At 47.1% G+C, this 69,762-nt stretch overlaps 3 protein-coding genes and 1 pseudogene across 7 annotated transcripts; all 4 read left to right on the plus strand.

Annotated features, from left to right (window-relative positions):
• The first annotated feature begins 2,185 nt into the window (after positions 1-2,185).
• Positions 2,186-30,452, plus strand: CD207 (CD207 molecule). Of its 4 annotated transcripts, XM_073896863.1 has the most exons (10): positions 2,186-2,315; positions 2,560-2,620; positions 2,806-2,946; positions 6,585-6,687; positions 17,623-17,746; positions 25,180-25,296; positions 26,660-27,034; positions 27,620-27,771; positions 28,762-28,880; positions 29,313-30,452. In XM_073896863.1, exons 4-10 carry the CDS (start codon positions 6,604-6,606, stop codon positions 29,461-29,463), a joined length of 1,122 nt encoding a protein of 373 aa, XP_073752964.1. In that variant the 5' UTR covers positions 2,186-2,315; positions 2,560-2,620; positions 2,806-2,946; positions 6,585-6,603; the 3' UTR covers positions 29,464-30,452. The 4 variants fall into 4 exon arrangements, with proteins under 4 accessions (XP_073752964.1, XP_073752968.1, XP_073752967.1 ...); XM_073896867.1 differs by lacking the exon at positions 6,585-6,687; XM_073896866.1 differs by having other exon boundaries at positions 2,234-2,620.
• LOC112820689 (ribosome production factor 2 homolog pseudogene) lies at positions 11,661-12,581 on the plus strand (annotated as a pseudogene).
• Positions 30,453-37,017: 6,565 nt separating the features above from the next.
• On the plus strand, positions 37,018-49,261 carry CLEC4F (C-type lectin domain family 4 member F). Of its 2 annotated transcripts, none has more exons than XM_025867655.2 (7): positions 37,018-37,150; positions 38,036-38,152; positions 38,446-38,553; positions 40,739-41,857; positions 46,581-46,732; positions 47,640-47,758; positions 48,826-49,261. In XM_025867655.2, the coding sequence occupies exons 1-7, from the start codon at positions 37,048-37,050 to the stop codon at positions 48,974-48,976; spliced, it is 1,869 nt and encodes a 622-aa protein (XP_025723440.1). In that variant the 5' UTR covers positions 37,018-37,047; the 3' UTR covers positions 48,977-49,261. The 2 variants fall into 2 exon arrangements, with proteins under 2 accessions (XP_025723440.1, XP_025723441.1); XM_025867656.2 differs by having other exon boundaries at positions 38,446-38,538.
• Positions 49,262-56,977: 7,716 nt separating this feature from the next.
• FIGLA (folliculogenesis specific bHLH transcription factor) lies at positions 56,978-62,844 on the plus strand. The gene is made up of 3 exons (XM_025868647.1): positions 56,978-57,184; positions 60,804-60,956; positions 62,524-62,844. The coding sequence occupies exons 1-3, from the start codon at positions 56,978-56,980 to the stop codon at positions 62,842-62,844; spliced, it is 681 nt and encodes a 226-aa protein (XP_025724432.1).
• Positions 62,845-69,762: the final 6,918 nt, after the last annotated feature.

Raw genomic sequence — 69,762 nt, forward strand, 5'->3', positions numbered from 1 at the left:
ATGATTAATGATGTTGACTATCTTTAGGTGTCTTTTGGCCATCTGTATATTTTTTTTAAAAAGATTTTATTTATTTAAGAGAGAGAGAATGAGAGATAGCGAGCACGAGAGGGAAGGGGGTCAGAGGGAGAAGCAGACTCCCTGCTGAGCAGGGAGCCTGATGTGGGACTCGATGTGGGACTCGATCCCGGGACTCCAGGATCATGACCTGAGCTGAAGGCAGTCGCTTAACCAACTGAGCCACCCAGGTGCCCGCCATCTGTATATCTTTTGAGAAATGTCTATTCAGATCCTTTGCGCATTTTTAATTGGGTTACTTGTCTTTATATTATTGAGTTGTAAGGGTTGTTTGTATATTCTAGATACAAGTCCCTTGTCGGATATATGATTTGCAAATATATCTCCCATTTGTGGGTTGTCTTGTCACTTTCCTGATAGTGTTCTTTGAAGTACAAAAGTATTTACTTTTGATGAAGTCCAATTTCTCTGTGTCTTTGGTTGCTTATACTTTTAATATTATATCTAAGAAACCATTGCCAAGTCAAAGGTCGTGAAGACCAGGAACTCAGTCAGAGACAAGAGTTTGGGAACAAAGAAGGCATCACTGAGAGGGGCTCCTGGTTTTAGAAATATAAAAAGAGCATTGCAGGTCTAGTTAGCCAGTGAGGACTGTCCCCAGGAGCAGAGCTGAGCACAGAGGAGTAGTCAACCATCTTGGCTAGGACATGCCAGACTGTAGGGGAAGAGGCCACAGGCTTCCTGAAGCTACCCGGTAGATTCCATTAGTTTCAGAGTCAGAGGCTTTGGAGAGAGGCACAAGGAGTTGTGGGTCCCCTGATGGGAGTAAGAAGTGTTATGTTCTTTTTTTTTTAAAAGATTTTATTTATTTACTTGACAGAGAGAGACACAGTGAGAGAGGGAACACAAGCTGGGGGAGTGAGGGAGGAAGAAGCAGGGGGAGTGAGGGAGGGAGAGGCAGGCTTCCTGCGGAGCAGGGAGCCTGATGTAGGGCTCAATCCCAGGACCCTGGGATCATGTCCCCAGCCGAAGGCAGATGCTTAACTGACTGAGCCACCCAGGTGCCCCAAGAAGTGTTATGTTCTTATAGGAATAGTCACTGCCTCCATCACTGTCCTGGAGTCTAGAGGTGGATAAGTGGACATCTGCCCGGTCACAGACTTATTCACAATACGAGTTTCTACTCTCCATGGGGACTAGCAGGATGCAGTTTTCTGCCATGTACAGTTTGGGCAGGTTGTGCATTATACAAGGTCACCTGGCCCAGGAGGCAAATGGGGACTGAAAACCAGCCTGGGCTAATTTTCACAAGGGTGCTCTGTGGGTTAGAAGTGGACTTGCCTTTGGGCCGCAAGGGAGAAGACAGTGCTCAGGGCTCCCTGGTCTCAGGCTCACTAAGGAAACTGTCCAGTGGAGGGTCCCCAGCACCTCTCTCTCACCAGCCACCTCTTCCTGAATAGGACATGTTTTCCTTCCCAGCAGTCCCTCAGGGTTCTGCAGTCCCTCTGGGGAGAGCCTACTCCATGCCCCTTTGGGCTGAGCCTGAGTGGGGCTGTGGAGTGAACAGAAGAGTAGAATTTTCACAGGCTGCAAGTTGAGGTGAGGGCTGAGCTTCCAGCTGTGTTTTGGGGAGAGAGTCGAGTAGGATTAATTATATATACCAACTTCAGGCAGGAGCTAGAAAGAGGTGGTGTTCCCTCCTCTTCCTTTCGGATCTACAGCCTCAGTGACAGACACAAGCCCAGATAGAGTCAAGGCAGAGTCAGACCCAGAAGTGTGTGGAGACCCAGACAAAGCACTCTCAGACGGACTAAACAGCCGCCGTGGGCTCGACCCCTGGCCACACCACACTGATGGTGGGCGGGCATGTGAGCACTCCGTCCGGGGTGGCGGGGACGGCCGCGGTCGCGCCAGGCATGCTCGCTACTGCCACGTCCTACCTTTCCGCTAATTTTACCCACTTCCTCGCAGCCCCCAGTCAGGTGCCAGCCCACCCTCCAGCCACCACGCCGTTAGCTCCCGGCCACAAGCAGGGAGGCGTCCTCGTGTTGCCCCCTGCTGGTCGCGAGCTTAAGCGACGAGGGGTTTCGCCCCGCGCCGACCACCCTGCGCATGCGCCCTGGCCGAGGGCGCCGGGCTCTTGCTTCTCCCAGTCCCGTCGAGCCCGATCCAGAACAGGGGTGAAGTCGGGGGGGATGTCTCAAACAGAGGCCAGGCCCGAGACGCTGGTCGCGGGTCTCATTTCTCTGGTTTACCTGTCTGCGCCAAGTGCTGGAGACCGCTCTCCCTAAACCCAGGTCCCTCGGCAGGGGGAGGCAAGGGGGTGGGGCCGAGAGCCCCCTTACCCGCTGGAGCCTAGAGAGGTGTGGCCGCGGGGCCAAAGGGGCGTCCTGTATTGGTTTCTGAAGTCCTTCCTGAGTTCTGAGGGTACGAGGATGATGAAAACACCCACCTTGCGGTAGTGAACAATGGCAGCCCCTACTCCAGGCTGCCCTGTAGCCTGACTCCACCTTCTCCTCCCCTCTGTGTCTTCATTTTCAGCGTCTGGTAGAGGAAACAGACGTAGGAGCAAATAGCACAGGGTGATAATACAAGAATAACTGTGAGTATAAAGTACAAGCCTGGTACCAGGAGGGTCGGGGCTCACCAAGAGGTTACACCTTAACAAGCATGGTAGACTCTGTAAGAGCCCACCAGGGGGAACTTTACTGTGCAAAAGGGCCCTGGGAGGAGAGATGGGGCAGGGGGGCAGTTCTGATGCGAGCATTTGTGTCTGCTTTGTTCCAGGCCTCACCTGTCTCTTTCCTGAGCTTCCTGTCATACATCTTGGGCAGGTTGCAGGAGACTAGATCCTTCGAGACCATGGGACGACAGTTCTTGTGTTTGCCAACTTAAGCAAGAGGACAATCATTATCTTTAACTGAACAGGTAAAATATGACAACGAAAATAGCAAATATGTTGGGGAAGGTGGGTCCTCCCAAAGATCAGGAGGACAGACCTTTCCTAGCCCCCTCTTCGGGCCTGTGAGAAGGACTTCCCTGACTGAGTACTATTCTCCAACAGTCACAGAAGAGAGTCAGAGGCTGTTGCTCTCATCTCTAAATCTGGTCACCTTGGACTGTTGCTTTCTGTGGCTCAGTTTTGTCGTATATGTAAAGCTGAAGGAATGGCCATTAATTCATTGACCTGTCAGCATGTGGGATCCTGGTGCTCCTCAGGTCACTGGCCCTGGATGTGGTGGACCCGTGTTTAGGACAATGGCTGGGGGACATTCAGAAGGGCAGATATGTGGCTTGTGTGAATGAGAATCATCTAAAATGAGCCTGGAGGATGCCACTGGGAATTTGTGGTGTTTTAGATACTGGGTCCATTTCAGCAAAGTAACATTCCTCAAGACCAAATGAACGAGCAGAGGAGATGTGATAGATATACAGATAATGAAATTGTGTGGTAGAAAGTGATCAGGACCTTAAAATGTTGTGGCCAATGTGGGCTGAGAGTTCAGAGGAGAGAGGATCTTCTTGCTGTGGTGTTCAGAGAAGGCTTAATGAAGGAAGTGGCATTTTTGGTGGGTTGTGAAAATGGGGAGGATTTCAACATGGGCAGTGTTGTGCCCACCTAGACATTAGGGTCACAAGCTGGGAGAGGACCCTGGAATCTGATGATAAGACACTGTGTGTGTGTGTGTGTATTTGAGATATTTATTAACTTAAAAATATGTTTAAAAATAAAGAGTTACAAAAAAGCATAACAGCTTAAATTTCCTACCCCAGTCCCTAATCACTCGGGTACCCTTGTCAGAGACCTTCAGTAGTCTTAGTTTCCCATGTAACCTTTCAGGGATGTCCTGTACATATGCAAGTAAATGAACACACACCCACACATGCCACCTTCTTTATACAAATGACAGCATATTGCACTGTGCTGTACCCTGCTTTTCACTTATATTTTGAAGACAGTTCTATATCAGTATGTGAAGAGCTTTCTTTGGGCTCACTGGGGGAACACTGGAATCATTCCCACTGAAGCCAAGAAGAGGACCCTGTGATTTTTGAGGTGTACCTGGAACTATTCCCCCAAAACCTGGCATGAAAAAGCTGCAAAGAGGTGGAAGTGTCCATTTAATTTGGGGCAGAATATTATTTTAATTTTGATTTTCCCTGTCCCTACTCTATTGCTTTGGGGAAACCATCCTGCCCTCCCTCACTCTGTGAAAATGGCCCATCAAGCTTGGGTAGGTATCAATGGGGTACTATTTGGACAGAGAACAGGTCTTGTTGGGGTAATTGGGAAAGTCACTGGGAACTGACTGGCCTCCTGCATGTATTCTCTACTTTTCCTCTTCTACACTCCCAGGGCTAGGGGGTCACAACCCAAGAGACCACCTCCACTCTGTGCTGCTTTTCCATGGGGTCCGAAGTTGAAGCCTTGACTAGTGGGGTAGGAGCCCACAGGTGCGATCACCTGTGGTTCTGGTGCTCATCTTAGGCTCCTCCTCTCCCTTCCATTTGTGCTCACATGGCTGACAAGGACCAGGGTTTGAACTTCAGTTCTTTCCCTAAGCTCACTATCAGACAGAATGGTTGGAATTTTGTGGGGAATATGACCTCACAAGCCAAAATAACTAGACAGCTGAGGAGAACAAGTTTCTCAAAAGAAAGTAACAAAGGAGATAATATGTATCTTTTGAAGTATTAGAACAGATGGACCAATAACTTAAAATAAGCTCAGTAAATACACTTAAGGAGACAGGAAAGATATTAATAATATAACATAAGAACAAGGAATCATAAAAAGAAGTGAGAGGAAATATTAAATGTGAACAATATGATAGTGGAAATAACACAACAGATGGGATAAAGAATAGAATGGGCACAATTAATAAACAGTGAATTGCAAGATCAGATGTCTCACAGAAGGAAGCAGTGAAGAATAAATAATTAGGAAATTTAGAATAAAAGTTAAGAGGTATGACAGTAGAAGTGTAAGTGCCAGGATCCAGATAACAGAAGTCCTAGAAAGAGAGAAAATTAAATATGCAGAAGAGGTATTCTGAACAAAAGATTCATAACAGTCATGTTTTGGTTTCGACAAGGAAAGAAAACTTCATTATTATTATTATAGGAACCTAATAGAAACAGAAGAGAAAAGGAAGCTGCACTTAGATGAAGGGAATAAATAGTAGGCAATAAATGAGAATAAGGCAAAGTTACCTTAAATCAGGTACTTACAATACCCCACCCCATCAGCCGGGGAAGCCCCACGGAAACAGCTGGAGTCCTGACTGAGAGGCTAAGGAATGTTATTTGTGAGACTCATGCTGTATGAATAACATTGGGAGCCTGGTTGTTTAAAATGTATTATCTGGCCTCCAGGTCAAAACTGGCCCTTCTGTTCTGGATGCCAAGAGCTACAGTCTTGCATCACATCCCCTCCTGCTCCAGGCTGGGCAGCCCCCTCCCATGGAATCTGGGAGGGGAGGCAAACACACATAGCCCAGGCTCCTTAAAAATATAAAAACGTGGGGCGCCTGGGTGGCTCAGTCCTTAAGTGTCTGCCTTCGGCTCAGGGCTCAGGTCATGATCCCAGGGTCCTGGGATCGAGCCCCACATTGGGCTCCCTGCTCAGCAGGAATCCTGCTTCTCCCTCTCCCACTCCCCCTGCTTCCCTCGCTCGCTGTGTCTTTCTCTGTCAAATACATAAATAAAATCTTTGAAAAAAATATAAAAACATGATAACATGGAAATGCAGCTCGCTCCAAACTGTATGTAGGCAGACAAATGTTTAACTTCAAACCCTGTTATTTGCCCTATAAATATGGTCCTAATGGTGATGGTCAGTTGGAAGTCTCACCTGAGGGGAGGATGCTCCGCCCAGGCCTCTATCAATTTCATTGCCTTGAAAATGTGTCTCCTGGGCTGGTCAGATGCTGCAGAGAAGTTTCTCCCAGTCCCCTGCTAGGAAGGAAAGGCCAGGTTGCTAGCAGGTTGAGGGCCAGTGGGAGAAGAGGGCTGGGCCTGAGAGTGCAGGTCTTAGCATTTGGTAAGCAAACCCAACTTCCCCTGGTCCCTCTGATTATCTCTGAAGGAAGTTGGAATTTCCATAAAAGAATTTCACCAAAGATTGAGGGAGAACAATAATAACAACAAAAAGACACACACACACACACACACACACACACACACACACACACACACACACAAAGAAGGAAAGCAAGTAAGCAAGCATTCTGTAAAAATAGCCAGGTTCTAAGGATCAGGCTTCTTTTTTTTTTTTTAAGATTTTATTTATTTATTTGACAGAGAGAGAGACACAGCGAGAGAGGGAACACAAGCAGGGGGAGTGGGAGAGGGAGAAGCAGGCTTCCCGTGGAGCAGGGAGCCTGATGCGATGCGGGGCTTGATCCCAGGACCCTGGGATCATGACCTGAGCCCTAGGATCATGACCTGAGCCCAAGGCAGGCGTTTAACGACTGAGCCACCCAGGTGCCCCCTAAGGATCAGGCTTCTGACCCTATCAGAACAGACTCACCTTTAAGACCCCTGGGTTCTTTCCTGGTTCACAGGCTCTTTGCCAGGATTACCATGCTCCAGCCCAGAGTTGAGCAGAGAAGGCTGATCCATAATCTCAACTCTGATTGGTTGACTGTGGCTATCTGGTACACTTTGGTAAGGAACTCTCTCTCTTTTTTATCCTTTTATTATATATTTTAAAGCAAATACAAAAGTAGAGAGACTAGTATAATGATTGCCATATACCGATTACCCAGCTTCAACAACTGACTCATCTTATTTGATCTACAACCCTATTGTTCTCCCTCAAATTGTCTTAAAGCAAATCCCAGATATTATATCATTTTTACTATAAAAACTCCAGTATGTATCTCTAAGCAGTAAGAACTCTCGAAAAAAGAACTCTTTAGAAAAACCACAATAATTATACCTACAAATTAGTGCTAATTCTTACATTGCCAAATATCTAGTCATTTTCTATATTATCTCATGTGTCTTTTTACAAGTAGCTTATTTCAGTCAGCATCCGAACAAACTCTATATACATTGTGTCTGTCTGACACATTCTTTCGGGCTTCTAAAATCTGTAACTGTTCAACTTGGTGTGTGTTCGCGCGCTTGCGCACATGTAAAGACTAGACCATATATCCTTAGAATTTTTCACTCTGGATTTTGCTGGCCTCTCTGGTGTCTTTAACCATGTTGCTCTGTTCCCTGGCAATTAGAATTAGAGGACTTATCAGATTCAGGTGTGATTTTTCTTTTCTTTTCTTTTCTTTTTTTTTTTTTCCTGTTTTGGACAATAGAACCTTGTGAGTGGTCCTTGCATCACATCAGGAGGCGCTTGCTGTCCAGGTGTCTTTCTTTATTGGGGGAGGTCTTCTTGCCCTTGGCAAGAACAGCTTTGGTGGAGCAGGCAAACATGGAGTTCCCCTGCCGCCTCTCTCCTGTTTGCAGGAGGTCTCCTCATAACAGGAGCCCTGACATTTCTAAATGTTCTAGACTCTTGGGACTGATCCTATCAGGGCTTGCTATATTTAACAGTCACAGCTGATGGGAGAGAGGCCACCTCCACTCTGGCTGGTTTCTGAAGACCAAGACTGATTGTCTGTGTCTGCTCTTCGGGGATAAGGCCATTCCATAAAGCCATCACCTTTCTCCCTCCGTTCAAAGAATCTGTCTACTTTATACATTTACTGAAGCCTCATGGATCCTGGCCCAGAGGGTGAGGGATAGGGATGGGATTACCAGTATTGCTTGCTACATTTATTAAGGGGTCTGTAATCCCTGGAAGGCCAGGATTCCATTATAGCTATCATGCAGTCCTACAAAATTTTAAGGAGGACCAGATTCACACACATTGTAAAAACCGTACTCTAATAAGCGGTAGCCTAGAGTAATTCTGTGTCCAGCCCAAGGTAATGGTGCCATCTATGGGCCACTGATGAAGAAAGCACGGGTGTAACTGTGATAAAGAGGAGCCGCAGAGGCAGGGCAGTGGGGAATGGGATTCCATGCTCTCCCTATTGATTTTTTTTTTAATATGTTCAGTTAGCCAACATATAGTACATCATTAGTATTTGATGTAGTGTTGAACATATTGACTAGTGAGGAGTGAGCTCTACAGTGACTTGATCCTTGTTCAATGACCAGATGCGTGGCCAGTACTCTGCCGGACCCTCAAGGGGACCCTCTGCAGCTCTCTGGAGTTGAGCATCCGTGCAGCTGTCTTCTCTCGGGTGCTCTGTGCTGCGTTCTATAGCTGCCTCCGTCTTCTTGGACTCTCAGCTCTGTCTCCTCAACTCAGGGAGTGTGCCGGGCTCTGCCTGTTCTTTCCCTGCGTGCTGTGGAAGCTCTCAAGATACAAGCTGGGGCAACTGTAGGGCTCCCCTCACTTGTTTCCTTCATCTCGGGGGTCCCGTCTTTCATTGCCTAACGTCCAGTGTCTTTTTCAAAAGATTTTATTTATTTATTTGTGTGTGTGTGTGTGTGTGAGAGAGAGAGAGAGAACAAGCAGGGGGAGGGAGAACCCCGCTGAGCAGGGAGCCCGACGCGGGGCTCGATCCCAGGACCCTGGGATCATGACCTGAGCCGAAGGCAGACGCTTAACCAACGGAGCCACCCAGGCGTCCTGATGATGTCCAGGGTCTTAAAGATCATTGTTTCCTGAATGTTGTCTTTTCTTCCCCTGTTATTCCACACTGGCCAGAACTAGAAGTCTTCATCCAACCACTTTAGTTTTGGACTAGGCCAAGCCAAATTGCTGGATGGCTTTGAAGACACCACTAGCGGAGTCTCAGGGCATCTCAGTAGACTGGGGCCCAGCCTCTGCTCTCAGGGTTCATATAGTAAAGACATCATTCCTCCCCACACGAGGTGGATGTTGTTGGTGTCACAGGTGTGCAACATGTCTGGTTCTGTGGTCCCAGGATACACGCTGAGTGCCAGTACTGGCAGGAAATAGCCTTTCTGCTTTGTGGGGCCTCTTCTTAGTCTTGGTCACGGGTCCCTGTGACACAGCCTTCTGCATACAGTTGCTTCCTGGTTTCTTTCTTTATTCCTTTTTTTTTTTTTTTTTTTAAGTAAGCTCTGTGCTCAGTGTGGGGCTCGAACCCATGACTCCGAGATCAGGAATTGCACACTTCACCGAGTGAGCCACTGAGGCCCCCCACTTCTTGGTTTCTATGTCCTCCATCAAGATATGTTCGCCCCAGGGGTTCAGATATTGCTGTCAGAAAACAACAAACACTTGGCTCCATAGCCCTTAGCTGGAAAATTCCTCACTACAGTTTCAGCTTAGGAGGACTCAGGACCGGAGCAGCATCAGGACTGTGGATTCCAGCAGACACCTGGAGGCCAGGCTCAACCACGGCTGGTGCACACCTGCTGGGTCTTCAGCTCAGTCACCACTCAGCACCCTACCTATGAGGGGCTGTCAAGCTGCACTAACAGAGTTTCAAAAAGAAAATCATAACTTGAGTCTAATCATTAAGAAACAATCAGGCAAATCCAGAATTTGCGGCATTCTACAAGCAACTGGCCTGTACTCTCCCAAATGTCAATGTCATGAATGATAAAAAGAGTGTGTGTGTGTGTGTGTGTGTGTGTGTGTGTGTGTGTGTGTGTGTGTGGATGAGGCGGTGAGCCTGGTCCAGGTTATAGGAAAGTCCAGGACCATGACGATCAAATGCAATGTGCAACCTTCAATTGGATCCTAGAGTCAGGACCTTCCCCCTCAGGTATAAGGGACTTCTTTTTTTTAGACATTTATATATAATTTAGATGTTGCAGCCACATTAAATTCCTTGAGTGTGGTAATGGTATTATGATTAGGGAGGAGAAGAATGTCCTTGTTTTTAGGATAAATGCAGAAGTATCAATAATGCCACAGTACTGCAATTTACTTTCAAATAACTCAGCAAGAAAAAATGTGTGTATGTGTATACATATATACATTTGCAAGTGTAAAGGACCTGAGGAAGAAACAAGCTTGGAATGTTTCCAAATGTGAAGGAAGCCAGCGAGAAGGAGTGGTGAGAGATAGGAACTTGGAGATCGACGCCAGATCCTGGAGTGTTTTGTTGAAAATGATAGATTTTTAACTTTCTCTCCAGGGTAACGAGAATCCTTTGAAGCAAGGGACTGCTTAATCCCATGATGCATCTCATTTCTTCCCATACCTGGGAAATGTCCCCAGGTGCTTGGAGCTACTATATCCATGGAAAGGGTTTTTGTTCTTTGTAGACACATAGCCTTTCCCCCCCGTCCATTTCTCTGGTGGCTAAACACTAGGCCTTTGTGTTCCTTGTGGTTCTCACTCCAGGGAAAGTACCCAGGAACCAGGGGATTCCCTTGTTAAGTCACCGGCTCCCAAGAAGGTGACTATAGGCCACACCCAGGAAAGGGAGCCATGCCCACATCAGGGAGTTGTGGTCATGGGGGACAGCCAGGCCTCCTGTGGCTAGGGAAGAGGAACAGTTCCTTCTGGAGTTTACAGAGAGAACTTAAAGCAAGCAATAGCACGTAGTTGGTGGAAATGGACAAATAAATGCTCAGAATGGAGGATCCCCAAGAGGGATGGGCGCTTATTCCTTCTATTTTATGCTGGGTCTTTGCATCCTTTCCCTTCTCTGGGTCTCCCTGCTAGCATTTAACAGTACCCCTGTCCTTCTGTCACCACCCTACAGCTGCATCCCCTCCTCCCCTTCCTGGAGTGCAAGGTTGGAGAAAAACCACGTAACTGGATAGATTGGGTCACAGGTGGAAAACATTACTTGTCCCTTAGTGACGTGCTAGAATTAGCCCCTACAGGCTCTTAAGAGCCTATCATGTGCATCTTTTCTCAACACTGCTTTCAGGGACATCATGTTGGTTACTTAATGGCCATGGTGGAAATATTTACACAATGACAATTGGCAAATATTACAAATCGGGTTTCCCCTCTACATCTAGAGAGCAGTTGTTAAATGTCTTTGAGCATACTACTGCATATTCCATTTGTTTAAGATTCTCTTCTTTTTTCCCCCCGTATTAAAGTTTCCTGGGACTTTTCTCCTGGACTAAAGGACCTAATCTTGAGAGTAGGTTTAACCTTGAGCATGGTGCTCATGAAAAAGATCTTAGAAACTATAGCAGAAAATATTCCCTCCCACGAAACTCCAGGGAAACAGACCTATTTAAAGTGAGTTCTGGGGGTGCCTGGGTGGCTCAGTCAATTAAACGTCTGCCTTCGGCTCAGGTCATGATCCCAGCATCCTGGGAACTTGTCCCACATCGGGCTCCCTGCTCAGCAAGGAGCCTGCTTCTCCCTCTCCCTCTGTCTGCCTGTCTGCCTACTTGTGATCTCTCTCTCTCTCTCTCTCTGTCAAATAAATAAATAAAATCTTAAAAACAAAATAGAGTTCGGGCGCCTGGGTGGCTCAGTCGGTTAAGCGTCTGCCTTCGGCTCGGGTCATGATCCTGGAGTCCCGGGATCGAGTCCCACATCGGGCTCCCTGCTCAGTGGGGAGTCTGCTTCTCCCTTTGCCCTTCACTCTGCTCGTGCTCTCTCTCTCAAATAAATAAATAAATAATTAAAAAAAAAACAAAAAAAACAAAATAGAGTTCTGGGGATTCACGTTGTGGTAGCCATGGACACTTTGGATTGAGTTGTAAAGCCCAAAACGAAAAGAGCCAAGAGATTTCTTGAGAAGAGAGAACCGAAACTCAGTGAAAGTATTAAAAATGCTATGCTGATTAAAGAGGGAAATGCAAGTTCAATGATGACACAAGTACTTAAAGATGTGTATGCACTGAAAAAACGGTATGGAGTTCTGTATAAAAAGAAAAACATTACAAGACCATTTGTCTTGTAATTCCATCACTGGAATTCTTTTCAAAGAAGTCAGATTGTTCCTTATTTATGTTTGGCTCCCATAATAAGAAGCGGCCAAATAATCTCGTAATAGGTCGTATGTATGACTACCATGTGCTGGATATGATTGAATTGGGTATCGAGAAGTTTGTCTCTCTAAAAGATATTAAGAATAGTAAATGTCCCAAGGGAACAAAACCCATGTTAATATTTGCTGGTGATGATTTTGATGTAATAGAAGACTACAGAAGGCTAAAAAGTCTTCTTACTGATTTCTTCAGAGGCCCCACAGTACCAAATATCTGCCTGGCTCATATTAGAGTATGTTCTGCACTTCACTGCATTGAATGGGAAGATTTACTTTCGAAGCTATAAGTTGCTGTTGAAGAAATCTGGTTGTAGAACACCAAGGATTGAATTGGAAGAAATGGGGCCCTCATTGGATCTGGTTCTGAGGAGGACACATCTGGCATCAGATGATCTTTATAAATTATCTATGAAAATGCCAAAAGTGCTCAAGCCAAAGAAGAAAAATGTCTCCCATGATACGTTTGGTACAACTTATGGAAGGATTCATATGCAGAAGCAAGACCTAAGCAAACTACAAACCAGGAAAATGAAGGGGTTGAAGAAGCGACCTGCAGAAAGGATAACAGAAGACCAAGAGAAAAAATAAAAGAGAATTTAAAAAAACTGATGGAACATAAAAAAAAATTAGAGTTCTGATGAAGAGGTGTATTGAGAAAGTCTACAAAGAGCACCAATTTTACTCTCCTTGCCAGTGTGAAGACTTATTGAGAGGGTATAATCCTGTTCTGTTTCCATATAACAAAGGAATCTTTTAGGATGTCTGGACTTCAGAGATTGTTAAGTGCTGTGAAATGTAATCCTTAATTCTTGAAAGCCCTTAATTCTGATTGGTTGTCACTCAACAATTCAATGCCCTGATAACAATATTTACATTGATATATTCTTTTCCTGAAGGTATAACTTGTGAGGTTTTGAGTTAGTCCAGAAAAGGAGCTTTGGCATTTCTCTTGCCAACCTCCATGCACAGTAGATTCCTTTTTCAAAAGGTCTGAGAGCCTTTGAAATGTACAGGGCCACTGTATGACTATGTGGTCTCAGGGCTGCCTGTCCGTTTCCTTGTTCCTTGTGAGCTTCCTCTTTCATTCTCCTCTGCTGCTAGTCTAAATCTGCACTCTTCTTTTCAGTTTCCCGGTGCAACTCCACAGATCTTTCCCTCCTGCTTCATCAAACAATCAGGAAAGAGTGAGAGGGAAATCGTCACAGGGAAGCTTTTATGGGCAGATTTCTGAGAAAAAATGGTGGGGTGGGAGTTGACCAGCTAACCAAGCCACTTCCACCTGACTGGAATGAAAAGGACGAGATGAATGCATATAGCAAAGACCTCACCAGCAGTGCTGATGCTAGGAATGGCAAAAATTTCGAAAAGTGTCCTCTAGACATAAAATTTGGACTCTAAAATTGAAATGAGATAGTATGATCCAACATGGTTCTTTCTGGAGAGTGATCGGGGGGCAGAAGGGGGCCCACAAACAACACCAAACCCATTACCAGGTCCTGTTAATTCTGCTCCTAAATATATCTGGAATCCTCTCTATGTGTCTATATATTCATAGTTTTAATGGGTTGTTTTGTGTACCCAGGAAAGTTATTCATGTGGATTGTTTTGTCCATATGATTATTGAACTCTCTTATCAATTTAAATAACTCTTCCAGATGGTTCTTTCAGATTTCATAGCTAAAACATCATATCATCTACAAATAATAATAACCTTATCTTCTTCCCTTGAGAAGAAAAAAAGCTGAGGCAGGCATGAAGGAAACTAAAAAGTGTAGATTGACAGATATAATGGAAACAGACATCATGGGGATCTAGATGTGAAGACTATTTTAAGGATGTCAAATCATTCTAAATTATTTTACAGCTTTACTAAAATTACTAAATTTACTAAAATTAAACTTTATGTAAAATTGCAATAGGACTTTGTTTTTGTAACTTGCCAAAAGGTAATTTGAAAGAACAAGTTAAGAATTGCTAAGAAAATTTTATTTAGGGGTGCCTGAGTGGCTCAGTCATTAAGCGTCTGCCTTCAGCTCAGGTCATGATCCCAGGGTCCTGGGATTGAGCCCCACATTAGGCTCTCTGCTGGATGAGAAACCTGCTTCTCCCTCTCCCACTCCCCCTGCTTGTGTTCCCTCTCTCGCTGTGTCTCTCTCTGTCAAATAAATAAATAAAATCTTAAAAAAAGAGAAAATTTTATTTAAAAAATGGTTAACAAGGGGGGTCTGCCATATTTTAAGATGTTTGGTAAAGCAATTATTAGTTTGGTAATATTAAAATAATTGTAAGGTTAATAAAACAGAACAGAGAGGCCTTTAACAGACCTGAGAAGAAAACAATTAATGTCAAAAAAATATGTGAAATTGATGAGGAAGGTACATATTACTCAACAGAATGGTGTTGATATTCTGTGGGTAGCATTGCTTCTTTGGAAGAGGGTGATGATTCTTTGTGTGATTCAACTGGGGAAGTGGCAAGGTCTCGTAGACCAAACAAACTGGAACTTAGAAATCTGAGGGAACTGTAGTCTGCCTCTGAATCTTCCTTTTCTTGGCTTCAGGACAGTGTTTCTCAGAGTGAGAAGTATCGTCCATTAAGTATAAAAGAAAAATGGTAATGGAACCCCTGTTATAAATAATATTAAACAGATTTTCTTAACACAGGACTTCTCAGAACCTTTAAAATGCGCACAGTTACCATGAATCTTCAAGAAAGACACACAGCATGGACTGTTTACCAAACTTATTTAACCTTTGAACCTGTTTTGAGCATATTTCTGGACTAGTGTCCCATTTAACACACTGTGGGAAAACTGGATCAATCTTAATAGGAAAGGAGATAGCTCTGTGGGTATATCAATTGGGGTTCTTGATCGAAACAACAAGCCCATGTCTGCATAATTTAAGCATGAAAGAAATTTATTGGGAAGGTAACCACTTGTTTTCAGACTCAATGTGAAGTCTTGGAAAATGGGGCAGGACCAAGGAAAGGAGGACATCAGAGAAGACTCCCAACATGTCCCTTGAAGACTCTCAGATATCTCTGAGGCAGTGCATTATTGTCTCAGTCATGCAGATGGTGACATCTGATTGCCTGAGCCTGGGTAATGTGCCAGGGAGCTGGGAAGAAGAAATGTCCAACCTCTTTTGTCTTTTGACTCAGAGTTGCTGTCCTATCTACCACTGATTTTGAGATTTCTCTTTATTAAGAAGGGTACTGCTATCCTGGACAAAGAGACAAGTATTTCTATAGCCCAATACCCATATACACCCTTTTCCTCATCCTGGCACTTCCTCAAGCTGCTTTTACCTGACCTAGTGTACTATATGCTATCCAGACCCATCTTCTTTCCAAGAGTAGACAACCCACTGTCCTTTGAGTTATTGCAACCAGCTCCAAGTCCAGCATCACTGAGTGATGTATTGTCCTCTTTAGTTCTGTCATGATCTCATCTGGGTATCCAATGTAAGTGAGAGGAAAAAGAAAGAAAAATGAAATTAAATTTTAAAAAAGATACATGACAGGTAAATACAGGTATAGTGGCTTTAGCCCTTGTTTCTGCTAAGTTCATGAGGCCGCATGACCACCCTCCATAGCTGTTTATTCTGTCTTCCTTTGCTCTTCAGTCAGCATGTCAACTGCCTATGTTCTTTACTTGGTGGGATGAGTCAGACCCTTGTTTCTGAGCTATCTTACTCTGTCGGCCATCCCATTTGTTAAGAATGCCAAACTTTACAGGTTGAACTAGAAGATACCTCTGGGTATCTATTGCTTGAGTTCCAGTCATAATCCTCCCTGCTCCCTGTATTAGTCATCTATTGCTGCCTAACAAATTACCCCCAAACTCAGTGGCTTTAACAACAGACATTCATTACCTCAGGGTTTGTGGGCTAGGAATCCAGATGTGGCTTAGCTGGGCACCTCTGACTCAAAGTCTCTCATGACGTTGCATTCAGGCTGTTGGCTGTGACTGTTGTCTCATCTGAAGGTGCAACTGGTGGGGGAGGGTCATTCTTCCAAGATCACAAGGGCATGAATACCAGGAGGCAGAAATCACTGGGACCATCTTAGAGGATACCTACCACATCCCATCTGTGTATCAGTGAACCTTCTTCCCTTGATTGTCGGGATCAACCATCCTACGTGGTAGACATAGAGTTACACTTCCCAGATTCCCCTTCAAAGAAAAGCTTGTCTGAACTGTTTGTTGGGGGTGCTGTAAGCAGATGGTCTCCAGCTCTTAGCTCCTTCAGGGAGCCTTGCAGGGTCAATTAGGTATGGACATTTTAGCCTAACATAGGACAAGTCTGGTGGGTCATTTATGCTCCAGAACTCCTCATGGGGCTGACTGAAGTTTGTTGGTCCTGTACTAAATTTCAACAGTTCAGCTTATCTCTCTGCCCAATCCTGTCTTCTCCTACTCCCTTCCACAGATGTGGTCCTTCACAAAAAATCCTGTACACCAAATTCCATCTCAGTGTCTGCTTTTGGAAAACCCAGTCTGAGACATTGCCAAACCTATGATCTTTTTAAAAAAATCTGTTTTTTCCAGTGGCATGAGATGTTTGAAATAGCCTGATAGCAGTCCCAGCTCCTAATTCGGGGGAATCATTGTTGGGTTCTCTGGTAGAAATATTCCTCCTCTGGGTACCCTAAGTCAGCAGATCCAGACTTTCAGAAATGAAGTAATACCATTGAGGATGGGTCATTATATGTCAGTGTGAGAGATACTACCTAATTATACTCCTTGTTATAAATACTCTAGTTCCATGTATTTTGGGGGAAGAAACAGCCCTATTTTAAAGCAGATGCTACATGCTGCAGAGCAGCTCCCAATGTTTCAAGGCATTGTCTAATAGCTGGTACTGCAATGGACTCTTCAGTGCTCAAGTCCACTGTTTTATAAGACCAGCTATTTCTGGGGGGTGAACTATTCCCCTAAATAAATCATCCACCCCACCAGTGTATGGAAGAGCCAGGATTCCATGCCAGGACTCAGATTTTCCCACTAGATCGATGGTTTTCAACCTTGACTGCATGTAGGACTCACTCAAGGGTTATTAAAGATGCTGATGCCTGAGCCCCAACCCACGCCAAATAAGTCAGAATTTTGGGGGGTGTGACACTGGCATTTTTTACAAACATGTTCCAGGAGTTGAGGACCACTGCACTGCGTCCTAGACATGTAGCTCTCATTCTCTACCACCCCACCCAGGGAAGGGGGCTCTGTGAGCATATAGTTCTCATGTGGTTGAGAGTCAGATATATTAGGAGAAAGGTTTACTTGCAGGGAATGAAAGCATGGAGCTATATTTCTGTACTGTGTTTTATTTTATTTAAGGATTTATTTATTTATTTTAGAGAGAGAGAGAGAGGAGGGGCAGAGGGAGAGAATCTTCAAGCAGACTCCCCACTGAGCACAGAGCCAGACACAGGGCTTGATCCCATGACCCGTGAGATCATGACCTGAGCCTAAACCAAGAGTCAGGCACTCAACCGAATGAGCCATCCAGGTGCCTCTATATCTCTGTACTGTGTTTTAAATAGAAATAGTTTGGGAAAATGTCATATTTTACACCATTTTAAACTGCAAGTTTTTTTTATTGTTGCTTTAGGCTTAATCATAGATACACTTTATTTTCCTCGCAAGAAAACAGGTGGAATGCCAAGAATTATCCAGAGAGAATTGCACTCTGCTGCAGGGCAGGAACCATGGGTGTTTTGTTCAAGGAGGAATTCCCAACATCTAGGCATAGAGCTTGGCATGGCACACAGTGAGTACTTGATAAATTTCACTGGATGGGTAAATGGATGCTGGAGTGAATGAATGTGAGGCAATACCATGCATTTCTGTGGGGATGTTCCCAGTAGAAATAGGACAGAAGACACTCATTCTAAGGGTCCTGGATGAAAGCTGCAGCTGTAGGGAGCAGGGACATCTATAGGGAGCATGGGGAGGCAAAGGAAGTTTACGGTTCCAGTTAGGGAGACTGACCCAGTTAAAGGGCCAGCTGGAGAGCTTAAGTTGGGGAAAGAAGTTTGTACATAGTAAGCTGGGAAAATAAACTAAAAGCATGAAATGGTGGCTGAGAGCAGTTATCTCATTACTTGCTGAAAAAGAGCAAAATCTAAAATATCTGGAAAGAGAAACCTATTGTTAAAGTTGAAGAAGAAAGTTGGAGGGAACCATACACAGCATCGGGGTACGAAGTGAATGGTGTTATGATTTGTTAAGAGTGTGGGCATAGGTTGGGATTTTGAAACTTATTGGCTTAGCGGTTTTAGTTTGCAGAGGACAGAAAGCCCTGTTGTGGCACTGGAGATATTATTGTGGGAATTGGGGTTTTCGGAGGTCTTGTTCTTTTTTTGTGGGTTTGGGTGCAGATTTGCGTAGCACGCGCGTCACAGAAGTCGCATTAAGACAGAACTGGACACTGGCTGGGTTTTCCTTATGCTGGGCATTAGGAACTTGACTCAAGTTGCCAAGCAGGATCCCTGTGCTCAAGGATTAAGTGAAGATTATACAAGTTATCTATGCAGTGTGCCTGGAGGTGAAGGGTTAGCTCTCATTCCACCCCTCCCCCTGCCCTTGTGGGGGAGGGAACCCTGGCCGAGAACAGTGTGAAAAATGGATTAATGAATTATAAAATATGTGCCATGGGTGACACTGTGGTCCACATCAGTTCTTCAGTTTCTCCTTGGTCAGTGACTTGTGCTAACTCCTGACCAGTGTGGTTAAGGGGACAGTTTTGATTCTGGGGATGCTCTTCTGGGTGTTTCATGACATCTCTTCCCCACAAAGGCCGAGGCTCACTTAATTTCACCTCTTGTCCTTTTCTCTGTTCAAGACCATAACCGGCAGCTCTCCACTGTTACCCAAGTTTTGTCTGACTGGGAGCAGAGCGGCTGGGACTGCAGGGTGCCCGGAGAGCCTGTGCTTCCTGCCCCATGTTGGGTCTGTGGTCCCTAGCGCTCTGGGGCCTCCTAAAAGTTAACTAGCCTTCAGTAACCGGCTGCCTGGATGAGCTGATGGTTAGACAGCACCTTTATGATTTCCCATCATTTCCCCTTCTAACCTGCTCTCCTTTCTTGTTCCTCCGCACGCCTGCGTGGAACCTCAGGCAGCTCTTATAGCTTTCCTGGTCACATTAATATATCCCCCAAGTCTGGTCAGATAATCACAAAAGTGCACACTCTCATCAAACTAGCATTTCTCGCCTTGCCCAGGCCAGGCTCAGTCACGGAAGCATGAGATGGTGGAGGGAGGGCTTGACTTTTTGTCTTATTCCCCTCCCTTCTCTCCTCCTCACTCTTACCCCCCCCCAAACTGTGCTTTGTTCCAGGTGACAGGAAGGTCTTCCTTGACAGGGACAGTTGAAATCTGGTATTCGTCACCCGTAGGTGGAGCATATCCTAAATGCCCGTTCATTTTCTTTTAAGATTTTTTTTTTTTAAGATTTTATTTATTTATTTGACAGAGAGAGACACAGCGGGAGAGGGAACACAAGCAGGGGGAGTGGGAGAGGGAGAAGCAGGCTTCCCGCTGAGCAGGGAGCCCGATGCGGGGCTCGATCCCAGGAGGACCAGGACCCGAGCCGAAGGCAGATGCTAAATGACTGAGCCACTCAGGCGCTCCTCCCCCATTCACTTTATTATTTTTTTAAATTATTTTTTTAACATATAATGTATTATTTGTACAGGTCTGTGATTCATCAGTCTTACACAATTCACAGCGCTTACCATAGCACATACCCTCCCCATTCACTTTAAATACACTATTTTTTAGAGCAGTTTTAAGTTCCAAGTAAAATTAGACAAAGTATAGAGAGTTTTCATACAGCTCCTGCCCAGCCTTCCCCCGGTCTCCTCCACTCTCAACACCCCCCGCCAGAGCAGTACCTTTGTTACAGCTGATGAGCCTACACTGACGTACCATTCTCACTCAAAGCCCGTAGTTCACACTTGGGTTCACTCTTGTACATTTCATGGGTTTTGACCAATGTATAATGATAGGTACTCACTAGTACAGCATCATACAGAATAGTTTCACTGCCCTGAAAATCCTCTGTGCTCCACCCATCCCTCCCTCCCTCCCCTGTTATCTCTGGGTGACCACTGATCTTTTTACTGTGTCCATAGTTTGCCTTTTGCAGAAGGTCGTATAGTTGGAACCATATAGTATGTGGCCTTTTCAAATTGGCTTCTTTCACTTAATAATATGCATTTAAGGTTCCTCTATGTCCTTTCATGGCTTGATAGCTCATTTCTTTTTAGTGCTGAATAATATGTTATCTGGGTGTGTACCAGTTTATTCATCCATTCACCTACTGAAGGCCTTAGACCTTTCTTTCATGTGTCAAGTCCCAGACTCTTTTTCTCTCCAATTCTAGGGATATATACCAAGCTTTCTGAATGGTTCTATTAAGGCTACCCTAACTTAATATGGTAGGCAGAATAATGGCCCCAAAGATGTCCACATTCTAATCCCCAGAGCCCAAGAGTATATTACATGGCATGGCAAAGTGGAATTAAGGTTGATAATCAGCTGGCTTTAAGATAGGGAAATTATCCTGGCTTATCTGGTTGGGCCCACTATAAAGGTCCTTAAAAATAGAAACAGAAGGCAGAAGACTCTGTGTCAGAGTGATGTGATGTGATAGGCACCCAACAAGCTGATGCTCTGAAACAAGCAATGTTGGGGCTAAAAAGGGGGAGTCATTTCCCAAAGGAAGGGGACTCTTGATATCAGAAATGGGAAGGGGAAGGATGCTGGGGAAAATAAGCAGGGGCTGTCCTGTTAGATACTTATGTAAATATATGCACATAGTTAGGTATAGCTATGGATGTATGTATATACACGTACACACACGTGCACACGTATGCGCCTACATGTACACGTGTGTGTATACACGCACACACACGTGCATGCGTATGTGCCTACATGTACATAGTTAGGAAGAAAGACTGTGTACAGCTTTTTTTTGGTGGTAGATAATTTTTTTTTCTTTTTGCTTACCTGGATTTTTTTCTATAATGAATACCATCATTAGTGATATAATAAAGAAATAAAAGATTTAAAAAGAAACTAGGCATACTTTTCCCAAGAGTCCTTTGTTACTTTCCTGACATGAATCTGCCTTTCCTGCTAAGGTCACGGGCAAGAGCTCTTTGACTTGGATGGTTCAGAGCAGCTTGAAACACAGTGATCCTTCCATATAGCCAGGCTACTCACCCATATCCACACCACCCTGCTTATGATGCCACCAGATGTAGTGGCCTGTTCACTGAGGTCTGGCTCATTGTCATTGTTCCAGAGAAACCTGCCCCTACATAATGTCCTGAAAAAGAGGAACCTTTTCCCAAGGTCAGGGGAGACCTGGAGAGCCCCCCTTGCAGTCTCCTTGGTCCTTGGTCCTTTTCAGTCTTGGGAGAGTCTTGGGAGATGCACATGTTTTCAATAAGAGGAACACTATTTCTGTAGGCAGGGTCTCTAGCTGTCTTTCTCCTTGCATCTGGTGCACAGTGGGTGTCCCAGAGGAATGCAAGGATGAGAGCACGTGACTCTAAATGAGTCACGAGCTCTTTTCCGAAGGCCTGCTCACCTATCTGCAGGTATTGACTGAGCACATCTCCCGTGCATCCCTCTGGGGGTCTTTCTGGCCCCTGACCTGACAGCCTGGGAGGAAAAATTGCTTGCCTGTTGGTTTCTCTGCCCTCGCCCCCATTGCCAGGACACATTCCCGGAGGGTAGCCTGGGATCCCTTGATTATCTGGGGATTATTTGTCTGCTGGTCAAACCTAGAACCGCATTACACACAAGGGTCCTCTCGGAGGCTGTGGACAAACCTGACCAGCTGTCACAGTGTCTTCTTTCTCACGTCATAGCCATTCTCCCCTCTCTGCCGTCCCCCTTCTCCCCCCCACCCCCTTTCCCGGTGTGTTGTCCACTCTCATTTCCTTGACTGGAGGGACCTGGATTCCTCTCCTTGGAGATGAGTCTTGGCCCTGGCGGGGCATTTCAAGCAGCCCAGGTCTCTTCTCCACTCCCGCTGATAGTGTCCATGGTCCACCCCCAAGCAGAAGGAGAGTCTTGACCAGAGAAGGAGAGAAGTGGCCTGTCTCCTTCCTCCACCCTTGTCCGAAGAAGGTCTTTGAGCCCCAGGGGCATGGCGAGTGGGAAAACAGAGAGATGAGCATGAACTTCCCTTCCTCTTATTATAGCAGTGATTTTTGGTCACTCTAAGTCTGGCCCAAAGTTCCTCCTGTTTGGAAGACCTGGACCCTCCTGAGTGTCCCAAGAGAACCTCCCATTTTCCCAGCAGGAGAGTATGGCTGAGGCACCTGCCTCCTTCTCTGTCTTTTTTCCTCCCAGGCTGTCAGGTCAGAGGCCAGAAAGACCCCCAGAGGGATGCACGGGAGATGTGGTCAGTCAATACTTGCAGATAGGTAAGCACGGCCTTAGGAAAAGAGCTCGTGACTCATTCCTTCCCCGCCAAGTGGGAAATGAAACTCCTCATGGCTGGGACTTCTACATCCACCATCTCTAAAACCCCAGTGGGCCCACAGCCCAGGATTTTGGTTGCTTCTTCCTTAGCTTCCTCATCCTGGATCAGTAGAATATCTATGTGAGGCTCCCATTTCCATCACTCAGAGTAGACGCCCCCCAAGCCCAGCCCTTCTTACGCAGTGGGCTACAGCTTGGTGAGGCCTCTGGATCCTTTCCCTGGAACCAGTGGAGGGCATATAGGCATTTCATCAATACCTCATGCTACAAACCAGCAGAAGTTTGGTAAAAGTCGACTCTTTGACAGGGAAGAGGCCACACAGTCCAGGTCATATTGTGTGGCAGCTTCTGTCCCTCACATGCCTCAGGAGGGGACCAGGATCCCCAAAGCCCCTTCTACCAGAGCCTTGAGTAACTTGGCTTCTTCTCTACCCCAGGCCCTGGACTATAACAGGTTGTGGATGTAGGGCCAGAAGCCAGGAGCAGAAGGGCTGAGATGACTCTGGAATTTGACTGGGTACCAAACATGATAGCCCAGAAGCAGAACATTCTAACCCCTTTTGAACACTGGTGGCACCAAGGTTCTGCAACCAAATGAGCAGCCTGAAGAGAGTGGGTATAGTCATAAGTGTTCAGAGATAGGCAGTTAGCCTCCCCGCTTCGGTTTGGGGGATTAGCTAATGTTAAAGGTTAGAAGAGGTAGCAGTCCTGGAAACTACAGGCAGAATGTGGGTAGGGAGATGAGACAGGGTGAAAGGGACACAACCCCTGTGGCCCAGCTTCTTTCCTGCCATGTGGAAAGTGTGGTGAAGACTCCCCTCTGGGTCAGTCCTCATCCAGTGAGAGGAGCAGCTCCAGTCTGAGGCCCAGCCCACCTGGAGAGAGAGCAGCAAGGGACTCGTAAGTATAGTGGGCTGAGTAGGGAGGTGGGATCCTCTCAGATATAAAAGCAGCAGAAGCCCCTGCAAGGAGAGGTGGCTATTTCCTTGGCCTTCCTCGTTTATTTCTAACCCTTGTCCCTGATGCCACACTGTCATCCAGATCCACTGGCCCAGATTCAGCAAGGCTGGGCCAGCTTTCTCGTCCTGTGGCCAGAATTGTCATGCATTTTTGGGTAAGGTATAAATCACAATTCTCTCATGTCTTTGCTGTGGAAATGAATGAGAACTGCTAGAAAGAAGCAGTAGCTTCTGGAAGGCAGATCCCGATCCACAGACTGTAGGTTTCAGGGTTGAGAAATGATCAGGCATCATCTCTTCCATCCACTGATTTCCCATCTATCCATCCAGCCAGCCAGCCAGCCAGCGTCCATCTAGTCCGGACCAACTGCCTTCCTTTTCCCTCCCTCTCTCCTGCCCTCTCTTCCATCTTCTCTTTCCTACCTTCCAAGTAATATTTGTTTAGAATCTGTTATGTACCAGGTTTCCCGGATGTGGCAGACTTCTTCAAAGCATGAGAAGCTTCCCAGGAGAGAACGTAGTCCTTCACTGAGCCCCACATCAGCTCCTCTTTGCCCTTAGCTTCTCCCACATATGAAGGAGCCGTTCCTGGCCTGATGGCACTGAGCCTTCCCACTTCGAGAAGCTCACAAGTGCAGGAAGCAGGGAGGAAAACCCACATCTTACACTTACATGTTGAATCTCCAAGCCCCACTTTTGTAGAGGGATGCTGTATCATCTAAGATGCCTTAATAACAGCAAGTCTTTTATTGTGGTGGTCTCCTCATTGGTCTCCTTGCTTCTAGGCTTCCCACATCCTATTCGATGTTCCTCACTAGTATCAGAGTGAACTTTCTTCAATGTCCCTCTCCTTGTCTCTCTCCTGCCTGAAGGCCTTCATTGGCTCCATGTCACCCATAAGTCAAAGTTCAAGCTTCTTAGTATGACCCCAGGTACCTTTTTAGCCCCATGCCCTTCCCACTCCTGTCACATACTTTACATTCCAACACCACCAAATGGACCTCCGTGCTACCTTATGCCCCCGTACTTCTGAATATGCTAATCCTTCTCCCTGGAACTGTTTACCATTATTCCATCTTTGTGCTTCCTTTGAATGGTGCATATTTTTCCACTGTTACACTCATCACACTGTGTTGTAATTTATTTGCTCTGGTCTGTCTTTCCTCCCAGATTGTGAGCTGCTGGAGTACAGACTGTGAGTTAGTCATCTTTGTGGCCCAGTCCTTGTACCTAGGAGGCACTCAATATGTATTTGTGGGATGAATGCATGTGTAGATGGATGACGGATGAAGGGAGTCTTATAAGAGAACTAGAGTAGTGCTGGGACAATAGGGAAAAGTGTCCATGTAACAGGCCCCTGGAGGAGAAGACAAATGGCCTCTTCCTGAGAGCTCAGAACTTTGCAGAGAGGATTGAGCTGTGGCTGAGGCCAGGCAAGGTGCCTAAGCCAGGAATGGGGAACTTTGGGATGATATGACCACCTCCTGTGGGACTCATTTCCCATTTCTTCTAGATAAAAGGTCCTTGGGGAGCCAGTCAGCTGGAAGCACGTGTGCTGCAGGGGTGAGTGTGCAGGATGAAGGCTGCTGAGAGCGAGGTCCCAGATGTGCACTTCACTGTGGATAAGCAGAACATCTCCCTCTGGCCCCGAGGCAAGCACCAGCCTCTGCTCAGAATCTGCTTGCTGCTCTGTGTTCTGCTGTTGGTGAGTCCTTCAACAAATGTCCTCTTCTTCTTCTGGTAGAGCCTCCTCCCAGGATGGGCCCATGTCTGGTTCTGAGGAAGCCTCTCACGGTCCGGGCTACACTCATCATTCTGACGCTGGGCCTGACCGCCTCCATCCTGCTGCAGGCCACTCTCTGTAAGTCCTCAGGTTTTATTGTTCCAGTTTGGTCCTTCTCCACAGCCAGCTCCCTCAACGTCCAGACCCTCTCCTTCCTGCTGTCCACTTATGTCTCCCACTTCTGGCTTTTCCATTCGTCTCATTTCTCCTCTTTCTAGGTGCATTCATGGGGTCCCCTGTCCCCAGTAAGATGAGCTGCTCCTCTCTCCTTCCTGATTCCAGGGAGATTTTCCTGATTGGGATCAGCACTTGCATGCTTGTGCTCAAGGATATGCTCTTTTGTCCCCAGGAAACATTCACCCATTTCTTCATCCCATGTCATCCCCACCCCACCCCCCGAGCTGTGTCCCTTTTATTTGGAGCCTTGTGGGCAGCTCTTAGCAGTGAGCAAACTGTTTCCTGACCCCACAAAAGAGGGACTTCCAACTGTGTCCTCAGCCCCAACCGACGAGGTGGAGAATCTGCCAATGAGCAGAGAGATCTCCTGGTTCACCATTCTTACCAGGACCCCTTCATGCTCTCTTCATTCTTCTTCCCATTCCTGCTGATTCCCATTCCTCACATCAAGGGAGGCTTCCTACTTGTTCATCGGATGTGTGACTTATCTTTCCTCCTCTTTTGCATTGCCCAGCCCCTCATGTTCTCTGCTAGCAGAGCCTTCTCCCTCTCACCAGGTCTCCAGAAAGCAGGGGAAGGGAACATGTGTCTTTTCCCTTCAAGGCTCTGGGACAAAGTCTCAGACTCAGTGCCTCTGAGCAGAGTTTCCTCTTGGTTTGTCGTTGGTTTCCTATCTAGCATGCAAGCCTGTGACCTGAACAGAAAGTGACAGTGGGTGGGACAAGGGAAGGGGAGAAATGGTTTCATAATTCCCTCTTTCCATATTCTCTGGAGGAAAAGTCACTTTCAGATTGGAAGTCTGTCCTGCCTGGCTGGCTCCCGTCCTGGCCACAGGGGGCCCATGGGCAGATGTGGGAAGGGTGCTGCCCTAGCTGATGTCACTGCAGGGGAGAGAGCTGGAAAGCGGGTGATGGAGCTCCGGGGATGCAACAAGCAGGTAACTAGGGCATCCTTTGTTCCCTGAACACACAAAGGAAATTTAGCACTGGGTACTAATCCCCACTTCTGCTAGCCTGTGAGGTCCTCCAACAGAGTCCGTGTTTTATTAGTCTTTGCATTATCTGCATCTCCAAGAGTTCCTGGCCAGCACTCAGTGCCCATCGCATGTTTGTTGAATGAGTACATTATGAATGAATGGAGGGTAAGCAACAGGTCTTTGGGTAGCTTGAGCCTATCCCCTCCTTTCCCTTCCTTTTATCACCCTGACAACACTCCCAGTCCCTGGCAATCCCCTTGGCTGACCTCTTGACTTTCTCAAATCCAGATCCCTGGTTTATGCACACAATATCAGATATAAAGACCAATGCCCAGTTGCTGAAAGGCCATGTGGACAACATCAGCACCCTGGGTTCTGAGATCAAGAGGAATAGAGGTGACATGGAGGCAAGCAGCATCCAGGTCCAGACGGTGAATGCCAGCCTGGATCATGTGCGTTCTCAGATCGGGAAGCTGGAAGCCGGTGTGAAGGAAGCCGATGCACAGATCCAGATGTTAACAAGAAGATGGGAGGAGGTCAATGATTTAAATGCCCAAATTCCAGTGTTAAAAAGAGATCTGGATAAAGCCAGTTCTTTAAATGCAAAGGTCCGGGGACTCCAGAGCAGTTTGGAGAACATCAGCAAATTGCTCAAACGGCAAAGTAAGTGACTCAGAAAAGAATGTTGCAAGCTGACCAGTGGCCCGTGAGGCCTTAACAGCCTCAAACATGAGGCCGTCAGGCTGGTGTGTGTGGAAGGAAGGGGAAGAGGAACCGGCAGGCATGGTTGGACAGTTAAGAAGCAAGGGCTCAGCAGTGGGCTTGGAGGACTTGGAGGCTGTTCAGGAGAGAAGGACCAGGAGCCAGCATGGGCTCTCACACCAAGGCACAGAGTATGAAGGCATTAGGGAGTCTCTGTCCTGGCCCACACCTAGCTATTTATCCATTGAGTTCCTTCCCCAAAGTCGGGGGGCTCAGCCCCTTATGATGGTCAACAGAGAATTGCTTCCCTCTCGGGGGATAGACAGGTTCTTGATCAATGTCTCTATCTTAGCCCAGAGACTCTACCACTCTCAGCCAGACTTTCAGCAGGTCGGACAGTGTCCCTGAGCCCCACCCAAGGAACCCAGGACCCCAGAGCCCAGCTCCATCTACTGCTGTCTCTGAGATCCCACTCAAGAGCCACCTGCAGCCAGCACCCAGAGGAAACAGGGACCCCAGTGTTCATCTTTCACCCTTGTTCTCCAGATGATATTCTGCAGATGATTTCTCAAGGTTGGAAGTACTTCAAGGAGAATTTTTATTACTTTTCTCAAATCCCAAAGACCTGGTACAGTGCCCAGCAGTTCTGTATGTCGAGGGATTCACACCTGACCTCAGTGGCCTCAGAGAGTGAACAGGTAAGTGCTGTTCTGATGGGCTCTTGGAAGGGGGTGTATTAATAGCTGTTGCAGGCAGGATGGGCAGGAGTATGGTGCAGTGACAAAAATCCCCAAGTATCAGTGACCTGACAGTGGAGGATTACTTCTCAGTTACACTGCATGTCCAACAAAGGCCTGCAAGGGGTTCTGCCCATTGTGGTTACTCAAGGACCTATGCCAAAAGAGACTTCATCTCAACGTACGTTTCCACAATTGCTGAAGCAGGGAAAGAGAACATGTTGGCTCTTAAACTTCTGCCTGGAAATAACAGACATCACTTCTGCTTATACTTCACTGACCAAAGCAAATGATGCAGTAGTCCCAGGTTCAGAGAGAGCTGGGAGGTACAATCTTTCCATGGGCCCAGAAAACAAAAGCATTTGTAAATAGCACTAAAAATACTACGTAACCCAAGAAGTCTCCTACCTGGTCAGCAGAATATTGAACGAGCCCCTTTCATCTGGGAGCTGGGCTAGTAGGGTAGGTAAGAGTGTGTGCTCTGGAGTCAGTTTAGAGCCCCAACCCTGCCCCTGACTAGCCCTAGAGCCCTTGGGTAGCTTAGTTAACTTCATTAGCTCAGCCTGTTCATCAATGAAACACACATGATCATAGTCCCTGCTTCAGAGAATAGCTGAGTAGATGCATATTAAGTGCTCACTACGTTTAGTTATTATGATCTGGGCCCTTCTCCTGGGGTCCCTGCTCTGGGGTTTAGCTGAGTCTTTCTTGTGCTTAACACCTGCTTCCTGAGGGGCTGAAAGGCCTGAGTCCTGTGTCTGTTATTTGTGGAGCAAAGACAAATCAGAATTTGGAAGATGGACTCCGGGTGGGGAGAGGAAGGGGCTTGAGAGAGGTCAGTGTGTGGTGTGTCCGTGGAGCTGTCACTGAGGACAGGTGAAGGACACCCGGAGAGACAGATGTTCCAGCTGTGGGTCGTGGCGATGTCTCGCTCCTTCTCCTTCCCTACAGGAGTTTCTGTACAAGACGGCAGGTGGACTTTTCTACTGGATCGGCCTGACCAAAGCCGGGAGTGAGGGGGATTGGTACTGGGTAGATAAGACTCCATTTGACAAGGTCCAGAGTGCACGGTAAGCCCCAGAGCCTCCTTCCCAGCCTGATTTTCCTAGGCCAGGGCCAGGGCACAAAGGATGGGGTGACTACAGGGTTTGTGGTTCTTCCCTGTTCTCTGCCATTCATTGCTCATGGGACTGGGAACAAATCCGTGGCCTCTCTATGGCTTCTGGGGTTTGGCAGCATGGCCTTCCACCCAGCCTCAGCAGGGCCCCTGTTCTAAGTCTTGGGCTTTCCAGTATGGGTTTGCGTAGGGCCTTGAGAGCAGTGGGCTGGCTTGACCCTAACTTGGGCAAGTGATTGCAGGTTTTGAGGTTGACGGCTCACCAATCCCCTTCCTCTCAGGCATGGGAGCAAAAACGTGATGCCATCACCCGGGATCATAGCTGGGAATGAAGCCACTCATTTCTTCATTGGAAACAGTTTTTCTTTGTTTTTTCCTTTGGTAGGTTCTGGATTCCAGGTGAGCCCAACAATTTTGGGAACAATGAACACTGTGCCAATATAAAGATGTCCTCGCTTCAGTCATGGAATGATGCCTCCTGTGACAACAAGTTCTTTTTCATCTGTAAACGGCCCTACATCCCGCCGGAACCATGACAGGACTGGCCCCAAGCTCGCACACTGGGCTCCAGTGCTTGTTGAACTCGAGAAAATGCCCCTTTCTTCCAATTCCGGGGTGACTTTGCACCCTCATTTTCCTGGCTTCAGGATTGTCCCAGAGGCATCCTGGAGTTCACCTGCTTTGGCTGAGAATTCTCCGACCCCATAGAGGCAGCTGGAATGGAAGGGAGATCTTGGAAAGGGGGAGGAAGGCAGAGAGGATTTAGAAGTTCCAACAGCCTCAGTAAGGTGGTCAGGACCTTGGGGTTCCCTGTCCCTTCAGAAAAGCCTGTTTTATCACATGAAAGTTGCTCCAGACCACCCAAACAATTCTCCTGATACCGATGTTTAGGGCTTTTCCAGTCGATCCCATAGAATTCCCAGGTGCCTGCCTATGGGGGCCGTGTTCTTCTCAGTGGGAAGAGCTCTGCACTTGGTGACCCTGTCCAGGCCGTGACCCTACTGCCTGCCCTCTCTATCATCCACATCTCCTGATGTTTGAGCCCCTTCTTCTCTGAGATGGGGGCAACTGGTGCAGGTCAGGGGCTGACGTGGAAACAAGCCCCCTTTAGAGCTGGATCAGTATCCGCGTTCCTTCTCGCTCTGCCTCACAGGCAGACTCCGTGGTCCAGCTCTGTCTTCTGCAGTCCTCCACCCAGCCCAGCCCCTCTGCCTCACCTCCCACACATCTTCTTCGGGCTGCATTTCCTCTCTGCCCTTTAGGTACAGAGGAAGAGGTCCCCTGTCCCTAGAGAGTTCACCTGCAAACTTCATTAGAATAAAATACTGCCTGGGTAAACCATGTTTTACCTCTGTGAGCATATTTTAATCCTGGATGTACAGGTGAATGTGCCGGTAAGGCCATCTGCTCTGCTGGACATAAAGTTCTGGGGTATCCCAGTTGGGGGTTCAAAAATGACAAGGGGTAGAGAAGACCCAGCCCTGGAAATGCCACAAAATATAAGCGTACTTACCCCTGGCTTTTATTGAAATAAAGGAGAGTGAGCTCTGCAATGTCACACCCCTCTTGGTGGTCTTTCCTCTCCGATGTTCACTGGACAATCTTCTGTTGCCTGGCTTTACTCCTGAGGGGGAGACTTGGCAACATTTCCCACTCTTCACGAAGGCCCCGCTCATGGGTATCAGGTCCAAACCCTGATCCGGTGGCCAAGGCAGGGATTCAGGGCAGGGGCTGTGCCTTCCAGGAGGAGAGCAGAGAGGGAGCAGGGAGGATGTGGTGTGAGTGCAGGGTTGGGGTCAGCAGAGCACCCTCCTCTCCTTAGGTCCTAATTAGGGCCCTCAGTAGGGTCCTGGGGTTAGGACATCTTCCTTTAATGACTGTGACCAGCAGGTGGTGTTCTGGGTGCAAGGGGGTCAGGCTTAGGGCAGAGGCATTAAGAGTAAGCTTGAAGAAACATGGGACAAATGGGATTTTTTAATGATGGCAATGGATAAGGGATGGGCAGGCAGTGATCGTGTCCATGCAGGAGTACTTGCAGGCCAGTTCCAGAGCCTGCTGAGGTCTGAGGGCATGGGCGTGTCAGGGCAGAGAAGACGGGCAAGCCAGTGTGGCTACTGCAGGCAAGAGGGAATTCTACATTTTCACTAAGAAATATTTTGTGCCTACTCATAATTCCAAGCAGCAAATTAGGGGAGAATTTTATTTTTTCCCAGTGTTGGCTCTCTGGTCATAGCACGAGCTGATACAGAAATTAAATACAGGCTGCTTCTAGGAAGCTATCCCATTGGGTTTCCAAGTATCATGCTGCTCTCCATGTCACTCTCCCACTTGCCATGTTAGTCCTGATGTCTGGGCTGCCACGTCGAGTAGCGTGTGTGGCCCTGCTCCACACTCTGCCTTCTTCCCGAGGTGGCACTTGTCACTGGGACAGCTGATTCAGAAACTTGTATTGTAAGGTCTACAATTTCATGTGCTGCTGTGAATCTTTGAGCCTGTTCTCATTAGATGGTCACCCTTCCTCGCTAGTTCCTCTGTCCACTGGACCAGCTGCACTCCACCCAACTTTCAACTTACTGGGTTCCACGAACCCCCCTGCCCGCCAACCCAGGAAGCTATATTCCAACAAGCCAATCACGTCCTCCTGAAGGAATCAGCGCCACTGTATCTTGTTACTACAGTGCCTGCATTCCACAGTCCTTTCTGGTTCACTCGCGCACGGGTATAACCCCCATGGGGGTTGAGGACACCTATATCCTATGTGGTGTCCTCCTCCAGACTGTGGGTATAGGACTAAGAAATGATCGTCAGTCTCCTCCGTTCAGTGTTAGATGCCATCTGTTTGGTCAGCTTCCACTATTTAGGGCAGGAGATCCTTCCCTCACTGCTATGGACTGAATGGTTATGTCCCTTCAAAATTCAGAGGTTGAAACTCTAACCTCCAACATGATGGTGTTAGAAGTGGGGCCTTAAGGAGGGAATTAGGTCAGGAGGGTGGAGCCTCCACAGTGGGTTTCGTGCCCTTATGAAAACAGGCAGGACAGCTTGCTTTTCTCTCTCTGCCAGGCAGGTTTACGGTAAGATGGCAGTCTGCAAACCAGGAGGAGGGCTCTCAGCAGGAACTGGATCTGCCGGCACCCTGATCTTGGACTGCCCAGCCTCCAGAACGGTGAGAAGTAGGTTTCGCTTGTGTAAGCCTCCTAGTTTGTAGTATTCTTGTTATAGTAGCTTGAATTGACTGCGTCACTCACCACTGGGATGAACAGGCGGTGAGCAGAACAAGGCTGGTCCTGGTGTGAAGAGGTGAGCAGGACCATCTGACCACTTCTCTGGGAAGGAATTTGGGGTAGCAATACCCAGGGGATGAGGCAGCTAATAGGGAAGTCCAGCTGGAAGACCCTGATTTAGAGAAGGGCTGCTAGGGCCATCACGGGGCACCTGCAAAAATGAGGGCTAAGCGGAAGCTCCAAGGCAGAAAGGCAGAGCACATGGGAGCGAATCTGGCAGGGAAAAGAGAATGGTGCAGAGGAGAGAGGAGCTGATCTGCCCAGGGGAGGGCAGCGAGTGAAGGCCCAAGGACTCTGGCTGCAGAGCTTCCTGGTGCCACCTTAGATCCGGCCTAGCCCTCCTGACCCTCCGGGGTCCTGTGCATGTGGATGCTATGACAAGACTTGTCCCACCCCTCCACCCCATTGTCATTTTTCCAAACAGAAAGAGCCTGAGTCAGTGAGGATATACTTGCTATTGGGAGTCTGTGCCTCATGTGTCAGGATCTCGTGATCTTGACTCACTTACCCCCACATACAGGGCTCACTTCTCCAGTGAGGTCGCTTCATGGGTACCTGCCTTTCTGCATGGTTGAGGGAGGGCCTTCCCCCAGTCACAGACTTCTTGTGTCTTGTTCTGCCCTTCCACATGGGAGAAGGGGCGAACAAGTTCCCTGGGGCCTCTATCATGAGGGCACTAATCCCATTTATGAGGACTCCCCCCTAATCCCTAATCCCTCACCATCTAATCCCGCCCGAAGGCCCCACTTCCTAATACCATCAGATTGGGGGTTAGTATTTCAACATACAAATGTGGAGGGGGACACAGACATTTAGACGGTAACAATCACTGGCTGCAGCCCACCCTTAAGGAGTGCGGAGTTATGCCCTACTTTCTTGAAGATGGAGTATCTACACAAATTATTTGGGATTTTTCTCTGTGGGAGATTTATCTATGTGTTTATTTATTCAAACATTTATTTTATCAGTATGGATTCATGGGTTTTATACTTTGGATTATAGTCCAATACAACTTCATTTATTTTCTTGCTCAAATTGTTCCAGTTTTGGCCAGTAGGAGCTCTTTTAGGTGGCTCCTGTGTCTTTTTTTTCTTAACATTCCTTCATCTTTTTTTTTTTTTATACTCCAGATTCATTTTGTATATTTCCTGCCCTGGTCCTAGAATCAGCCATTTCTCCAAAGAGCCCTGGTTTCATTTTTTTTGAATAATGATATTAGAAACCAAAATCTGGGTGCCGTGTGTGGTCACTGCAGCCCGGATGTGATTGCATCTTTTTGGCTGAGAGAGCTAGGTAATGTGTATGTGGATACCTGATTTTTTGTTTTAAAGATCATTATGCCTTGCAATATGGTGACAAGACTTGAGGGGGGCAAGACTAGAGGCAGGGATAACAGTTAAAAGATTAACCGAATTAAAGCCGGGTGAGATGGGGCACCAGGACCTGTGATGGGAAAAATTTTTGTCACTGTTGTTGGATTTGCTGTGGGACGCAATTTAGGACACTTTGTGCAGCTGGGTGCTCACATCATGCCCTGAAGTTGCCTCCCTCCAGCCTTACCCTTTGGCTGCCTTGGCTTAGCATCAGGGCCAGGCAGACTCTCCCCAGTAGCATCCTGGGTAGCTCCTTGCCTACAACCTCATGGTTTTGCAGCTTCAGAGGAATGAAGTCCCTTTTCCAACAGTTCCAACAAAAATCCAGCATTGGGTGACATGCTCATCCCTAAAGCAATAATGGAGATCGGGGAGATGGGTTATGTTGATCGATCCACAAGCTCGTTCCTGGGCCTGGGAATTGGGTCTGGGCTTAGCCTCCACCCTACTGGACAGGCTGAGCAGGAGGGAAGGGTTATTCTCAAGACAAAGATCAGCAGAGATGCCAGAAGACGGGAGACTGTCAGCTCTCAGCTGCTGAGGGTCCCAGCTTGCAGGCTGCAGGTCTCCCCTTTCCATCAAAACTACCTGATCTAGCTACTCCCTGGAAGACAGCTGGCCACCCTGTGTCATTAAGGGCTGATATGGGTAACTGAAAAGCTTCTTCAGTGGGCGCTTCGGTGGCTCAGTCGGTTAAGCATCTGCCTGAAGCTCAGGTCATGATCCCAGGGTCCTGGGATCGAGCCCCGCATCAGGCTCCCTGCTCAGTGGGGAGTCTACTTCTCCCTCTCCCTCTGCCTCTCCCCTGGCATATGCTCTCTCTTGCTCACTCTCTCTCTCAAATAAATAATAAAAAAGAAAGAAAGAAAAGCTTCTGCAGCTAGGCGACTGTACCTCTGAGAGTGTGGCCCTGTGCCCTTCAGTAGGTCAGGAAAAACCAATGTGTAAGAGGTCCCAGCGGATGAATGGTTCTGGTATTAATGTATAAAATGTCCATTTGATTTATTCTGGCCAGAGAACAGAAAAACCTCTCAGTAAGGATGTAGCAACCTCCTGGTGTTTCCTGCTGGCAGATGGTGTTCTTATAGGAGAAGTAAGAGCTGAGAGCCTGGGGTGGGAGGCGAATGGAGACAGAGAAGAGGGGGCAGGACTGGGAGTCCTGCCGGTCATGCCTGAGGCCACCACAATTGCAGGACTATGCCCTATCTTGGCCCAGACTCTACACTTCCAGTTCTGCTTTTGAGGCTCCCTCAGCTTCTCAGGCCCCAGGAAGAACCAACTTCTGAGTGGGCCTGGCCTGGGCCCTTCCTGAGTGTGGGGAAATGGAAACCAAAGCGGGCTCTTGCTCTTCTGGGCCTCTGGGGAGGGACCTCAAGCAACTCTCCTTTCACACAGAGGTGAAGGGGTTTGCTAGACACTCCTGGGGTCTCAGGGAGAGCAGTTGACTGCTCCAGAGATGGGTGCCTTAAAATTCCTCCTGTGTCCTTTACTCTCAGGTCAGATTGCAATGGATAGGAGGAAATAGGCCAACAGATGCTGCATCTGCCCTCTACACACACACACACACACACACACACACACACACACACACACACACACACACTGCCATGGCATCATGAACTGCGCATAGACAAGCACCCCCTCCCTCACCCTGTACATCCGCTGTGCACTCAGCTAGCTGCTGGCTGAGTTGACAGTGGCCTCTGTGACACAAGCTCTTCTTGGGCAGAAGCGGCTCTCCCGACCCCTCCTTGGGGCAAGGCACTCGCGGGACAGCGTCTCCACCATTTCAGTTGGGCTGCAGGCTTCTTAGCACTCGGAGAGCCTGTGGGAGGCTGACCCCAGGATCTGGGAAAAGCTGTGGGAACAGAATGTAGAAACTGAGAGTGAAAATAGGAAGAAGGATGGTACAAGCCATTTGCAAGGTAGTAACTGACATATTGTCACCGGGTCGCTGGTGAGAGAGGGGACAAATAGGTAATTAGACTTTATGAGTTAAAGAAAATGTGATCCGTTTTAATAAGATTATAACCATCTGAAGTACTGGGGAACGAAGGAAGGAGAATCCGCCATTAACCTTTGAACTGACTTAGGGAGAATTGATTCTGCTCATGAACTGACCAGCCAGTGGGAGTATTGATTCTGCTCATCTGTTAATCCCCTTGGGGGCTGGGGATTTGGGGCTCATGTGGCTCCACCTAGATGCCTCACTTCCCTGTCTTCTAAGTCCAGGCCCACAAGCAGCAGGAACCCCCTGAAGCAGGGAAGTTACAGGATCTCACTGCTAAGCAGCACATTGGCGTATCCATCAGTTTCTTTTTACTTAGTCTCAAACCGGATCAACTCAAGGGAGCATGGAGGCAATCAGCTAGAGGTGCAAGATTGGATCAAGTTGGGTCCTATTTGCTGTTTTCTGACACCAGCCAATTCTCTGAGATCAAGTGGGTATTCCACACTTCAAGTCAATTTTCACAATGACTTTTGGAGTTAGCACAGACCCCACAGGTTAAGGATTCAATTCCACAAGATTGCCCCCACTCCAGATGCCACCAGCAAATGGGCTCTCCAGGCAACCCACACTTCTGCACAGCCAACTGCAAATCGGGGGGCTCCCATGACCCCCCTCAGCTTTGAAAATGACTCACAGAACCCAGGAAAACACTATGCTTACTACTACAGTTTATGGTAAAGGATACAAATGAACAGCCAGAGGAAGAGGTACGTAGGGTGAGGTCCAGAAGAGTCCAGAGCAGAGGAACCTCTGTTCCTATGCAGTTGGGACGTGACCCTCTCCAGGCAGGCGGATATATTCACCAAGCAGGAAACTCCTTGAATCTTTTGTAATCCCATCTCCAGGCCCCCTCTCCTACCTGGAAGTCCTGGATGGGGGGTGGGGTTGGACAGGTGGGAGTTTGGTTTTTCTGGGTTTGGCTCCCATCCTGAAACTATCTAGGGGCCTACCCTGAGTCACCTCATTAGCATAAACTCAGGTATTGTGAATAAAAGAAGATAGTCCTATCACTTCGGAAATTCCAAGGAACTGGGGACAAAGACCAAAAACAAAGACCTCCTGTTACTTGAGAGGGTCTGGGGCTAGATTTAAGAGTCAGCCCCAGGTCACAAGGATGTTTTTCTGCAAAGCTGAGATGGACCCCCACCCCCTCCTGAGTGGCCGTGAAAAAGGATTTGTGACTCGGGCGGGCGCAGAGGCTAGTTTTGGGGACTATGCTGGAGAGTGGAGAGTGGGGTGAGGGGCTTGAGGGGAGGGCCAGTGCTGATGCTGGCGAGGAGAGGAGAGGGTAGGGCAGACTGGCACCTGGGAGCCTGGGAGGAGAGGATGCTGCTGGGGCGCTTCTGCAGAATCAGCAGGGGAGGGAGTTCCTACTCAGGGGCATATAAATCCGGAGTATCTCAGCTTTACTTCCCACTGCTACTGGTGCACTGCACAGCCTGTGAGGGGCCCATGGCAGGGAGCAGCGGGGAACGGGGGACGGTAAAGGAAGAGATGAATGGTGACAGGGTCCACTTCTACACAGACAACCAGAGGGTCTTCCTGGACCCCCGAGGTGAGAAAACTGAGGCGTCAGCCCATCCTCCTCAGGGACTGGCTTGCTTGTCCCCCCACCCTTGCCATTTTTGTCAGCCCCTCCCTGGCAGGCCAGAGTTTGGCTCTTCTCTGTCTCAGCCTCCAGAATAAATAGGCAAGGGCTGGGAAGGTGGGTCAGGTGAGGACAGAGAGCCTGGTGCACACCCCAGCCTCTGCATGAAACCTCCCAGACCCTTTCTCTTGGAGATGGCAACCTGGCAAGGAAAAGGTGAACTTTGAATTCGGAGGGACCTGGTTTTGAGTCCCATCTCTGCACGTTGGGTTGGCCCCACAAGGACTCAGGGGCTCTAGGCTGGTGTTTCTCCACCTTAGAATGGATTTCCCTGTACACTATTTATCCCTAACCACACCCCCAGACTCAATAGGCATAGCTCTTTGTAGGGCACCCATGCAGGGCTTTCTGACCCCAGCAGAGGAAGACTTCAGCACTGACCTACGTCAGTTTGTGGGAGACGCAGCTGTCCCAAAGGGCTGTGAGTCCTGCTCTGTTCAGGGTTCATGAGGAAGCCTGGCCTTGGGACTCAGAGGTCAGGTTCCTGCTCTGTCCCTTGCTGTCTCCCTCCTTTCTTCTTCCATGCAAACTACATGTTTGTTGCCCTTCTCCGTGCTGGGATCTGTGCCCTGTGCACCTCCTCTGGGTTCTGTGGTCTTCTCTTTGCCTTTGACTTGCTACCATAACCCCAGTTAGCTCTGGTGAACACTTCCTAGTGCTTTATTTCCCATCTCCATGATAAGCATGGCCTGTGTTCTCATCCCCATCAGTGCAGGAGACTGAGCCCGAGGGCTGACCCTGTCCAGCCCGCACAGCACACTGTCCTCCTGTCCACTGGCTTGTCCCTTGCAGGGCTGGACTCTACAGTAGGGGATCCTGCAGCCCCCAGGAGGCCAAGGCTTGTTCAGACCAGCATGGCAGTTATGGCTGTGACGCTCGTCTCCTTTCTGGTGGCTCTCTTTGTTGTGGGTAAGCTCCTAGGTGACCCGAACTCCACTGCCTCTCTCTCTCTTCCTGCATAAAGGTCCCACAGGGGCTAGTTGCCTACCCTCTGGCCCCAGGCCTGAACCAGATCTTACCTGAAACTCAACCAAGGTCCCCGTCCAAGGTGGGGGGGGTGTCTTCCCAAGAGTTGAGGCCCATGGGGGAAAGTCCAAGGGGTGCCGTCTCCCTCCTTCTGGGTCCCTGACCAAGGGTGGGGTAGCCTGTTCTGCCAGTCTTCGTGCAGAGAGAGTGTGCTGACCCAGGAATGGGTGTCTCAGTTCTCCAGAAGCCGAGACCTCCGCTGGAGCCCTATGCCTCCTTCCAAGAGTTTCCAGCCATGATTCCCAGAGACAACACAACCGGACAGTTAGGTGTGGAACCCCACAGTGAGTAGCCACAGGGCGGTGGGGGTGGAGTGGGAGAGCTGGGGCATTCAGATGCGCAGACCCTAGGAGGAGCCTCTCCTTTGATGCCTCCTATGCCCCTGAATGGGTTCCAATTTTCTCACAAGAAGACACAATCTTTAAAAAAAAACAAAACAAAACACAGTTTCATTAACGTGTAATTGACACATAATAAGGTGCAATATTTAAAGCATGCACTCTGGTAAGTTTTGACTTATGTGGATCCCCATGAAACCACCACCACAATCAAGATAATGAGCATATTCATCCTCCCCCCCCGACAGTTTACTTGTGCCCTTTGACATCCTTCCCTCTCCCCTGGCTCTTCATCCCCAGGCAACAGCCTGTCCACTTGCAGTAATATAGACTAGTTGGCTTTTTCTAGAATTTTATGTGAAAAGGATCCTATGGTATGTACTCTCTTTTGCTCCTTTATCAGCATGTAATTTGCAAATATTTTCTCTCAGTTAATGGCTTGTCTTTTCTTTCTCCTAACAAGATTTAAATCTTAATAAAGTCTGATTTATCATTTTTTTTCTTTTATGGATTATACTGTTGGTTTCATATTGGAAACCTATCCCAAGGTCACAAAGACATTTACCTATGTTTCCTCCTGGAAATTTTGCACTTTTTGGTTTTACATTCAGGTCTATGATTAATTTTGAGTTAAGTTTTATATAATGGTATGAAGTTAATTTTTATTTAGCATGGGATATACAATTGTTGCACTACCGCTTGTTGAAAAGATTATCATAATTATCATTATCACGAATTACTTTTGTGTCTTTGTTGAAAATCAATCGTCCATATATATGTGGGTCTATTTCTAGATTCTCTGTTCTGTCCCATTGATGTATTTGTCTGTCTTTACAAGGCAGAATATTTGACTGGACTTCTCATACCTTCAAGGGCCACCTGGCCCCACCGGTCCTTACCGCAGCATAGTGGCTGAGACCTCATACATTTACCTAGGTAGGGCATGAGAAATAGGGCAGGAATCTTCCAGAAAGTGTCCCTGCCTACTTGGGTTCTTCTCCCAGAGAGCTGGCATTGAGAGTCTTAGACCATGAATATCTGAGATAAGGTCTTAGCTTGTGAGGTGAGCAAAGGGTACTGGTAGGACCAGAGGCAGCTGCAGGTGGGGTTGGTGGGAATGATTATGCAGATAAAAGGGGCTACGAGTTCCCTGAATGACCGCAATGACCGGGCTTTCACTCAGGTCTCCCACATCCTCAAACTGTTCTGTGGGGACTCTTGCTCTATGTAACACTGGGTATGCCAGCCCTTCAAAAGGCCCTTTCCACTCCAGGGTCCAGTATCACCTGCAGGGTCTCCACCATAGCCCTGTGTGTGGATTCAACAGAGGGCTTGCCTCTACAGGTACCTATTTTGTTTAGTTTCTGGAATTTGTGATCAGAAAACTGTTTGCGGTCCACACCATTTTTAGGAAGTCAATCAAGAGGCCTCGTGCTTAATGTACAAATAGAGTGGAAGACTAAACATGGGCTTTATTCATACCTAGTTTCTTTTTCATAATGACCTGTTTATTTATTTGTTTATTTTTTTAAGATTATTTGTTTGACAGCGAGAGAGAGAGAGAGAGAGAGACAGCGAGAGAGGGAACACAAGCAGGGGGAGTGGGAGAGGGAGAAGCAGGTTTCCTGCCGAGCAGGGAGCCCGATGTGGGACTAGATCCCAGGACCCCAGGACCACAACCCAAGCTGAAGGCAGACGCTTAACGACTGAGCCACCCAGGTGCCCCCAAAATGACCCGTTTAATGGTAAAATGTAAGGAGTTAAACTTCAGCAGCTCTCAATGTTATAATCAGTTAGCTTCAAGTTCAGTTACAATGGCAAAATAATCCAAGCCTGACCAGCATGACTCTTAGTGGTAGCTAGTTTATAGTTGGCAAGTATTTCAGTCCTTCTGTCCCTCAGTTCATGGGGGATGGCTAAGTCCACCTTTATTTTATCTTTTGGCTCACCGTCTCAGGTGGCCCATCCCCAGGGTCTGGGTGGCTGCAGTGAGCAGAAGGCTGCTTGAGGAGTGCTCAGGGCTGTGTCCTAGACCCTTAGGAAATGCAAGGACACTATGGCTGGTCCATATAATGAATACTTCCCTATGTAATGGGCCTCTGTGGCTGCCTTCTCGATTTCCTCCCTCCAGGTTCCTACCACTCTGGCGGGGTGGCAGGGTTGCAAGAGACTATCCAGATGTTTAAAAACCATGTGGAGAATTCTAGCACCTGGAGCACAGAGGTCCAGATGTTGGCTCGCAGAGTGGACAATGTCAGTTCTCAGATCCAGGTGCTCAGCGGTCATCTGGAAAACGCCAGTGCTGACATCCAGACGGTAAAAGACGTTCTAAAGGATGCCAATACCTTGAGTTTCCAGACCCAGATCTTAAGGAGGTCCATGGAGGGGGCCAGTGCGGATATCCGGAAGCTAAAAGGAGATCTGGAAAAGGCAAATGCTTTAAATTCCCAGACCCACAGTTTCTTAAAAAGCAGTTTAGAAAACTCCAGCATTGGTCTCCACATGCTGAGTGAAGGCTTAGGAAACGCCAACGCTGAAATTGCGATATTGAAGGCAGGGCTGAAAATGGCAAATGCCCAGGCCCAGTGGGCAAACAGTAGTCTAAAGAATGCTAATGCTCAGATCCAAGTTTTGAGAGGCCAACTGGCTGGTGTCAATGACTTACGGGCCCAGAATCAGGTTTTAAGAAGCAGTTTGGAAGGAGCCAATGCTGAGATCCAGAGGGTCAAGGGAAGCCTGCAAAACGCCAATGCTTTAAACTCCCAGACGCAGACTTTTCTAAGAGGCAGTTTAGACAACACCAGCTCTGAGATCGAGTTTTTAAGAGGTCATTTCAAAAGGGCTGGTGATGAGATTCACTTGTTAAAAAGAGATTTGGAAACTGTCACTGCCCAGACCCAAGTCATAAGCAACAGTCTGAAGCAGACAGATGCTCAGATCCGATTATTAAAAACAGAGCTCGAAAATGTCAATGCCTTAGATTCCAAGACTCAGGTATTAAGTGGTTATTTGAAAAATGCCAGCAGAGAGATACAGACCCTGAAACAAGGGATGAAAACTGCTGCAGCCTTAGGTTCTAAGATCCAGATGCAAGAGAGCAATCTGCAGAAGGCCAGTGCTGAGATCCAGAGGTTAAAAGCAGATTTAGAGAACACCAAAACACTAACTACGAAAATCCAGGAGGAGCAGAGTTGCCTGGAGACGGTCCATGGGGCCCTTGCTTCCCAGGAGCAGCTACAGAGGACCCAAAGTAAGTGGGATGGGAGAGCTTGGCCGGGGAGGTATGGTCTCTTGGGTAGGTAGAATCTTCTGTCCCTTAAGCCTTTTGCTTACTTCAAAACTTTTTAAAAAGATTTTACTTATTTATTTGACACACACACACAGAGAGAGAGAGGGAGAGAGAGCACAAGCAGGGCCAGCGGCCGGCAGAGAGAGAAGCAGACTCCGCTGAGCAGGGAGCCCAATGCAGGACTCAATCCCAGGACCCTGGGATCATGACCTGAGCTGAAGGCAGACGCTTAACCAACTGAGCCTCCCAGGCGCCCCTGCCTTTTGTTTACATCAACATGCATAAACAATTCCCTGGGAAGGAGGGTAGGAGCTGGAGAAGGGCTGAAGCCACCCAAATAGGCTCGATGTGCCTAGGCAGTGGTGGAGGTGGCATAAGGCAGCCATCCCTGCTCTCAAGTGGCTCGTCCTCTGGCCAGAGTGACAAAACAACACTTGAGAGATGAACGATGTGTAGAAGGCATGCAGAGAGGCGTAAGAGGTATTATGTGAGAGTCAGGTCTGGGAATTGGGGTGGAGGGTAGCAAAGAGAAGGGACCTTCCCAGGTCGATGGCCTCTGGTATAGAAAAGGGATCTTCTGAGTGGGGGAGAAACCTTTTGGAGGAAAAAGGATCAAAAGATGCACTGTGGAGAAGGGAGCCCTTGAACTGGGTCTGGAGGACTAGTAGGTGTTTGCTAAACAAGTAGGCTAAGATGACGGCAGGTTCACAGGCATGAGGATGTGAAACCGTGAGGTTCAGGACACTTCAGACAGTTCTGTTGGACTGGACTGTGACCAGGAGGGCAGCGATGAGGTGCAGGCTGAGAGGCTAGCCGGCAGGGGCCAGAACGGTGGCTTTCAAGCTGTTTTGAATGTAAGCCTGAAATTCATTTTATATTGCGATGCAGTATAATTATGTATCACACACACACTCACTCACACACATACACACACACACACACGCTTCAAAAGCATAAGTTTTACCACACGGATGCACTCTGGTATTTTATAATCTATTCTTTAAAAAAAAATAACACCTTGATACTTCCCACGAATGGGTTGATGATTGCACTTTGAAAATCACTATGCCAGGAAGCTAGGCAGACCTGGAGAGACACCAGAAGGATGTGGAAGGCCTCTGAGTTTGGGTTTTATCCTTCAGGAGCTGAGGGTCTATTGGAGGGCTTCAAGAAGGCTGACCAGATGGGTCTCTGAACCGAGAGGGAAAAAAAGAAGGGAGAAAAGCAGCGAGGTTTGGACCTGCTGAGCCTGAGATGCTTTGCGGGTATTCAAGTAGCTGTCATCTGTAGGCCATCGGGAGCGTAGGGGACAGGCCCTGGCTGCAAACACAGCTGTGGGAGCCCTGGACACATTGGTTCTGGTTGTGGCAGTGGGAGTGGGGGCGGGGCTTGCATGAGATAAAATGCTTTATGGGAAGAAAGCTGAGGGCAGAAACAGGAAGTGAACCTTCAGGTGGCAAGAAGGGAAAGATCTTCTTCTTTGAAGAAGACTACTAGAGAAGGCAGTCTTAGAGGCAGAAGGAGAACCAGGAGATGGGCAGTTGGGGAAGTCAAGGAAGGAGGGAATTTCAAGAAGGAAATGGTTAGTTCTGGTGAATGCCTGAGAGGTTACTTTAAGTAACCAATAAGCACCCACTGGGTCTGGGCAATTTACAAGTCATTGGGAATGAAGTTTCTGTGGAGAGTAGCGCTGTGGCCTGGAGGCCAGACCACCCTCAGCAGGGTGTGAATGAGAGATCAGGTGCACGAGCCGTTCAAGGACCTTGGCTGAGGAACGGAGGAGAGCGCTGAGGCTGAGGTAGGGGGATGGCATGGCAGGGGGAGGGATTAAAAAACATATATCGTTGATATTTGCATTATAAAACCTCAGTGTTGATTATAGACAATGTGCAGATGTTGAGAAAGAAATCATGAGAAAACAACTGCTTGTATTTCCATGAATATTTCTACACTTTAAAAAAGATTTATTTATTTATTTGAGAGAGAGAGGGAAAGAAAGAGAGCATGAGCTGGGGGAGGGGCAGAGGGACAGGGAGAGAGAATCCCAAGCAGACTGCCCTGAGCCTGACGAGGTGCTCCCTCTCACCACCCTGAGATCATGACCTGAACCAAAACCAAGAGTTGGGCACTTAACCGACTGAGCCACCCAGGCGCCCCTCTACATTTTCTCTATGAGCCCACTGTGAGCATTTTGGTAAACTTCCTTAAGAGGGTTTTTCTAGATTAAGAGGATAGGCTTGATCTGAGGGTGGGAGAAAGGAACCAGCAAAGAGGGAGGCAGTGGGAGGAGAGAGAGACAGAGAGACAGAATGAAATGAGTAGCTGAGGGATTGACCTTGAAGGGTTGGGACCGTAAGTACTTGAACTTCTGAGGCTGGGAGGGAGAGGTGGGGTGGTAGGTGTTCACCCAGGTTTGCAGATGTGGGAACAGGAAACTGAGGGAACTCATCTTTAGTGGTGTCTCTTCCTAGGTAGAGTAGGAGGTCACTTGCTAAGGGTGCGAGAGGGGGCGGTTTGAGCAGCTGCTGAAGAGACTCCCCGTCTTGGGCACCTGGGTGGCTCAGTCGTTTAAGCGTTTGCCTTTGGCTCAGGTCATGGTCTCAGGGTCCTGCATCAGGCTCCTGGCTCAGCGGGGAGTCTGCTTCTCCCTCTCCCTCTGCCCCTCCCCTCTGCTCCTGTTCTCTCTCTCAAAATAAATAGATAAAATCTTAAAAAAAAAAAAAAGACTCCTGGTCTGTCGGAAACCTGGACGTCTGCCCCTCTTAATGCCTCTCCAGTGCCCCCTGCTATCCTCCTAATGCCCTCCTATGTCCACCTACTGCTTTAGCAGAGACCCGTGTTTCTCTACTATGGGCCACATTGAGCTCACCCAGGGAGCTTTACATATACTGATGACTGGGACCCACCTCCAGAACTCTGACTTTTGGGGGGGAGGAGGGTCTGGGATGTAGTGTGGGCATTAGAATTTTTTCAAAAGCTCCCTAGGTCGTTCTAGTGGGCAGGCAGGACTGAGAACCATTAGCTTAACGTTTTCTTAAAGGGCCAAATAGTAGATACTTTGGGCTTCTGGCTGAACAGCCTCTGTCGCAGCATCTCTGCTGCTGTAGCAATAAAGCAGCCAAAGATGGATGTAAACTAAAGGGTATAGTTGTGTTCCAATAAAACTTTATGTATAAAAAGAGGTTGCTTGAAGGTTGCAGTTTGCCAATCCTCAGTTTAGACTACTGGTTCTTCGGCTTTGGAATGCATCAGGATCACCTGGACGGTTTGTTAAGACACCAAATGTTAAGAAACAATTTCAGATTCAGCCAGTCTGGGGTGGGTTTGAGAATTTGCCTTGCTACTTAATTCCAAGGTGACGCTGATGCTGATGCAAAACCGCTGGTTTACACACTCAGCGTCATTACTGAGACATTTGCAGTTATATTCTAATTGGTGTCTCTGGCCTGGTTAGGATTGCCTTCTTCTTGTTCAGTCTCCACACTGTCACCAAGTTGGTATTAGCATAGTGCAAATCTGAGCATACTACTATCCTTCTTAAAATGCTTCAGGGCTTCCCAGTGCTCACAGGGAAAAAAAACCCCAAACTCCTTCACACGAGATGGACAATATAGTGCTGGTGAAGCTGTCCAAGTTCGTCTCCCCTCCCTTATGCACTGACCATTCCAAGCACGTGAGCAGGTCAAGCCATGCCATGCTGTTTCTCACCTTCACACTTTTTGTGTCTACTTTTCCCCCCTGCCTGGGATGCTCTCCTTGGCACTGACCACCAGGCAAACTCTTCCTCAGTCTTTTAAGACTTAGCTCAAGTGACATCTCACCGGGGTGTCCTTTCTGAGTGCCATGTGTAGCCCAGGTGACATAGACTATACCCTCTTTTATGGCTCTGTTCTAACATGCGCATGGTCTTCCATGAATGCATCTTCAACACCTTTTTTACACATCTGTCTCGTTTGCTAGACTGTAAGCTCCTTGAGGGCATGAACCGTGTCTTACTGATCTTTGTATAATAGTCCCTGATTCACAGAAGTTAAAAATCATTGAACCATGGATGTTGAACAAAAGAATAAATGAATGAATAAGCAAGTCTGTTGTGGCACCAAATCAAACAGCCATGATGCAGATGGTGTTAAAAAGCAGGGTGTGATAGTGGGGAAGGATGAGAGCTGAGAGCACAAGAGGCTTGTGCTGGTGGAATGAGTTTTCAGAGCTTGAAATGGGAAGGTCGGGTAGAGCAGGTCCCGAGGACAGTCCTGGGTGTGGGCAGGTGACATGGAAGGAGATGGAGGGAAGGAAGTGAGTGGTGCTGTGGATGGCTGCAAAGTCTCCCGGGGAGATGGAGGGAACTGAGGTGCAGCAGACTGTCCGGTGGTGGCAGTGAGTGGCAAGAGAGGGTCATGGAGCCAGAAAGCCGGAGTCTGGAAAGAAAGTGTTGTCTGGGTAGCAAAGCTATCCGAGGATCCCTGGGGGGATGCAGCCAGGTGTCCTGAGCCACTTCCTAGCGTACTGGGTATCAGGCTGGGGGTGCAGCCTCCCAGGCCCTGCCCCCCCCGGAGCACTGGGCATCAGGCATTATGTGGGTTTGTGACCCTCGGTGGCCAGTCCCAAGAGAGTTCAGGAAGGGCAGCTCTTGGGCATCTGCAACCAGCCCCTCGTTCTCTCTCGTCCCCAACCTTTGCTCCAGATCAACTTCTTCAACTGATCCTGCAAGGCTGGAATGTCTACGGCAAGAGCTTGTATTACTTTTCTCACGTCAAGAAGTCTTGGCACGAGGCTGAGCAGTTCTGTGTGTCCCAGGGAGCGCACCTGGCCTCGGTGACTTCTGAGGAGGAGCAGGTCAGAGTTGCAGGCTTGGGGTGGTTGGTGTTGATGGGCTTGGTGTGGGATGAGGGACTTTGGCCCTTCCGCCTTCCTCCTCTTGCAGCAGGCAGGGCAGAGGCCTGCGGTCTCTTAGGTCAGTCAGGGAACGAATGTTGATTGAGTTCCCATGAGCATCTTGCTCTGGTAGAATCACTGACAGCAAACCTTGATGTCCTCCATGACCGAGGGAGACACCCCAAGGCCCACAGCTGTCAGCAGTGAAGAAGGGCAAAGGCAGGCAGCAGTGGGTGACTGCCTTTAAAGTGTTGGGAATATAACTTCCCTCCCCAACCCCTCATTTTCCGTTTAGCTTCTGCTCTAGTGGTCAATCCTGATTTTAACGTCAGTGAATCCAGTGGTTGTAGAAGGCCCACGAGCAGGAGACCCAGGCTTCTTGGGAAAGCCAGACACAGAAGTTTGAGGACCACCAAAGGCAATATAGAGCCTGGTGGTCCATCCGCTGAAGGTCCTTACCAGAGTTTACTAGGGTTATTGTCAAAGGACCATCATGGGTTTGGTCCATTTCAACTTATGGAACTGCCCATCCTTTGTGGTTCTCCTGAGACTGTTCTTGTACGTCTGTCAAAGGACATGCTATTTTTTTTTTTTAATGAAATACATCTCTTTAATAATCTATGGCCAGGTCGGTCTTTGTCTCAGTGAACCCACACTCATCAAGTCAACCTGGGAGAAGTTGGGCTTTCTCTGAGGGGACCTGGGTCCTGGCCTCAATCCTGGACAAACCATGGAAGGTGCAGGGAGGGGCAGAGGAGTGGGCTTCATGCCCCAGGACCAGAGAGAGGATAGCCTAGCCTCCTTTTCCACATGGCTGGGAGAACCAGCTCCTCACACAGGGTCAAACAACACTGCGTTTTCTCTACAGGCGTTTCTGGTAAGGTTCACGAGTACCTCTTACCACTGGATTGGCCTCACAGACAGGAGTGAGGAGGGCTCCTGGCACTGGGTGGACGGGACGCCATTCAATGTTGCCCAGAGCAGAGCGTGAGTCCAGCACTGTCTGGTACTGTCCCAGGCACACTCTGGGACAGGCCTGGCTAGAGACTCTTCGTCCTTGTCTTGTGTGTGTATTCCTGCCCAGTAAGTGCTAGTGTTGTGTGTGTGTGTTATATGTATATGATGTGTATGTGTGATGTGCGTATATAGAGTAGATGTATGACTGTGTATGTGATGTATGTGTGATATGTGTGTATATATGATGTGTATGATGTGTGTGGGTGTGTGTATACACACTGGTATAGTTGTGGTCCTTGTGTGGACCTCTCCACAGAGGGGCATCAGAACAGAATAGGTCCTAGGGCTGGCAGGCAGCCTATGAGTGGGTATTCCTGTGTTTTCACTGTTGTTGCTGTTCTTTGTTTTGTTTTTTTCCTATCCTTTTTTTTTAAGATTTTATTTATTTATTTGAGAGAGAGAGAATGAGAGACAGAGAGCACGAGAGGGAAGAGGGTCAGAGGGAGAAGCAGACTCCCCACTGAGCAGGGAGCCTGATGTGGGACTCGATCCTGGCACTCCAGGGTCATGACCTGAGCCGAAGGCAGTCACTTAACCAATTGAGCCACCCAGGCACCCTCCTACCCTTTTTTTTTTTTTAAAGATTTTATTTATTCATTTGAGGGAGGGAGGGGCAGAGGAAGAGGGAGAGGGAGAAGCAGGCTCCCCACTAAGCATGGAGCCTGATGCAGGGCTGGATCCTGGGACCTGGAGATCACAATCCGAGCCGAAAGCAGATGTTTAACCATCTAAGCCACCCAGGTGCCCCTGTTTTTTGCCTACCCTATACGCTTTATAGGCCCTGCCTTCATCAGAAGGTATCTAAATGTGAATTCTGGGGTGGAGGCTTACAGCTTCAGACACCCTTCCTATCCCTTGATCCTCAGTAACTAGAGACAACCTCTGCAGAACCACCCTTAGGGCACCCTTGGGCCCAGCTCTGTCCCCATCCAGGGACACCAGGAGATGAGAGACCCATGTCACTTCAGCTCCTTATGCCATAGTGGGGGGAAGGGACACTTTCTTCGTCTGGCAGCATAAAGTCCTCTTGTTTCCAGGTTTTGGGGCAGGAATCAGCCAGACAACTGGAAGCATGGGGACGGGCAGAGAGAAGACTGTGTCCATATTGAGCAGAAGTGGAATGACATGCGCTGTGACACCCCCTATCACTGGGTCTGTAAGAAGCCCATCAGCCAACATGTGGCCTGAGACAGGCCAGATCTGAGGGGTCGCCGTTGCTGCTCGCTCTGGACCCTCCCCACCTGACGCCTTGTGAACCTCTGAACCCAACTTGTTCTCTGGGGCTTTCCATTTGGCCTTTTGTGTTTCCTGCTCTGTCTTTTCATTTCACCCTTCAGACTTGTTTATCTCATGTAACCCAGTGGGATCAAGAGCTCCTCCAGGCCAAAGGCTTGCTGTGCCTCTGTTTCCCCCTCAGCAACCTGCATGGGCCTGTGAGACATCAGGTCCTCAATAAATACTGAGTGCATGAAAGCTTTGTGCTTGTCTCTGTGATGGCCATCATACTCTTCTCTGCCTGAACTGCTTCTCCTTCCTCAATGTCCCTTCTGTCCCGAAACAAACATATCTTTGTTTAAGGGCTTTGTAGCTATGAATGTTTAGTTAGTTCACTGGAAAACAGTAGAGGTTTAACACAAACTACAGGGACATCATATAGGTGGTACACATTCCCAAGAAGTGATAGTGATCCCAGGTATTCGCTGCAGTTCCTTTGTTGCAGATGGAGCTGGAGCTGGATTTGGCCAGGCCTTTAAACCACTCCCCAGACTTCTTCCTGTCCTGTGGCTAGCCTCATCTCATTTCCCAACTGTTAACTTTTGATGCCATCTCTCTGGCTTTCACCTCTTCTTGTGGCCCCATCCTCCCTTCCAGGGACTGGGGCTCTCCGCCAGCTCAATTTAGAATGAGAATTTCTTTGCACTGCCTCATGGAGTTACACGAGCATGCACAGGGAACCCAGTGAAGATTTCTGGAGCTTTTCCTCTCCCTCTCCTTCATGCTCCTCCCCAAATCCTAGCACATTCAGTCTCCCCCCAACTCCCATCTTCCTCTCTCCATGCTTAGTGAAACTGTCATGCCCTGCATGGGACCCTCCTCCCTGCACTGGGGTTTGGAAGGAGCCTCCAGGAAGAATCCCAGGGAGCAGGTGAACTCATGCTGTCTGCTTCCTCAGCCAGGAACTCGGATTATAGTTGTCCAATGCCAAATGTTTCATGAATTTTGTCCAGTTTTCCAATTGCTGACAACAAAAGGCCTGGTCCAGTTATTCCACTGGGACAAGAAATGGAAATCTATCTGTTATGACTTCTTTGGCTGAACAGGACTTTAATTCGTTTGTATTCACATTTTCCTTTTGGCTTTTCTTTTGGTCTTTTCTTTTATGGCTTCTTAGCTTTTTATCAACCTTAGGAACTCTGTCCTCTATCACAGGATTGAGATCACATTTTGCTGTATTTCTTCTAATACCTTTATAGTTTTGTTTTTTGTTTTTTTAGATTTACATATGTTACTGAATTTGATTTCCTGACAGTTTATTCCTTGGCATTTTTCATCTATATCAATATAAATATATGGGGATGGGCTAATTTTCTTTTTATGTACTTCTAGTCTTTGTTTTAGGGTTTTCCTAGCTTATGCAAAAAAAGGAGACAATATTAATATGTCCTACTTTTTGGGAATTTACTCAGATTTTCTTTGTGGCCTAGTAGTGTCTGCTCACTTTTTATAAATGTTACACAGGCATATTTATTAGATTAGGCTTGTGATTTTAATTTTTCAGATATTCTATATCCTCATTTATATTTTGCCTACACAACCTATCAATTTCTCTAGGAGGACTTGTGTTAACTCTCCCGTGCATAACATTTATCTATGTTTATCATCTTGTCATGTCATATTTCTAATAGCTTTTGATTTATGTATTTCAGTGTTAATTTAATGTCTAAAGATTCATAACCATGAAGTCTACTTGAAGACTTCTACATTTTATTGATATTCATGCAATCCAGGATTATTTACTCTGCCTCTACCATGTACCAGACACTCTTCCAGGTTTTCAGGATTCAAAAGTGAAGGAAACAGGGTGTCTGGGTGGCTCAGTCGGTTGGGCATCCATCTCTTGATTTTAGCTCAGGTCATGATCTCAGGGTTGTGAGATTGAGCTCTGCGTTGGGCTCCTTGCTTAGCACTGAGTCTGTTTGAGATTCTCTCCTTTGCCTTCTGCCCCTCCCCCTGCTCTCTCTCACTCAAATAAATAAATAATAAAATCTTTAAGAAAAACACCCCAAAGTGAATGAAACAGATAAAAATCCCTTTCCCCTCTCCTCCCCAAGCCAGCATTTTAGTAGGGAGGAGAGGTAGTTAGGACACCCAGCCCCTTCTCATAGCCTCAGGAAGAGTCCTCCGGAGCCTGAAACCTGGGCGTGGTGACATCCTGGAGTAGCAAGCTAGCTTTTTTGTTTGTTTGTTTGTTTGTTTGTTTTAAGATTTTATTTATTTATTTGACACACAGAGAGAAGCACAAGCAGGCAGAGAGAGAAATAGGCTCCTGGCAGAGCAAGGAGCCCGATGTGGGACTCGATTCCTGGGATCACAACCTGAGCCGAAGGCAGATGCTCAACAACTGAGCCACCCAGGCGCCCCTGTTTGTTACCTATCTAACCAACCATGGTCTGTGGCCTAAAGCTAATGGAACAGGGACAGGTAAACATACTCACACGGCAGGGTCAATTCTCATGCCTGGGCTGGACCTTTCTCTCTACAGAGAAGGTCCTGAAAGCTGCAGTTTCCTCAAGAGAGAGTCAGAAAGGCAGAAGAATTAAATTCTCCACAGACTGAATGGAGCCATCTGGGGAGACAGAGTGAAGTCCTCAGTTGTCCTGGGGGAAGTGGTCAGCTTTTCACCCTGGAGTGCCTCCCCACCCAGCCGCTGCTGTGGGGACCCTGTATAGCTGCCACTCTTGGTGACCTTGGACTGCACTGGGTGATAGACATAGGCTGTGACAGACAGCTGCCACCAGATGGGGTGTGCTGTTGGCACCCTGAAGCCCACAGCCTTTTCTCCCAGAGCCATGCTTTCCAGTCTTTTGGCCATGGTTTCCAGTCTAAGAGAGGCTGGAGTCTACACATTGTGAGTTAGGGGAAAGCCCAACTCTAGCAAGGGAGAAGACATAGACTTTTTGGCTGTCATGAAATGACCTTACAGGCTTGGTTTTCTAGGGCCAGGGAATAATTTCTCAGTGAGAGAGTAAGCACATTCTGGAAGCAGATGTCACAGCATTTTGAGGATGACATAAGTCACTAGTTCAGAAAAAAAAAATGTACCCATGCTTATAGTCTGAATCTCCTCAAAGCCCTGCTTTTGTTGCAGTCATATCCTTCTTAGATCTGACAAAAATTTCCCACTCTAGCTGGTCCCAGGATTGGGATTCCAGGCCCTCTTCAAGGTAGTCCCAACAAGCCTTTAATGACGTCTCTGCTACAGGGTCACCAGAACTAAGCCCTGGACCTCAGTGTCTCCTCAACCAGCTCTCACTGCAGCTTCTGCACTTTTGCTCAGAACACCTTCTGCCCAGGTCACTTACGCCTTGTCTGTGTAATAGCCAAGTTTCTGGACATTCTATCTGGAGTGTAGTCATCACCTACGATGTGGCGGGAATCACGTGAGGCAGGAGAGATTGGTGGTTATAGACCCAGGCTCCATTGCCAAACTGCCTGGGTCTAATCCTAGCTTTGCCCCTGTGTAGCTGCGAAAGCTGGTTACTTGACTTTCGTGTCTCAATTTCCTCTTCTGTGAAAAAATTAGAGTACCTCTCTCTTGAGGCTGTTGTGCAGATTAAGAAAGTTAATCCATAAAATGAGCTTCGAAAAGTGCATGGCCCATGTATCCTATGATACCAGCGTTAGCTGGTATTATTGTGCCAATGGCCTAATTGACTCCTTGCTATAATTCTGAGGAAGCGTCTACCACAATCTCCACTTTACAGAAGGCAAGATGAGGCCTAGAGAGTTTGAATGTCTTGCCTGTGGTCCTATAAAGTCCTGTGCTGCGGCAGCTCTTCCTCTTGGACCCACGACTAACCCTCAGGCCCTGTAAGTCTCAACTCTTTGTGAGGTCCCACCGTCTGCCAGGCTCCAGGCTTCCATCCATCTACTCTTTCAGGAGGCTGTCAGGCACCTTTCTGCATTTCGTCAAAGCTGGAGGCCACTGGCTACTGCTGAGCACACTGGCACAAATGAGGACTTGAGCTGGGCCTCCCTGAACTCTCACAAGCTTCCTGGGGACAAAGGCTATGGGTCTGTTCCCCTTCCCTGTTCTTGGTGGAGAAGCATTTCTGACCCACAGTTAACTCTGCTGGTGATGTGGCCAAGATAGTAGCCCCAGCTCATGCCCAGTGGAGTGGAGGAGGAGGAGCCTCAAGGGAAGTGAAGTATGGGGCATGGCAAGCAGGCAGGGCCTGTGTGCTGGTGGACCAGGCCAGCCAGAAGTGTGTGCCTGGGCCCAGTGACCCTGGGATAGAGGACATTCAGAAACTGAGCAGCAGGGTAGCCTTGGCTAGTCACTCAACTTCTCTGGCACTGATTTTCTCATCTGCACAATGGGAGTAAAGTCCAGTTCCCAGGAATACGATGAGATAAAATCATACATAGTATGTAATGATAGGAATTTATACGAATATGAGTAATAATGTAAAATTGCCAAATTGATTTAGATAGGAATTCTGGGCAATGTAGACTTGTCTCTTTATAGTTTCTGATCCCTTTTAAAAATGTCATTCTTTGCCTTCCCTTATTTAAAGCTGTTTTTCTTAATTGTGTGATCCATTTTTTATTATAATTTTTTTATTATGTTATGGTAGTCACCATACAGCCCAGTGATGGGTATTAAGGAGGGCACGTATTGCGTGGAGCACTGGGTGTTATACGCAAACAATGAATCATGGAACACTACATCAAAAACTAATGATGTACTGTATGATGACTAAAACGGTGTTTTTTTTTTTTTTTTTTTTTTTTTTTTAGCAGCTCTTTCATGTTTTGACTGAGCTACAGAGATTAAGGGAACTGTGTTTGAGCCACAAACTGATCAGTGTGATGAGGGGCTGCCAAGGACCCAGGCAGATATGGGGAGTGTTCCTTTTAGCTGGGCCCCAGTTTAGGAAACAGGAAAGATTGTTGAAGTGAATCTGCTGGGGCAACGGACAGAGCAAGGGCCAGTTTCTCTCTGTCTTAGGGTGGAAGATACAGTGAATTAGCTCTCCCAAACCCCCTCCATCCCCACTTCCTTCCTTCTTCCCTTCCTCCAGGGTGCCTCCCCTCATTGCAGAGGCAGGAAGGTTGAAATTCCATTTTCCAGAACCCCTTATTCTCAGGGTCCTGGATGCCAATTAAGATGACCTCCTTAGAAACAGGTGTGTGAGCTGGTGAGCATGGCCATCAGGCAGAGCTCATGTCCCTGTTCTTTTATTTATTTTCTGTGGACAAGCCACGGGGTGGGGACTTGGCATTTCTCTGTAGCAGTGTCCCCAGGGCCCCAGCTCTGGGGGAGTCAAGTGGCAGCTACAGCAGCACTGGTTCCTGCTTCCTAGACTGCAGCTTTGGTGGTGTGTTCTCCAACTGAGCCCCTCTGGCTCCACCAGCCCTCCCAGTGACTGCGTTAAGCACCTAAATCCCCGAATTAAATCATTTAGCATCTGCTTGGACTACCTAGAAGAGTTTCTGATGCTGCTCTGAATCTTGACTGGGGTGAATGGTCTGAGATCTTTGATGCTCTGGGCACCAGCGATGACACAGGCCTCTAACAGGACAGCTCCATTTTTGAAAATGACACTCAGAAGCAATGATGAAAGGACAAGGATCTGGAAGGACCTTAAGTCCCGGGTGACCATGAGGAGCAGAGATGCACCGCTGACCTGCACCTTTCACACTGCCAGAGGAGAGAAAAATGAACTTTCTTTGTTCACTAGGCCATTGCATCTTCGAGGTAGCGGCACCAAGTCACCATCAGGTGTAACATCTTAGCTCAGATTGGTTCATGTGATTGCTCTCCCTCAGGACATAGGGCTCAATATAGGAAGCCAATAGACAAGATGCCAGAAAGTGACAGCTGGAATTGATGGAGGGGAGCAAGTATGAAGGAATAGCTTCTGTGGTTTTCATACTGGACTCCTGCTACACACCAGTTTGTCCACTCAAGGGTTTAGAATAAAATAGAAAATGTCAATAATGTCCTTTCTGATGTTCAAGCAAATTTAAGTAAATGGGTAAATGATCTCCACTTTAAGCTTTATTTCCACACATTTGGCTCTTTTGGTTCTGTTTGCCAGCAGACAACACCAAACAAACTTAGAGCAAACAACATTATTTTCCTTCTTAAATATATATATAAATATATATGTATAAGTATATTTATATATGACCCGTGCTTACTGTGAAAAATGCAAGACATATAGAAGATATGAGGCACAGATCTTACCTCATTCCCAGGCCTACTGCTGGGGGGAACCCCAGTTAAACATTTGATGCACCCTCTTCCCTTGCCCTTCCCTTGCAGGCAATGCCACGGTGGAAGCTGAAGACAAGATGGGGCTGGGGAGGTGGCCAATGTGGCTAGGAGACTGGCTATGGAGTTAAGGGAATAAATAAGTAAATATTTTACATTGAGGATAACGGGAGTCAGGTTTCTCGCTGTTGGAGAAGGGAGTTACAAATTAAGGAGAAACACGAGAAATCTTAGCTATTGGATTGGAATGGGAGGTATTAGTGTGAACTCATGCTTTTTAAATCTCTATTTACACAGAAATACATATATAACTATATATATAGTTGTATGTGCGTGTATGCTTGTGTATGTACATATGTATATTTCCTATCTGCTAAAAGGATTTAGAAGGATTGCATCCCAAAAAGAATGAATAATCAAGCATCCAAATCTTTGTTTCTAAATTTCATTTTGCACTGAAAGAATTGACTGATTCCACGGCTGGGCTGGGAAAATCCAAGATGAGCCTTTTTTGCACAACTAAGAAAGCATGCAAAGAGTGATGGGGTCATGTCAAAAGAACAGAGAAGCCAGCATGAAGGGGCTCCTACAGGCCAAATCTGGGGCCATTTAAGCATTGAAATAGTGATATGAATAGATTACATCGTATTAAATAAAATAGAAAGTCATGAGTTCATGCTAAATACATAATGAATAAATAAATGGGGGAGAAGGAAAAGCTCTTCTCCACAATAGGATGTCAACCACTTGGCCACAGAATGGTGGTTAATTCAGGCAGGAGTCAGCAATGGATGCTAAGGATATTGGTGATTTCCTCACAAAATATTTGTCGATCAAAAGGAAAAATTAGTCCATTTATGGTGAAGGAATCTGGCAGATACCACCTTGACTGGGTGATCAAGGTTAACTTCACTAGTGGTGGGACAGGTCAGCATCATGTATATCCTGAAGAGATGTACGGAGACGGCCCAACATACATCTTTTCTGTGGAGTCCCTTCCAAGAAGGGATGGCTTACGTCTGGACATGAGGGAATAGTGGGCAGACTCCAGTTGAGGGACAGCCTTCAGAATGAAAGACTTCTCCTCTTTGAAACTGTCAAGATCATGAAGACCGGGCAAGACTTAGGAAATGCTTTAGAAAAAGAATAATGAAAACGGGAATATTCAGAGACAGAGGGCAATGGAGTAAATGTGAAAAAAGTTAACAAGTGGAGAATCTAGGTGAAGGGGCTGTAGGACCTCTTACTGTTCTTGCAACTTTTATTTCAAAATTAACTTTTAAAAGTTTTGTGTGTAGCCATCAAGTTTTCTGGTAAATGTATACATGTGCATACACATATTTGCATACATGTGTATACATAATCCAGAAGCGCAGGCCCCAACCTGGATTGATCAAATTAGAATTTTGGGGATTGGTACCCAGGCAGGCGGGTGCCCAGGTGATTCCAGTGTGCAGCCAAATTTGAGAACCAGTTGCTGCCTGTAATCCCGTGTTCACCAAAGTCACCTGCGGAGCTGCTGAAACCCAGATCCCCAAGGGCCAGTCTTCCCAGGAGCGCGACCCGACTGGCATGAGGCGGGGCAGGAGAACAGCGACAGGTGGTCCAGGCCCCGCCCCCGTGCCTCGTGAGGCCCCAGGTGCGGGCGATGAAAGGCCGCGCGGCCCCCTGCCCTTCCGCCCTCCGCCATGGACGCAGCGCCCGCGCCCGCTCTCCTGGGCGTCCCGCCGGCTGAAGTGCTGGAGGACGTGTTGCGGGAGCAGTTCGGGCCGCTGCCCCAGCTGGCCGCCATCTGCCGGCTCAAGCGGCTGCCCTCCGGAGGCTACTCCTCGACCGAGGACCTCCAGTTGGTCCTGGAGCGGCGGCGCGTGGCCAACGCCAAGGAGCGCGAGCGGGTGAGCGCCCTGCCCCGCGCGGGTCCCCAAGGCCACCCGGGCTCGGCTGCTCCCCACTAAACGCCTGGCGAGTAGCCGGTGCACCCACTCACCGCCCACCCGCGGGGCTCGGAGGCGACTCGAACCTCCTGAGGCCCGGCTCGGGTCTCTAGCTTGCGAGAAGGGTAGCGGCCTTGTTACCCTCCTGCCTCGTCCCGCTGGTCGTTCTTTGACCCTGGGATGGCCTCCTCACCTGCTAGCCACCAGCCACGGGGTCTGGGGGCGGGATGAGGGCACGCGAGGTCCGTGACAACGTCAAAAATGTCTCCCTTCGGCAGGTACTTTCAAAAAGATTAGCACGCGGGAGTTGCTCCTCAATCTCGCAGCTGCTCGCGCTGGGTGAGCCCTTGGGGCGCAAAGGGCTCCCCACGCCCCTTTGCCTTCCGTCTGCGTCTCTGCCTGGAAGCAAGTATGGGGTGAGGGGGCCCAGTGGAAGTTATTCTTTTCTCTTTTTTATTTTATTTTTTTAAAGATTTATTTATTTTGAGAGAGTGAGAATGAGAGAGAGAGAGAGAGAGAGCACATGAGAGGGGGGAGGGTCGGAGGGAGAAGCAGGCTCCTCACTGAGCAGGGAGCCCGATGTGGGACTCGATCCCGGGACTCCAGGATCATGACCTGAGCCGAAGGCAGTCACCCAGCCAACTGAGCCACCCAGGCGCCCCTCTTTTCTCTTTTTTAGAGTAAGGAAACACGGTGCCCCGGGGTGCCCCGGACTCCCACTCCAGCCCGTGGCTCATTTCCCAGTCAGGCCGGGACGTGGTGAATCGCGACGCCCAATGGTCCTGTGGACCGTAGTCCGAGCGACATCTACTGGTGGCTTTTAGTGTTTCTAACTGAACCGGGGCCCTCAGTGTGTCCAGTCTGGTCTCCCTTCTGCTCTTTGCAAACCTGGGGTTTGGCGGCAGCCCAGGCGGTCCTAGAGAGGAAGCCGGCGCGGGATGCGGGGACGGAGGGCGCGCCTTCAAGCTGGGGACGTTCCTGCATGCCCTGGCCCTTTGGAAGTGTAGCCCTGGTGAATCAGCTAGGAGCTTTGGGAAAGGACAGGAGGAGAAAGGACCAAGTGAGAGGAGAAGACCAGGGGAGTTGGAGAAAACTGCAAGAGTGGGAAAGCATGGGTTTACCAGGCATTAGACCCCTTGTGAAAATAACCCTGTGATCTGATGGGATGATGTGGCCTCAAACAAGATTCTGATCCAGTAGTTTGCCTTTTCCATGGGCCTTTCCATCAGGAAGCAATCACTTTCTGCAGAGAATTCTTCCTGGTTTTGTCCTCTATTTTAAAGCTAATGACCGTCATTCTTCTTTACAAGGATAAAATTAATACACCTGAAAAATAAAGAAAATGACTAGGGAACAGAAACACCCATAACACAGATATAACTACCATGAACTAACATTCTTGTATATATCCTCCCAGTCTTTTTTTCTAGTTACGTGTGTGCACATACATAATTATAAAATTGTGAGATGGTACAGTTTTCTATTTCCACTTTATCGAGAGCATTTCCTCATTCTTTTTAAAAAATTCAGTTAACATAGTGTATTAGTTTCAGAGGTAGAGTGATTCATCAGTCTTATATAACACCCAATGCTCATTACATCCGGTGCCCTCCTTAATGTCCATCACCCAGTTACCTCATCCCCCACCCCCCTGTGCCCCCGCCACCCTCAGTTTGTTTCCTATGATTAAGAGCCTCTTATGGTTTGTCTCCCTTTCTGCCCTCTCTGATTCTGTCTTGTTTTATTTTTCCCTCCCTTCCCCTATGATCCTGTTTTGTTTCTTAAATTTCACATATGAGTGAAATCATAGGATAATTGTCTTTCTCTGACTGACTTATTTCACTTAACATATACCCTCTAGTTCCACCCACGTTGTTGCAAATGGCAAGATTTCATTTTTTGATGGCGGAGTAATATTCCATTGTATATATATTACTATAGCGTCTTTATCCCATGTTGATGGACATTTGGGCTCTTTCCATAGTTCGGCTATTGTGGAAATTGCTATAAATACTGGGGTGCAGGTGCCCCTTCAGGTCACTACATTTGTATCTTCGGGGTAAATATCTAGTGGTGCAATTGCTGGGTTGTAGGGTAGCTCTATTTTCACCTTATTGAAGAAACTCCATACTGTTTTCCAGAGTGGCTGCACCAGTTTGCATTCCCACCAACGGTGTAACAGGGTTCCCCTTTCTCAGTATCATCACCAACATCTGTTGTTTCCTGACTTGTTAATTTCAGCCACTATGACCGGTGTGAGGTGATGTCTCATTGTGGTTTTTATTTGGCATTTCCTCATTCTTAAGCGTTCTTTCAAAGAACAGCTTTTTACTGCATACTCTGTCATATAAATGGACCATAACTCATCCAGCCTTTATGCTTTTTGCAGCTTTTTACTGGTCTTTATGTGCATGTCTGATAATTGCTCTCAAATGAAATGCTAGAAATGGAATTACTGAGACATAGGATGTATACAATCTCACAACTTTTGATGCCAATTGCCCAACTGCTTTCTAGAGAAGTTTACTAATTTTTAATTTACTAATTTATATCCCCCATTATGGGATATAAGACTGTTCTCTTTATCTCCAATGCTGGGTATGACTAACAAAGCAACAATATTACCCGCTTGGCACATGAAAAATAATACCTAATTTCTATTTTGTTTTGTAGTTCTTTTATCAAAGTTCCACATTTTCACACCTTTATTGGTCTTTGTATTGTGCTGAAATGGGATGACTGTGTCCATGTTCACTTTGATCTGGAGTGGGAGAGGGCTCTCAATAAATACGAGTACAATATGAGTATATTGGCTTCATGGTATAGTGGAAGCCAGTTTTTCCAAGGCCAGTTCCCTTTGGGGGATGGTCATCAGCCCTCCAGGCCTCAGAACTGAAGGATTAGACCCTGGAAAATTATAAACATGTAGCTAAATAGCCTTATTCTGCCTCTTAAATCTTGCCAACATGCAGACTCTCTAGACTCTAACACTTGATTTGGCTGGGAAAGAGGTTAAAGAGTGGATGGCTCAGTGCTTGAGTAGATAAGCATTTGCACATTTTGTTCATTATCAGTACCACTTAGGACTTTCTACGTGCCAGGTCAGGAAGAAGTGTTTTATGTGAATTGTGTTAATCACGACAAAACTTACGAGGTGGGTATTTTCCACTTTACAGATAAACAACCATAGCTTGGTAGTATGACATATCCTGCACATTCTCATAAGCTAGTACATGGTGGAGCTGGGTTTTAAATCCTGATGTTTTGATTTAGAGTTTTAGCCACTACCCCACTGCCTGAACATTACAGTGGGTATGCTGTAAGAGGAAGAGGTGGGGGTTCAGCAAGAACACAAACCCCCTCTCTTCCAGCCCATTCACCCACAGTGCTGTTTATGCCACTCCTTCCTCGATTGCCAGGAACTGCGCTGCTGGTGGAGCGGTGACTCTGGCATGTGCCTGCTTCGGTTCACCACCCAGACAAGAGCCGCGTGAACAAGCCCTCACAACCCTCTTCTGTGGTTTGTACAAATGTACAAATTAGCCTCTCTGTATGTCACTGTGCTTTTTTTGTTTTCCAGATAAAAAATCTCAACCGTGGTTTTGCTAAACTGAAGGCACTTGTGCCATTTCTTCCCCAAAGCAGGAAGCCTAGCAAAGTTGATATCCTTAAAGGTGCAACAGAATATATACAAGTTCTCAGTGATGTTTTGGAAGGAGCCAAAGACTCTGAGGTAAAGGCTTAAGAATTAAGAGCAATATCCACCATTTACTGAGCCCTTTCCATGTGCCAGGCAATTTATATGTTCCAGTTGTTTGTAACAATCCTGTGAGTTATTTATGATCCATGTTTTATAGAGGAGGAAACCAAAATACGGCTAAAGGCCACATAGCTAAGAGATGTCAGGACTGGGGTTTGAATCCAGATCTGTGTAAGTTTTGGAGCCAAGTTCCTGATTATCTATATACTTACCTACTGTCACATCCAGGGCATCTAGTTCCTAACTGCTGAATCTTTAATAGAACATTGATTGCTAGGGCATGAGAGGAGGCTTCTATAAACCCATTCTGTACTGGTGGTTTTCCATCGGACAGGACCCAGAAAGGAAGAGGCATTTCCCTTGGAGAGGCCCTCCCTGAGGGACAACCCTGGTGGAATGTTCAGCAGTGGTTGTGATCCCAGTCTCATGGGGTTTGCAACCATTTGGTGGGATGAAATAGTTGAACTTGCTTTGCAAACCGTGAAGCACATAGTTGTCACCACCATTATCAGGGTGCATAGCTCAGAAGTGTCTATTAGGCAGTGGACGCTGTGGGCTAGTTATACGGGCTGGTTGCATGGTCAGGCAAGCCTTGAAGACCTGTAAGTGGATTAGTCATCAGAGGAGGTAAGGTATGAAGAGAGAAAGGCCTTAGAAATGAGCCCTAAGTGACACCATTGACCTGAGGGAAGAGGAGCCATCAGAGAGAAGATAGCAGGAAGGTGGAGAAGAAAGATAGAGCCTAAGGTCAGGCAGGGGAGAATCTTGGGAATCTAAGGGTAGGAAGTAGTGCAAGAAGCTACAGAGAGGCCCAGCATGTGAGATGTGGGATAGGAGTGGGCTGGAAGTTGGGGTTGAGTGTATGTAAGTGTCTGAAGTCCAGGCAGAGCACAATAGCAAACTTCAAGTCCGTTAAACCTGGAAATCTGAGACTGGAAAGAAGGACCAAAGGATGGAAGAAGTGGTTAGATCAGTGAAAGTCTTTTCTATGTAGCGATGTGATTGTGTTTAGGGACAGAAGAGAAGGACATATACTAGGGAGTAGAGAAACACAATCATTCTAGAAACTTAGGGCAGGAATGGCCAGGTATATAATGGTACTTTCAATTTTTTTTTTCCTTGTCCACTAGTCCTACTAGGGTGACTTCTGAGGGGATACAGTCTGCAACAGTGGGAATGGATTATCCTGTTAGCCAACTGGATGCTTGGGTTGTGGCATGACCATAGTGTTTGCACATGAGCATGTGGCTGCCTTAGTTTTTCCTTGCATGTATAACAGAAGTGCTTTGTTTTGTGCTGTTTATTATAAACTATAGGATCTGCTCCATGGGATAATCTTTTTAATGCAGTTGCCAACTGCATAATATTTTAAGGTTCTAGAAAAAAACAGTCTATTGAGTAATGATTTTCTTTTCATCCATAATGTAAGATTGCCCTTATCACTTAAATGAAACTACATTGATTAAAATTTTGAAATATATTAAATATTCAAAGTCTGACTGTTCTATTATACTGTTTGACAACTAAATATGGTTTCTAGAGACAAAATCCAGATCACCAGAACTATAGGAACAATCCTTCTGAACCATCTATATCCTTGGCTAGAGATCTATCCAGAAACATCAGCCAGCATGCCTGCTGTACTGTGGGCTTGAAGAACGAGGAGGAAAGGCCTTGGGCAGATGGTGGCAGTGGTGAGTCAGCATACACTTGTCGCCAGAGCGTGATGTCTACGACGGGAGTTATCTCCCCAACCAGGAGTCTGGTAAAGTGTTTCTTCTTAAATAGCCACATAGAGGTCAAAAAACTCAAAATATTTTCCTTGAGGTGTGTGGAATTTTCCAGGCTAAAAGATGATTGAAATAAGATCATTTTGTGAAAGTACCTAGGTGGGAAAGTGGAGTTTGCTAGTTTGGAAAATCTGTTATTATGTTTCCAAATCAATTGGTAAGCAACTCAAGGAGAAGGCAACCCCTCTAGAATTATCCAGTGCAGACCTAAGTTTACTTTAGGTAAAATTAGATGACCCTAATTGATTCATCAAAAGTTTCTCTGACTCTGAGGTCTCCAGAAAAAGAAGTAGCTTGCCATACATAAAGTTCCACGGTGACACCACATACCCATGCACATGTGTGCACATGCATGCACACATATTTTTTAGTTGGCCTTGTGGGAATGCAGCATTTTCTTTTTTTTAATTTAAATTCAATTAACATAGTGTATTAGTTTCAGAGGTAGAGTTCAGTGATTCATCAGTTGCATACAACACCAAGTGCTCATTACATCCTGTGCCCTCCTTAATGCCCATCATCCTGTTATCCCATCCCCCCATCCCTCTCCCCTCCAGCAACCCTCAGTTGATTCCTATAGGAAGGCAGCATTTTCTAAGTAAAAACAAGAGTTTATTATAATAGCTCTTGTTATTTTGCCAAACTAATGAAGCTGCTAGATAGAAGTAGCAGCCTGCTTCTCCAGGTCCACAAAGTAGACTTTTTGCCCTTGCTGTGTCTCATTGTCACTCTGATGACACCGCTTGGCCCATCCTACAGCATAACTGCTATAGAAACAAAGGCTTGTAGGAACTGGAACCAAACATACTGTAATAAGCAAGTTGCTTAGTGTGAGGTAAGGGACAGTGGGAGCTGTGGAGTCACAAATGATGGTTGGTGATGGGAGGCAGTTTAGAATAGCAGTTGAGTGCAGGTTCTAGAGACCAAACACTGGGGTTCAAACACTGGTTTTACCCCTTGCTAGTTGTGTAACCTTGGGTGAGTTGCTGAATCTCTCTAATCCCCAGTTTTCCCATCTGTGGAATAGGAATGATAAGTGTACCTACCTTGTACATCAGGTAATTGTGAGGCTCAAATGGAATCATGTCAGTGAGGTGTCTAGTGCAGTGTTTGGCATGTCAGTGTTCACTTGGACATACATTATTAAATCCGCTTGACTCATCATGAGCAATCAGTATTGATTGGTGAGCAATCAACAATCAGCCACAGGCATCCTAGCTCCGTTTGTAGCGAGTGTTCTGAGTTTATTCACTTGGCCCTTAATAATGCTCTATTCTGGTTTGAGGTCTTAACAGGCTTCCTCCTTGCTGGCCATGGCTGCCGTTGCTGACTTGATTACTGTTTTCTAAGGATTCTACTTTTGTACATGCTCAGTTTTAGATTTTCATATTCTGGCCACTTGACCTATAAACCAAACCTTCCCTTGCCAGTTAACCCTTAGGAGAAAAAATTCCCATGGCTACTACATGAGCTGACAGGGAATGACTGAGAACAAAAGTAAGGAGGAAGATATGACCTGAGCTAAACCTTGAACCTGTTCTCTGTTAATAGTAGTAATGTTAGTTTTAATATGTTCTGTGTTTTAAGGCAAGATTCTTACTTGCATTTAATCCTCACTGATCCTTAGCAGGAAGGTATTACCATGTCATTCTTGTGGTGAGCTGCCTGACTGCACCTTCCTGCCAGTCCTTTTGGGCCCGGGCTGGGACTGGAACCTGAATGGAAGACAGAGCAGGCTTATGCTTGGCAACACCAGCAGCAAGGATGTACAGGATGTCCTTGTCTTCCAAGGATTATTGATTCTGGAAATAGGCCATTTATAGTAAGTAGATTTTAAGTGAGGACTAACATTTTGTAGTTAGACACAGAAAAGTTCTAACTGGAACTTTCTTTAAAAAAAGGGAGTTAGACACATTTCAGTCTTTTAGCTAATGCAGTTTAAATTGCTAGTTGAAAGACTGCTAATTCTTAGAATGAACAAAGAATCGTGTTTATGAGATTTTTTAGATATGCATGTACCTTCTGCCAAGTGTGATTTTCCAGGACTGAATATAAAGAGTGCCATTTTTTTTTTCTTACAGAAATGTTCTAGGATTTCATCAGTTTTGTGAAGGGTTTCTCATTCTTTGACATCTAAATCATTTATTGTTTTTTTTTTTTAAAGATTTTATGTATTTATTTGACAGAGACAGACAGCGAGAGCAGGAACACAAGCAGGGGGAGTGGGAGAGGGAGAGCAGGCTTCCCACTGAGCAGGGAGCCCGATGGTGGGACTCGATCCCAGGACTCTGGGATCATGACCTGAGCTGAAGGCAGCCGCTTAACGACTGAGCCACCCAGGTGCCCTAAATCGTTTATTGTTAAAGGCATTTATTCTGAAACAAATTCTAGAAGGGCTGCGGGTAGAGTACAAATAACTTTTTTCCTGACCCATTTGAGAGTAAGTTGCCAGCTTAATGTCCCATCACCCCTAATTAGTGTGCATTTCCTATAAATGGACATTCTCTTGTAGACCACAGTGTAGCTGTGAAATCAGGAAGTCGATGTTGTGGCATTACTGCCACAAAATCCTCAGGCTCCATTCAGGTTTTCACCAACAGTCTGAATGTCCTTTCTGGAAGAAGGACCAGCTGAGAATCAGGAGTTGTATTTAGTTGTCATATCTCTTTAGCTTCCGGCTATCTGGAATATTCTGTTGGTCTTTGCATGACTTTTATGACCTTGACACATTTGAAGATTATAGGCCATTTGTTTTGTAGAATGTTTGATTTGTGTTTGTCTATTCCCTCCTGATTAGATTCAGACCCAAATCTTTGGTGGGAGTATCATAGAAGTGATGCTATTTTCTACTCATTGCATCCTGTTGGATGGGGTACATTTTGATTTGTTCTATTACTAAAGATGTTCACTTCAATCATTTGCTTAATGCGGTGACTGCCAAGCCTCTCTACTTTAAAGTCAGATTTTTCCCTTTGTAACCTGTGTTTCGTGTGGAGATGCTTTGAAGCTATCTATATATCCTATTCTTCATCAAACATTCTATATTTGTGAAACTTTTATTTTGGGGCACCTGGGTGGCTCAGTCGGTTAAATATCTGTCTTCAGCTCAGGTCATGATCCCAGGGTCCTGGGATCAAGTCCTGCATCGGGCTCCCTGCTCAGCGGGGAGTCTGCTTCTCCCTCTCCCCCTCCTCCCCATCCATGCTCTCTCTCAAATAAATAAAAATCTTAAAGAAACTTTTTATTTTGAAATAATTATAGATTCACAGGAAGTTACAAAGATAGTACAGAGAAGTCCCATGTACCCTTAACTTGGTTTCCCTTAATGACTACATCTTCTGTAACTATAGTACAATATCAAACGAGAAAATCGATATTGGTACTATGTGTGTATAGTTTCCTGTCATTTTACCACATGTGTAGATTTGTGGAATCACCACTCCTGGCAAGATCCAGCACTGTTCTACCCCCATAAATCTCTCCTGCCTGCTACCCACTCACTGCCCCCACATTATTACTCTCCCTACCCCCCTGGCAACCACTAATCTGTTCTCCATCTCTATCCTTTGGGGAATGTTCTATACAAGGTGGAATCATGCGGTATGTGTTCTTTAGAGTCTGGCCTTCTTACTTAGCACAGTGCCCTTTAAATCATCCCAGTGGTTGTATTGAAAGTCTGTTCCTCCTTTTCATTGCTGAATATTAGTCCATGGGATGGATGTGCCACAGTTTAACCATTTACTTATTGTAGAACTTTTTTTTAAGAGAAGGAGGGAGAGGGAAAGAGAGAGGCAGAGGGAAAGAGAGAACACCAAGCAGGTTCCACGCCCAGCACGGAGCTGATGCAGGGCTCGACTTCACAGCCCTGAGATCATGATCTGAGACAAAATCAAGAGTCAGATGCTTGGGGCGCCTGCATGGCTCAGTCGGTAAGTGTCTGCCTTCGGCCCCTCAGGTCATGATCCCAGGGTCCTGGGATCGAGCCCTGCATCCAGCTCCCTGCTCTGCAGGAAGCCTGCTTCTCCCTCTCCCACTCCCCCTGCTTATGTTCCCTCTCTTGCTGTGTTCCCTCTCTGTCAAATAAATAAATAAAACCTTAAAAAAAAAAAAAGAGTTGATGCTTAACTGACTGAACCACCCAGGCACCCCATTTTTTTATTATAGAACATTTTGGTTATTTCTATATTCATTTATATTTTTATATTATAGACACATAGTTTTCTATTTAATTCATTAGATTATCATCATAATATCATAGTATTTCATGATTTATTTTGTTATTCAGATTGTCCTCCTTGTGGCCAGTGAAAGCCCCTTCAAATGGGCTACCTTTCTGCTTGACATGTCACTATCATTTTTTGATTACTTCCTTTCTGGCAGATGTTCTGAGCTTGAGCATCATGTACTTTCCCACCCTGAGCCTTGGAATGAATCTTTCATCAAGGACACCGCATGTGTAACTCACTTCTTTCTGTGCTGTCTCCCCCATGGTGGCTCTTCACCCCTTTTGGGCTTTAGCACCTGTATTAGTTTGCTAGGGCTGCCATAACAAAATACACAGATTAAGTGGTTTAAACAACAGAAATTTGTTTCTTGCAGTTCTGAGGGTTGGAAATCTAAGACCAGGACATTGCAAATTTGGTTTCTTCTTTTTTTTTAAGATTTTATTTATTTATTTGACAGGGAGAGAGAGATAGCAAGAGCAGGAACACAAGCAGGGGGAGTGGAAGAGGAGGGAACCCAATATGGGACTCGATCCCAGGACCCTGGAATCATGACCTGAGCTGAAGGCAGACGCCCAATGACTGAGCCACCCAGGCGCCCAAATTTGGTTTCTTCTGAGGCCTGTCTCCTTGGCTTGCAAATGGTCTTTCCTCTGTGTGTGTGTGCGCCCCAATTTTCTCTTATAAGGATACCAGTCATATTGGATTGGTGCCTACCCTTCATTATATTTTATTTTTCTTAATTTAAATTTTAGTTAACATATAGTGCAATATTGGTTTCTGGAGTAGAATTCAGTGGTTCATCACTTACATACAACACCCAGTCCTCATCACAACAGGTGGCCTCTTTAATACCCATCACCCATTTAGCCCATCTCCCCACCCACCAGCTCCCCTACCCTTCATTTTAACTTAATCACACCTTTTAAGGCCCTATCTCCAAATACAGTTACATTCTGAGGTATGGGGGTTAGGACTTCAACATATGAATTGTGAGGGGACATAATTCAGCCCATAACAGCACCCATGACAAGCTGCCTGGCCATAAGAACCCTCTCCCTGGCTCTGACATTCTACTCAGGCCATCCCTCACCACACACGTGGATGTCTCCTCACTCTACTTGGACTCTGGCTCACCACGTGAGGTCACCTCCACACATGCATGCCTGCTGGATTTGGCATGGATGTCTTCTCCCCATGCTACCCTGCCCCTCTGCCTGGGCACCCTTCTTACCTGGCTTGGGTCTGACTCTCCATGCCAGGTTGCCCTTCCAAAGCCCCCCTCCTGCTGACTGGACTTTACCACTTTGCACTGAGCCACCCTGCGGTGTGGCCACTTCCCTTATCTGCTTGGTCTCTGACATCCTCTGACATGGCCATCTCCATGTGTGGGTGCCATCCTCACCCCGCTCAGCCTCCAGCACTTCACTCAGGGCCACCGTGGATCCCCCTACCTCACTGTGAGCTAACAGTATTAGGACTGAATTGTTTAGGATGGGAAGGGGGAGGTGATTTTTTTTTCTCTTTGAAGTGCCTACTGTGTGACTATCTTTCTGGTTAGTTTTCTCCTTGTTGATAGGTTTAATTCTGAGATCCTTATTGGCATGTGGCTTGAGCAATTATTCAAAATCACTTTTAATAACTTTATAAAAGCTTGCATTTTATAATCAAGAACCAGGATGGAGTGAGAGGGGCCAGGGAAACAAAGCTCAGCCTGGCATTTGTTTGTCAAACAAGTCTCATAAGGGTGCAGTGCAGTTTACCTGAAGAGGTAACTGTATAGGGTTTCAGGGTCCTGGCCAGACACCCTAACTGGAAACCTGGGTGTAGCTGATGTGACTCATTGGATTGAAATGCTATGTACAGAGGGGCTCAGGATCTGGGAGGCAGGCCCCCTCCAGCTTCAGTTTGCAAGCACGGCACCAGTCTTCCTGCCCTTGGAGAGGATCTGAGGAGTGGAATCCTGGTGCTGGCAGAGATGGGCATTTTTGAGGATTTGAGGATGGGGTCAGAACAGCCTGTGCAAGATCAACAACATTCCTGAGAGGCAAAAATCCCAAATGAAGTACATAAGAATCTGCTGATGGCAGGCATGGAGATTAACTTCTCGGGCCAGAGCAGGTTCACTTGGGGACTGAATCAGCAAGTATGTGTGCAAATGGAGAGGGCCACGAGCTGTGTGCAGCCACGGCATCTGGCCTTGGTAGGAATAGGAATCAGTGTCAATGTCCTGGCAAGGCTCGTTTAGAATTAGACTTTCAAGATGTAAGATTTTGCTGTTTTGGGATTGGGCTAGGTGACAAGATGTTCACTGACCTACTATTGTTTATTACTTTTATTTGACACCTGTGTTTATGGCTTGGGCATTTCATATCCTGCAAGGCTCTGAATTTTGTTCAGAGTTGGCTGTGATCCTATAGAGAGGCATGTCCCTGGACAAAGACCATCCTCAGGGTTGTGGAGTGAGATACCAATTGTGCTGGGGTCAGAGGGGCTCTGGAAATGAGTATGTGGATGAACATAAGTGCCTGCTTTGGGGTCTGGATGTGCTGCCATCACACACTTCTGAATTTTGGCCTGTTCTGGGAGTATGCCTTGGAAGGGTTTCTGAGAGAAGGAGGCCTCTATGGGTGGTAGATTTCCACTACCTCATCTGCAGATTGTGGTAATCTGTGTGTGAAATTAGTCACTGAGGACATTTCTTCTACTAGCATTTTAAGCTCTGAAACGAGATGGTCTAGCCAGCTGGGATGAATTCATTAGCAC

This window comes from Callorhinus ursinus, unplaced genomic scaffold (genome assembly GCF_003265705.2).
Source record: "Callorhinus ursinus isolate GAN/ISIS: 27379988/994484 unplaced genomic scaffold, GSC_fseal_2.0 scaffold10, whole genome shotgun sequence".
Classification (NCBI taxonomy): domain Eukaryota; kingdom Metazoa; phylum Chordata; class Mammalia; order Carnivora; family Otariidae; genus Callorhinus; species Callorhinus ursinus.

What these genes read in the sequence shown, in the direction of transcription:
- FIGLA (XM_025868647.1), top strand. Translation starts at nt 56,978, where the DNA reads ATGGACGCAGCGCCCGCGCCCGCTCTCCTGGGCGTCCCGCCGGCTGAA. An exon ending in ACGCCAAGGAGCGCGAGCGG is followed by an intron (nt 57,185 to 60,803) that starts GTGAGCGCCCTG and finishes TTTGTTTTCCAG; the next exon opens with ATAAAAAATCTCAACCGTGG. An exon ending in AAGGAGCCAAAGACTCTGAG is followed by an intron (nt 60,957 to 62,523) that starts GTAAAGGCTTAA and finishes TATGGTTTCTAG; the next exon opens with AGACAAAATCCAGATCACCA.
- CLEC4F (XM_025867655.2), top strand. Translation starts at nt 37,048, where the DNA reads ATGGCAGGGAGCAGCGGGGAACGGGGGACGGTAAAGGAAGAGATGAAT. An exon ending in GCAGCTACAGAGGACCCAAA is followed by an intron (nt 41,858 to 46,580) that starts GTAAGTGGGATG and finishes CCTTTGCTCCAG; the next exon opens with ATCAACTTCTTCAACTGATC. An exon ending in AATGTTGCCCAGAGCAGAGC is followed by an intron (nt 47,759 to 48,825) that starts GTGAGTCCAGCA and finishes TCTTGTTTCCAG; the next exon opens with GTTTTGGGGCAGGAATCAGC.
- CD207 (XM_073896863.1), top strand. Translation starts at nt 6,604, where the DNA reads ATGCTCCAGCCCAGAGTTGAGCAGAGAAGGCTGATCCATAATCTCAAC. An exon ending in TGGCTATCTGGTACACTTTG is followed by an intron (nt 6,688 to 17,622) that starts GTAAGGAACTCT and finishes TTTCCTCGCAAG; the next exon opens with AAAACAGGTGGAATGCCAAG. An exon ending in TGGCCTCAGAGAGTGAACAG is followed by an intron (nt 27,772 to 28,761) that starts GTAAGTGCTGTT and finishes CCTTCCCTACAG; the next exon opens with GAGTTTCTGTACAAGACGGC.